The 72,089-nt window shown below is 39.2% G+C and overlaps 1 long non-coding RNA gene across 3 annotated transcripts; it reads right to left on the bottom strand.

Moving 5' to 3' along the window:
• On the bottom strand, positions 49,639–71,387 carry LOC110392285. 3 transcript variants are annotated; one of them, XR_002434288.1, is made up of 7 exons: positions 71,315–71,387; positions 70,772–70,849; positions 68,279–68,374; positions 64,500–64,561; positions 63,672–63,725; positions 52,416–52,521; positions 49,639–51,656 (listed from the first exon to the last, which is right to left on the bottom strand). It is a non-coding gene; the product is annotated as an uncharacterized LOC110392285 (long non-coding RNA). The 3 variants fall into 3 exon arrangements; XR_002434290.1 differs by lacking the exon at positions 63,672–63,725; XR_002434289.1 differs by lacking the exons at positions 63,672–63,725; positions 64,500–64,561.

The following is a 72,089-nucleotide window of genomic DNA, read 5'->3' as shown; positions in this document are numbered from 1 at the left end:
TTTCTAAAAGAGAGTGATACTGGGGAAGGAGAGGCAGATGGATTTAAAGGAAAGATTGCTTTTCTACACAAATACTCTTTTCCATTTCTAAAGCTTTTGCCCTTGGAGTCCATTTATCAACTTGCTTAAACAGCACATATACATAGTTCAAAACAAAAACTATTTAAAGATATGAAAGGCTATGCATCATCCCACAGAAATGTTTTCACATTATTTTCTTAAACCAAAGAATTCTACATTCACATTTTAAAGTATCAAAAAAAAAAAAAAAAAAAAAAGGATGTCCTGGTTTGTATTATCTAACCAATGAACCAGGGAACCAGCTGCAGATTCATTTTCTGTATGATTTCCCTGATGGATACATTCAGGATGCCACGGTCAGGAGCTGGTAAAACAACCCCTGGGAAGAGGTCAGAAATGATGCTATCAGAGAAGAAAATGCCAAGGGACAGGCATAGGAAATTAAAAAAAACAACACACAGAAAAACAAAACAGATAAGGAATGTGCAGCCAGGGCCACCACTAACTTAATCATTTTAGCTTCTCTTATTTAAATCCCCTTTAATCCTTCATCTACAATTAATAAGATTTGCTATTTAAAATAGTTCAGAGGGTTCTGTGCTTACTGCTGAAACATAAAAGTAAAATTCTTGCCTTTCATCATCTAAAATATATATAAAACTTGGTGAATCAAAAGTCTCTTTCAAACACCTCTGAGGGTGACAAGTTAAAATACTGCCCCAAATGAACAGTTTATTGTCAAAAACCCACCACAGAGCAGCAAAGGTATAAGGTAAGATAATACTCAGTGGTATACTGAGCAGGCATCAAAGAGAAAATGCATTCTATCTATTTTGGAAGACAATTTTTCACTTAAAATAAAATGTAAGCCATTAAAGGTGCAAAGATTATCTTTCTCATACAAAATAATGTCAGGCAGTCTGGGCACATGGATGGATGGAAAAAAATAAGTACAGGGAAACAACCCCGAATGAATATTAAATGTGAACTCACTCTCATAACAGCAATGACAGTAATCATAATATAAAAATGGAACTGCACCCACACAGTTCTGTGTGCTTTTAGACCTAGCTAAGATATTTGAACATGCAGCTCCCACAAAAAGGCTGTTTTCATTACTTGGATTGCTAAACAAAGTCCTGTTTTAATACACAGGGATAAGCCTGACGTGGTTTGTAAGGAAGGCAGGAGCCTCTGTGTAGTTCCTTTATTAGCATAACATAGACCTGCGCATTAGCACTTGGAGCCGGGGGAGTGCAGCCAGGCCTAGAAGAAAACGGGCACATTCTTTTTTTTCTCCCAGCGTCAGCAGCCACCCAGAGCCACCATGTTGTATCATCCCACATCGCTGTAGCTTTACAGCTTGCAGCTCAGACATAGCCAGCAAACCTTCATTTGTCATCTGTTAGTCTTTGCCATGTGCCATGGGACAAGCCCTTCTTGGTCATCCATGGCTACTGCTGACTTATGCCAGAAGTGCTGGCATTTCTGCCTGGGGAATGAGAAGGGAACCACGGGGTACACAGGGACATGTGGGCACTGCCTTTCCTGGGTGGCGCAGAGCCTCTTCTGCTGACACACCTGGCTGAGAGGCTTCAATACCTAAGGTAAGCAGAACAGCGAAGAGCCAAAAGTGCTACAAAATGTGGATTTCCCCCCTGACCACAGCCAGAGACTTATGAGAGGACTCTTCTGTACTGTAGGCACCATGGACCACTTCCAGAGCTACAGTGCTATATGGAGAAAAGGATCTTCTTCATTCATAGAATAAAATCGTAGAATCACAGAATCTTAGATCTGTTGGAGTTGGAAGGGACCCTTAAAGGCCATCTTGTCCTACTCCCTGGCAAAGAGCAGGGACACCCACAGCTCATCAGGATGCTCAGAGCCCCATCCAGGCTGACCTAGGATGCCTCCAGGAATGGAGCACCCACCACCTCTCTGGGCAACCTGTGCCAGTGCCTCACCACCCTTATTGTACAAAACTTCTTCCTTATATCCACTCTAAATCTCCCCTTTCTTATTTTGAAACCATTTCCCCTTGTCATGGCAGATTGTGCTAAAATATGTTTCCTTCCTCCTTATAACCCCCCTTTAGATTCTGAAAGGCCGCTCTCAGGTCTCCTCGGAGCCTTCTCTTCTCCAGGCTGAAAAGCCCCAGCTCTCTCAGCCTGTCCTTGTAGGAGAGGTGTTCCTCCCTTGGATAATTTCTGTGGCCCTTCTTTGGATGCGCTCCAGCACGTCCATGTCTCTCCTGCACTGAAGTCTCCACAACGCAGATATATTTGCTTTTCATTGGACTGTTTTTCATCCATTGTTTAGCCAAGACTCCCTCCTTCTGCCTTTGAATGTATTATGATTTAGTAAGAATTTTTGGACATAATACTTAAATTCTATCCCAAACAGCTTAACAGCAATGAGAAGTGTAAAAGACACCCCTTGCCGAATTTATGTCAGAACAGGAAATGAACCCAGGTACCTGAAATTTCATCATCCTTTTCACCATAAATGATATTTTATCTCTCAATACACCTGTCACCATCATAATGACCTACAGAATGAGCAGTGGTGCTGCTTTGAGAAGTTCGGGGCATGGCACTGATTTAACATGAAAGGAGATAACATGACTCTTTGTCATTGCTCTTGTTCTTATTGTGTATATATACAGAGAGGCATGCACCTAGCAAAATAAATGAATTTACTCTGCATCAATCCACACACTCAAGCACCTCCTATCTCACCAAAAGTGCTATTGAAATTGGGCTGGGAAGTTTCTGTTCACATTTTGCAGAGGTGTTTTTTTTTCCTATAGCTTTGAAAGTAAATGACACACTACCTGGAGGCAAACAAACCACCTCCTTGGTGCCTGTCTCTGTTCCCTAGCTCCCAGCCTCACTTTCCCAGTGCTCAAGCATCAGAATGAGAAAAAAGCAGGGGATGGTGGGGGAGCTTGCTTCTGATGATAATGCTCACACAGAGGGGGCATCCCTTAAGACCATGAGAAAAACCAAGGATCCTCTAGCAATGGTATTGCTGCTGTGGAAGATGAGCTGCGCCAGCAAGCTGTTATTTTTCACTGGGATACCTGAAAAGACATAGCTCTACAATCACATATATTGGCATAGTACTGCAGTGCAGAAGTGTATGCTGTGTATCTCTCAGAGATGATGTGTACCTTTGAATGCAAGGAAAAAGCCACAAACCGCTATGTGTCTATTATATTTTGGATAAAACATTCCAAAGGCTCAACAGTGAATCATTTCTGGTTATTCAGTTTAATGGCATTTAAATGGACCTGATTAGCAGTTATCCATCCGAGCTGTCCTTATTTCATCTCCTCTCTTGAGCTAGCAGAGCTGGATTGGGATCCACAAACTGGAAGTTTGAAAGAATGCTACTATTTCAGAGAAAGCATATAAGAATGATATTATTCACATCTCTAAGCTCACAAATATCATATAATTTTAACACTCAAAAATCTCTAAGATCCAAATTTCAGGTGGACAAAAACCTCTTGTTCATCAGCATGACTGTAGTCCTATCAGAGATCAAGGCACAATCATGCCCCAAAGAAAAAGCTGAAAACCATCCTGTGATCAAATCACATAGATACTGTGAACCAAACCACTCACTGTGACATTTAAATCACAGAGGTTGCTGCAAGGCAGTATAAACACACTGAAGGAAGTTTCACACCACTAAAAAAAAAAAAAAAAAGGAAAGAAAAAAAATTATTACTGTGTATTACGTAATTCAGATCATTGAGGAGAATGGAAACTTCCAGAAAAAAAGCTGTTAATCCTTATCCCCCCACACCATATACATACAGATATGTGCCCAAGGAAAAATAACAGCATCCATTAAAATATATATTTAATAATTCTAAATGGATGTAATGACATTTTGTGTTTTTTCAAACAACAACAACAAAAAATCATTTCCAAACACATTTCAAGAAGGAAAGCCTACTAGCAAATTCCCTGCCAAAACAACTTAAATTACCATGCCACTTTTCCATGCATGTTCAAAAGCAGAATGGAGATGAATATGAAACACTGAGTCTAAGATCTATTTTTCAAAGTGTTGAAGCTAACACATGAAAGTGAAATATTTCTTAGTCTCCTCAACTATAGATCCACCGCATTAATGCAAGACAACGGCTAAAAGCTATACCAAAGCATTTAAAGACTAAAGAACAAGCAACGGGGTTTTCTCAAGGAGGGCATAATAAATTAGCTGTAGAAGAAACAAAAGTGTTCTGTATCATGAAGCAACTGAAAAACTGTCTGTTAGATACTGAAGAATACCTAAGTGTGAAATTTCAAATCCTGAAATATCTAATTTATTTCTATTTTTAAAATCCATGTTCATCTTAAGAATATGAAACAAGGTGCATGCACAATAACCTGAAAACCTCAAGAAGATGCAGAGACAGATGGAAATGTAAACAAGTTTGAAGAATCTCTGCCAAAAGTCTGCTCTAATCCACTGTCCAATCATTAAAGAATCAACACCACACAAACCCCTTTGTCTTGAATGAATTACAACCTGGAATTACTTGGCAAATATACAATCCAGAATGCCATGGAAATAAAGAAATAAGAGTTAGCACAGAGGGACAGATTTGCAAGTCATCTCCTTCTGTGCAAGAACACAAGAAGATAAAAATATGTCATCAAGGCTCTGTTGGCTGAGGGCATAGAAAACACACTTCACTTTTTGTTTCATCTTTTTGGCAGCAGCAGAGGTGCTGAAACCTGCAGAATCCATTGGTCAAGATCCAAGCAGGCAGTAAGACCCTGGGGATGGTAGAACACCTTGGGCAAACTTCAAACTGGACTTACAAGGAGACCACCAGTATTCAGTTCCCCTACACTTAGTTTTGTGCTCTCCGCAGTCCCCTCTATTTGGTGGCATCAGCAACACCTACCAGGAACAGTCTGGCCAGACAGGAAAACAGATACATTGCCTTCAATTATGTAACTCATTAAGTAATGAAATTAAGTTTGATCAGCAAAGAAATTCTATTTTCTCTTTCTTTAATGATTAGATGGACTGGTTTCACATTGGTAAAACACTTTCACATTCAAAAAACCTGATATCTGCAATAGTAGCTCAGACACTCCCTTACCACACATTGTAAGAGCTATGGATGATTTTTTGCTGACAGTAGGAACAGAAAAGGACCAGACATCCCTCTCACCAATGCCAGCATAGATTGGAAGTAATTCTGTTAAAGTCGATGTGGACTTGTCAGACATCGCAAATCCATATTTCCCAGGGAGACACTCCAGTGAGAGCTGGAGTAGGAATTTGGTAGGACAGTAGCAAGCAATTGAATTAGGAAAATGTGTCACAGTAGGGCATATATATTTATATATATATGAGAGGGATAATAGATTCTTATAGATTCTCATTCATGGATGCATTGATATTTATCTGTTTTTATTTGTCTAGGCTCGTCCTAGTTGATTTCCCCTTTTGCCAAGGAGCTTTACCTCCAAATTTGTCAAATAGTAGGGTGCATTTTCTGTCATTAGTTTTGCTGAAATACACTTTTTTTGATGGAATGTTCGGCATAGCCCAGCTGAGATGACTCCATCCAGCTCTGTTTTCCCCACAGGCCTTCTGTATCAAATTGGCAGCTTTCTCTGAAGCTCTACTGACTCTGCTTACTGTGCAATGGCAATCATGCCTTTATTTACCAGGCATGATACATACACAACTCTGTCCTTCAGCCATCAGCAAGAACAATCTCAATATAAAGGAGTCTCCGGAGGAGAGAGGTGTGGAAGATGATGACAAGGAAGAAGCTGGCAAGGCTCTTAATGGGACCAGTTTCCAAAGCCTATTTATTTTCCATGCAGAAAACAAATTAAGTCATTTAAAATGTCCTCCTCCTCACACACATATCTCAAAGGCACTTTCAGAAGTGGTTGATAGAAGGAGGAGATGCTTATTGCAAGGCAAGGTGCAAGGCAAATCAGATCAGACACTCAGTCTTATTCCATCCCCCCATATTACTCCCTTGCCAGCCTCCTTCTCACATCTCTTTCCCTGCCTTTTGGGAAGTTTTGCCTCTTCGATTACTATTTCTAGAGAGACAAACTTCTACGAAGCTTGGGGGTTGTTTCACACGACATCTTTGCACATCATAATTGGGAAATGTGTTAAATCAGCTGTTAGCTTCAGCAATCAAAGCAAGCTGACTGGGGCCCATGAGGTGTGGAGTCCCCAGCTGGGACTAACAAACCACCTAAGTGCAAGCTGGGAAGGGCTGGGAGAGCAGGTGAGGAGGGTGGCTGGAAGTGGAGAGAAAGGCTCAGCAGGGATCACAGAACATGGTGCAGGGGCCCCACTGTGCTTGACATGGCACAAAACACAGCGTGGAGCTAAGTGCAGCTTCCATGTTGTAATTGCACCCATTTGTTTTGCTGCAGAGTTGACCTGAATGAACTTTTAAGGGTTTGGAGTCCATTTCATGACATGGTCCAGGCTATCAGATGAGCCCCTTGGGCTTAGAGGACCAACCTAAAATTTCATGTTAACACAGTAACTGGCGAATTGTTGAGCATTTTTATTCCCCCTTCCCTAGGCAGTGCAGAGCAGTCTGAAAAGACAATGACAATTTGAAAAACCTGTAAAATCAAACTTTTCAAAACCAAGAAAGACTTTATTTCATTTTCCTTCTTGCAGAGGAGAACTTACAACATTTCTTGTCATCAGACACTTGGGAGATCTCTACACACATGTAAGTGCAGCATTCGCTAAGCCATACAGACATTCATTTGGCATGCAGTGTTACAGCACTTGGCACGTGTGTCCTTGTATTAAGAAAAAATGATTTGCAGCATTTCTCTGTGTGTTCAGTTGGTCCAATCTTGTGCCTGTCACCCCTCTCTCAAAACCTCAGCCTCATAGTCTCACCGGCCTTGATAGAAATGTTAGGGTGAGAAGAGCCTCTTATTTGTTTTCCAAGGAACAATTCTGAATTCTGAATTCTGAATTTGTTGTTGACAGTGACATTGCTTTCATTTGTCTTTTTCTAAGTAACATTTATGAACAAAGGATCTATAGCACACTTATACCGTCACCCAAACTACTGCTGTCCTGCCTTGCCTGCCCACCTGCACACACTGTACTCAGCATCACCTCACTCCAGTTTGCTGAACTCCCCTAGGTTGCTCCTTAACATGTTGCACACAACTTCCATAGTTCTACAAGCCCTCCAAAATAATTTTGAAGCATCTCCATGACCACAGAATGTTACTCTGGTTCATGAGGTGCTGCTGATTTGACAGACACCGGTGTGCTCACATGGGAGGTGTGCCATCATCCACTTTCAAAGCCTCGCCAGGAAAAGCTCATCAGACAGCTTCTTCCCAGCTTCTGATTGGTACCTCCATGGGGCTGATGTGGAAGAGAACCAGCACTTCTCTTTACCTGGTGCAGCTGGCTGCAGTGTTGCACTTTGCTTATAGAGCCCTGAAATATGCTCAGAAAAGTCTGTGCTTTTGCTGTTCTGCCTAGAACTGCTGGTTGTGCCTGCAAGGCCAGAGAGCTTCTCCACCTGGCTAATCTGTTTAAGTTAGGACCAGGCGTGCTGTCCCCTGCCAGAGAGGTGGCTTGATGAATGCCATAGGCAGCTCATCTCTCAGTTATCTGCAGGTACCATCAATACACCTTCCACCGCCTCTCCTGGGGCAGCTGAGACACTTGGCAATTAATTTGCAGGATCTCAAGCAGAAAATTATCTCTCTGTAGAATGAGCAAATCCTGACTGGTCTCCATTTTAAGACAGGGCGTATAGATTCTGTAATTCTGTGTGATTCTGTGATATGGCTGCTGTTACTGTGAAATTCCGACTGGGCACCCTCCTCTCTCACTTATCCCTTCTTACACCTTCGACTATTTCCATAGGAAATCAAGGGCCATGCTGTGGCACTGAGAAGAGACTGGCCAAGAACAGCCAGAGCTGCACTCAGGACAGAGCAGCTCTGATGGAGCCATCTGACCACCACTGACCACATCTGGGTGAAATGCCCGCCCCAGCCACCTCTTTGAACAACCTCAGACTACGAGGTATACAGAAACCTTTCATTTTTCCTCTTAATTTTCACTTGAATACATAAGAATCAGAAGTCACACAGTGTAGAAGAGAGACAGAATTTCTATTTTCTACACGCAGAGAAACGTTAAAGCGAATATGCTTTATTGATTATTTCAACTGTGGTTCTGGAGAACAGGATCTATTCCAAGTGACATCTGTCGTTTAAAACTTTAGCAACAAGATAATTAAATAAAAGTCAGTTAACTTTTAATTTATCTCCATCAATTTATTTTCCAGAACCACTGAAATCCAGACTAGATAGTACCCTCCTTAGAATTTAAAGCATATCGTATTAAGGTTCTTCATAGATACTTGGAATTTCCTTGCAAAATTGAAATCTGTTGCTATGAATGCTCATGTTCAGTACAAGTAACTATGCCTCTTACCATGCAAATCAAGAAGAGAAATGACTTCCAAATGAAAAAAAGGATTTTTCTTGAAACAGCTTCATCATGCACAGCTGTACAGGAATATAAAAAATGGTACTAAGTGATGTGAAAAACTAAAGCACTGTATACAAACCAAAATGCAAAATGCTATATTATCTACTTAATATTTTTCTAAAATAAAAATTCTGGCTTTCTGTGAATACTACCATTTGGACGAGATGACCTTTAAGGGTCTCTACCAACTCGATTCTATGATTCTATAAGTTGCTTTCTATTATTGTAAATCTGCGAACTTATAAGATAATTGTTCTTTGACCATGGAGTGAAAACTTTGTACATTTATCAGGTATGTGAGGAATAAAGAATAGTCACACCAGTTCAAACCTAATGCCACCAAGCCATTTTCCCCAGTTCCAGGTGAGTTAGCTCGCAGCAGTTTCAGACTTAAATACTTAACGCAATTGCAAACATTCATCTTTCTTTAGAGTTCCCACAAATGTGGTTAATTCATAATCAGGGCATGAGCAGTAAATTTCTTTTCTCCCACTTAACATTAAAGTAACATTAATTACTTAACATTAATAAAAGTAATATTAATTATTTTACCACAGGAACTCTATTCTCCCAGTTTCCCACTCACTTAGTGTCTCACCTGTACTTTGAGCAAACAGACCCTAAAAATAACACAAAGCAAACCCCAGAGCCCCTGGAAGTGCTCTCCCGTCTGGGAACATCCTGGCAAAATCTGCCTGTGTATCTGTTTCAGATAATGATGTAGCCTCCAGCAGCAGACTACTTGAGCTGCTCTCTGTATTAAACGCATGTACCATACAGCCTCTCTATGCCATTATCCTGTGAGTCAGAGGAACAAAGCACAGTGTTTGTCTGCCCTAATTTGAGTAGCTAAAGTCAGTTGTCACCCCAGGCTCACCCAACTCCATACCCTCTGGAAGCATCACCTCCTTCACCTCTGCTCAAGGGCCGTGCGAAGGCGTCATCGCCAGCTCAGACATCTTAATATTGGATCGGAGGCAGGTGAGACATATCCTGGCCTCAGAGATTTACATAAACTGCAATACTGGGAAAATGATCTCATCTTTCAAGCCCAGCAAGCCACCAGACTGTTTTTCCTGTCCTCAGTTCAAAAGGGAGCAACAGCCACGCTTCAAGTAGAACTTATAAAATTTACACTCTTTATGTTCCAGAATTGCTGTCTTGCTAACTAGGCAATAATTTCTTCACATGGAGAAGTTACAGATGATTACACAGAACACCTGATTGGGAACATTTTGGATGGGTTCTTTTTTTTATGCTTTTCTGGTATGCTGCCAACATTTAGAATGTTTTGGATAAAAACAGTTTTATCGTCAGTTTTCTATTTGGTGAATGTTCACAATTCTATCATTTCCATAGAATCTTTTAAGGTTAATCTCTGAACGCTCAGTGCACCAAGAGTCCATCATGGTCCCGTTTTTATGCAAAAGCTTGAAGAGATCAGCTGAGAGTTTAAAGACCCAGTGCAGTTGCTGCAGGAGCATCAAGTGTCATACAGGTTTATGAAGAAGAGAAAAAGGCAGCTACAAGGTACAAACAGTCACAAACAGAATCAATATTTGGAGGGAGGAGGTGTGCTGTAAGACCTGCTTAACCACTGGGTAAAAAGAAACAATTAATCTTTGGTAATCTGTTTATAAATAAAGCCTCACTGCAAAGTCTCACCTTAAAAATCCATAAGGATTTAAAGAGATACTATGTCAAAAATATCCTCTAGCAGATTCTGTCAGAGACAGAATCCTGTTTCTGATATCCACAGCCCAAAAGATACATCTTTCCTAGTCTGGCCCAGCTAATGTCATCAGCCAGGAGCTTCCAAATGTAACTGAGAATAGACAGCAAAAAGGATGTATTTGGTTCATAAATCAGATATTTCTCATGCTACAAACAAGGAATGTATGCTCAACAACGAGATTCCTTAACCAGACAAAAATTATTATGAGTGCACTTGAGGTGACAGAAATCTGTAAGTAACAAGAATGCTTTGGGCAATGTCCTGCTTCTTCCATGAACCCCATACTTCATATAATCATGGAATCATAAAATAGTTAAGGTTGGAAAAGACCACTAAGATCTATTTACTTGCCAGCCTGGACAGACAACCCCTATCCACTTTCTTGCCTGGAAGTCAATGTGGAAGCTGTTGGCCATTCTGTGGCAACTTTTGAATAGTTCAAATGATGGCTCTGTGCAAACTGAAGGCTTCGTGAAACCAGTACAGCTATAAGTGAAAATTCCTTCCCACCCATATTTTCGTCTTTTAAACTGTAAAAGAAACAAAAACAACACCTCTATTAAATAAAAATTACTTATGTTTGGCAAAATTGCTCCTCTGGTAAGATTGTACCTTCAGAAGATTGGTGTTTAAATCTTACTGCACAGAGTTCACTTTTTTTATTTCCTCCAAACTGTAACAAGAGAGTGAAATTGCTCCTGCTTTATCATTTACAACATAAGGAGGATCTGAACCGGGAGTTTCATGTTGGGAAGATGCTTGATCGATTTTAGGATAGAATCCTGAATGTTTTATAGGATTTTTTATATTGAAGTCAATTGAAGTAAAAATTCAAATCTGACTGTACAACTGCCTGCTTAGAAGAAAAAGAATGCAGAGCCTTTTTTAGACATTTTTTCTAGTCTTTTTGAGTCTCCTGATATAATATTATAAACAGGGGAAAACATGAACCAAAGGCATTAAAAGCTTTGTTCTCATTTTCTTGTCTTAAAAAAAGACAAGATAAAATAAACCGAACTCAAAATTGATGTGATCCTTATGAACTGACATTGAAACTGATGATAAAAGGAAATAAAATGAAATGTATTTACACTGATTAACTACACTGTTAATCTCAGGTAGAACAGTATTCTGTGTCCTCCTGGACACTTTTTGTTTGGTAAATTCCTGGGCTAGAATGTTTGTTGAACTTTTTCATTATTAACAGTTAAGGTAAGAAAACATAGCATTTTATCTGATCCTGTGAGTGAGAACACACTGTGAACAAGACACAAAACTTAAAAATCTTCCTTGGGTGGCTTTCAAATTCAGAAATGAAGCACTGAGTCTTTTATTTCCTTAGTTTAAAAGCCCATTTAGAATATATCGCTTTTCTTTTCCAGTGAGAGCCTTCTAAAATAATTTTGATGTAAAGGGCCATAGTGCCTATCGTACTGGGCCATGCTGAGTATAGTTGGTATAGCCTCTCACTGAAATGTGATTTCTGATGTGTGAGATCACAGTGTGTTTCCAGCTAGCAGAAATCCCAGGTCAGGTTTGGCTCATGCAAGCCACCACAATGCATCACCCTGCCCTTTCCTGGCCTCCCATGACACAGCACGAGCCTCATCTCTGGCAAAAGCTTAATTCTCCTTGATGACAGATTATTTTTCCATGTACGGTTTTAAATCATCCTGACAAAACAAGCCTGTGACTGGAAATTAACTTTCAGATTTTCAGTGACGATGAGGATGAATCTTGTTCCAGTCACTCACCAGCTGCAAAGACAGATTCAGTGACAAGCACTAAGAAAATGAAAATCATTATAAAAGAATATCTGGTATAACACCCTCCACTGGAATACATCTAATTTAGAATTATAAGATTGGAAAACTTCAACGTAGGTCAGACTTCAGCTCCAAATTAAAATGAAAGCATTCAAGGGCTTAATGCATACCAGCAAGACACAGTCTTGCATCAGCTTTCGCACTCGCTATGGAACTGATATTAAAAGCAAGACTGTTAAGTAATTTGATTTGTTTTTAATAGAGAATTAGTGCTTCCTTTTCTCTTTGCTTTGTGTTAAAGGACCATGTAAATGCCTTTGGTGTTTGCAGCCTCTGTTGCCCACTAACTCATGCAGCTGAGCTGCTAAGGAAATAGGAAAAAGGCTTAACAAATCACTCCTGAATATAATGGCAAACCTCAAGGAAATTGCCTTTAGAAAGTTTTTTCACCAAAGAAAATTTATATGAAATATTTGGGTTTTTTTTTCACAAGGTTTTTTTCTTCCACAGTTTAACAGCAAGGTTGACTTCTAAATAGGAAATCTGGTGAGTTGCCACAAGATAGATAAAGAAATGGTGGCTTTCCCTACAGCAGAAAGCAGAGCTCTGTGGACTCCTTCAAAAGAACATTTTGAGATCCTGCTGGGGAAGAATCCCAGTAGGAGACATGCCGGATCCTTGCCTGTTTTCAACATAGGAAGTGGCTGTGATATATGGGGAGAAGTGATGATGTGCGTTGCTCTTGCATTGGGCTGCTGGATACAGATCTGAAATGAGCCAGTAAGAAATAAACTGATTAAAATAAGATTAAAGTAAGATAAAATAGAACAATATACTGAGTGGAAAAAAAAAAGACATAGTTAATGAGAAAGTAACTTCTGGTTGGTAGGAAAGAAATATGCAGCCTTTGACATTATAGAAAACCTTCCCTCAGCCTAGAGAGCAAGTAGCTTGCATTCTTGTTGTTTCTTTTAACATTCTCATTTTATGACAGTCAGACGAGTGACTCTCTACTTTGAACCCACCTCTCAAAGACATTTCATCAAAGTAAAAAGGTTGCCTACTGGAAGTCTAATATCAAAGATACGGTGCTGTCATATAGGGTAGGGGAAAAAAGTACTGGGAACACGTTGTTTCCAGCTGAACTGCAGAGAGCAAGGAGGAAGTTCAGTGACTATTTCTGTAGGAGTTTGTGTGTGTGTGTGTGTGTGTGTGTGTGTGTGTGTGTGAAGGCAATCAATCACACCAGGAAATGAAAAGCAACAACAACAACAGACAGAACATGAAAATTCCACTATTCCCCTAATCTTTAAAATACATTTTACCAAGATACCACTACACCTGTTTAGAAATATCTGTATCTTTTTCCGTTACCTTTTCTGGGAGCTGAAGTAGGCTGCAAATATTAGACATCATGTTTGGATAGCACAGCAGAGAATTGCTTGAATTAAGTAATGCAAACTCTTTTCCATTCTGTCCAGAGATGCAATAAAAAATGTAAGTAATAGATGGGCAAAATAATAAATATTCCATTTTATTTTTATTTTTAATCACTTTCCCCATGTTGTTAAAAAGAATGTAGATAAACAGCTCCTTTTCAGTATAAGCCTGCTAAAAATAACATATTCTTAGAACCACAATTGGCAAAAATGATTGGCTTAAAATTGAGCTACTAGCTCAACAATGTTTGGGTAGGGGATAGAAATTTTACTTGTGATTTTGTTTTGCTGAGTCAACATCACAAATTAACTTGGCTAGGAATATAAGAGAAGGGAAGGGAAGGGAAGGGAAGGGAAGGAAAAAGAAAAAAAAGAAAAAAGGGAAAAGGGAAAGCAAACGGAATGTAGAGATTAAAAAAAAACAACTTGAGATTTGGGCATCTCTACAGATGCGTCTCTACAGCCTCCAGTGCAGCATCACACTTCCTTCTGCAGCCCTCGGGAAGTCTTTTCTCTGCCCACTGCCACGGGCCATGGCTGTCTGCATGCCACTAGGACAGCAGCAGATGAAGCAGGGTGTCACCCAGAAGCCCTCCCACTGGGAGCCTCAGCCTCCTGCCTGGAGGACAGTAGACCCAGAGGCTGCTCAGGGCTGGATGAACATCGTCTCTCCTTGTTCAGCACAAAAGTTCATCTCCAGACCCTTCTTTTTTCCTCTCACTGGGTTAATGAAGTTTTATGTCCTCTTTTTCTTTTTTTTTTCCTCGAGAATTAGAATATTTCCAAGGTTTGCTGTACTCCTGCACTGAGCCAGAGCCCTGACGTGACTGAAACACATCGTCCTCCCAATGTCTCTGCCCCCAATCACCACACAGAGCAAGATCTGCATCACGTTCCCCATAAAAGACAGCACCTGTTCGTCATCTCTTACCTTCAGGGTTACTCTTTATCCCAGCTTTCTTTTTGAGTGGTGGTGTATTCAGCGCAGCGCTTGCAAGCCTTTGATGGTGTGAGGTAGGAAATCGTTGCACAAAGAGTGTAACTCCCGGCGATCTGAACTCTGCTTTTGACACAAAGCAACATTAGCTTTATCAAAAGAGATATTGTTTCTACCTGCAGTTTGGAACCTTTTTGTTTTCTTTTTGCAGAGCCATTCCTTATGTTTCTTTCATCAACTGCCTTTCAAGAGAGGAAAGAATACACTTTTCTTCCTTCAGAAGCAAACTGCCCAGACAAATCCCCCTTGCCCTAGAAATCCCTATTTGGGGTCAAATTTCTTTCTTGGATGCTTGATTAGGGACTCTCAGAAAAATCAATGGGAGCCGCTTTCAGGCCTTTCAAGTCTGGCCCTACTGAAGATAAGGAAATATAAAATTCCAACAGAAGAATTTGCCTTTTCAGAAGAAATCCTTTCAAACGTTTGAGGTAACTAGAAGCTTGTTTCTCATTCCCTTTCAGAAAAACAAGGCAGTACACTTAAGCGTAACAGCCTAACTGTTCTTTTAACCACATTAACGAATAAACAGACAAACACTGACTTGAGCCCTTTGTTAAAAAAATTCCACGAATATTGGCTGCATGGAGAAACAAAATATGCCATACACTGAAAACACTGCAACCTTTTACCAGGCTGAAATATATACACAGATGCGTGGTTATCAATTTGGGAAATTTATATACTTGGAATAAATACCAGCACAATCAAATACATTGCTGAAATGCAAGTGAGCCTTTTACATGCTATAAACATATTGGTGCCATTACTTGGGTGAAATATTTACGTACGTTCAATGATAAATAATTAAAAGCTTTGAAAAATTAGCATGCAGCTAAACTAAAATGACCAGGGTAATGAACAATTCTGCTTCAATACCATCTTTGGGCTATTCAGACTACTCCTTGCACATAAAATAGATATGCAAAAATATATCAAGGGAAGAATAGACTAAATGTGGTTTTCAATATAAATTTGGCAATATGTTCATTAAAAAAGTACCACTCTGACATGTGAATTGCTCACTAAAAAATAAGACCATTCTCCTTAACAAAACAGATATCCAATAAAGGGCCATTGTTTTATAGGGCTATAGTCATAAGGAAAAGATTATCTTTAAACCATAAATTTTCTGTATGTTTTGAAATCTGCAACAATTTAAGTCGAGTAAACTACTTGGAGTAGCTCCTTTCATTAGTCTCATGCCAACACACGTTGCTAAATTCACAAGAGAACACACAGTGCCTTCTAAATTAATGACCATGCTTTCTTTGACTGTGCTGAGGTCAAGATTTCAAGTTGCTCTACTCTATACATGTTAAACTCATTTTTACCATGACTAGTGCTGTAGAGTTGGTACACAGCTTTGGAGGGATGATCTCAATCCTCTTCAGCCTTCTGTGCTGTCAGCAAAGGTGCTGGCACTGATTCCCAGGGCACAGTCTTTGCACCTCATTCAATTTTATACATCAGAAAAGAAGTCCAGATTCATCTTAACATGATATTAGATTTTAAGATGCTTAGGGCTCTGTCTTCTAAACTGAAGTCACTTGATATAAAAGATAGTAAGGGGTATATTGCATGAGATCTTTAGGAAGATATAGCAAATGATTATTTCAAAGTGTAACTACTTTAAAAGGATAAAATAAATGTTTGTATGCTTTTTTTTTTTTTTTTTTTTTTTTTTTTTTTAGTAAAGCCTACAAATAGTTCATGTTTCAGCCCCATAGTCACAAATGTCAAGACAACCCAAAGAAAAGAAAAGGGAATTTCTACTTTGAAGATTTCCAGGAAAGAATATTAAAAATGTTAAACGAGAGAAATGAGCTTAAAAGAAAAACCTAACCAGGAAGGTTTCAGTCGTTAGAAGCAAGCCGAACTGTTGAAGTGACATTTGGAAAATGGATGGGAGAAGTCAGCTACTTCCTGATTTGACAGGAAAGAATGATCACTGCATGCTGGTCTCAAGGCTTCTGTGTGGACACATGCATATTAAAAAAAAAAAGAAAGAAAGAAAGGACAATAGTAGAGTGATATCTTGAACAAAAGAATGACAAATAAAAGCAGTGAAAATTGAACAACCTTGCAAGCTACAATAAAATAAATAACTATTGTAACATTGACAAAAATAGATAATCATAATTAGCATACAGAGCAGAGATACACACCTGAAAATATTTAACTAATGAGAAAAGCACATTTTTAAAATTAACCATGCACAAATTTACAGGACCAGTGCTGGGCAATGTATGGGTATGGTGTCAGATTCCCTTGGCACACCGCCTTCTCATCTCGGTGCTTTCAATTACTCACTTCCTGTGCTTACAGGGCATGATGCATCTTTTCAGGATGGAGAAAAATCTGGGGATGCTACCAGAATCTATTTTACCAATATTTTCAATAAAGATCAATCTGCCAGAGTTAGTAGGTAGTGGGGAAACTTGCTGCAGATTAGGACATCACATCTGAGAGAACAATGGATCTTTCCTTACCTCTGCCTCAGCAAAGGCAGAAATAATACAAGCTGTGTTGCTGCTGTTGATTTAGCTTCAGAAGACAAAGGATGGAAGTGAGCATTTCCCAGTACACAACTTCAGTTTTTCCAAAAACAAACGTCTTCAAAAGTGAGAGACAATCTTGCAGAACAAAAAAAGTCCTTACATGAAATACAGGTCACAGTGGAAAGGTGAGGCTGCATCAAAGTAGAATCTGTGCTTTTCCTTGAATGTAGAGGGTGCACTAATGAGGCATCTCTTGAGGACTCTCCAACTTCAAATTAACATTTTAATTATTGTGCTAGAGTAGAGCACCTGTCTATGAAGGTAGGACTAATCCAAACCTATGTGCATGCTTCATTTTCTGTGAGATAACATTGGAAGCAGGAACCAAATTGGGCTTTAATCAGAGGCAGAAAAAATGCAGATGAGGCCAGGAAGCTGGGCAGAGAAGGGTTCTGGATCTGCGGGTAGAAAACTTGGCAATGAGGGAAAGTACCTGCAGGGGATCAAATCATGCAGATGTGAGGAAGCAAAAAGAAGTGACTTATTTTCTGTAATACCTTCTGTGAATTGGGAGTAAAACCCTCCTTTGGGATAATTCCACCAATTTCTATTATTTATAAATGCCAATATCAAAGCAGATGTTAGTTACCTTGAGACCAACCACTACCTCAGTGATGGGCTGATGAAAGTCTTGCATTGACGGATATGCCAGCATCTTCAAAAACACCTCATAATGTGACCTACTTTGCACAAACTTAGCCAATGTACGTGTGAAACAGCTTTCTTGCATCCTCTATTTCTGCTGACTCTCTGGAGGAAACCAGATTCAGCCAGGAGAGCTGTCTTCATGGAAACTGCCTGGCCTGAGGCACTGCCTCCTGCCCCATCAGGGCACGTGTGTGGGTGGCTCCAGGAGGAGAACAGCCAAAAAATGCTATGGTAATTATTCTGAATCTGTAGGATCGTATTGCTTATTTCTGTACAGCTCCCTTGAAACTACACATTCCACATATCTTCACTTATGAACTTCAGCTACTTAGGCAGAATAAGTAAAGAGAAGAGAAGCAACAACGAAACAAAACAGATCAGAGAAAAAAGAGAAAAATAGATGAGACTAGTAATCCAGTCAGTTCATTATGGATAACAAACATTGCTGGGGTTACAAAAAAAAAGGCTGGATTTCTCTCTATTTCTTATAGATATTACATAACTGTTTTTATCTGTAGTTTGGTATGTACACCTGCAGAAAAGATGATTTCACTTCTTTTGCTGTCTACCAGAATAAAGTTTTCTATTTCTATTTCTTTTCCTGTGATTACAGCGATGTCAAAGTGTACTTTCTTTAAGCATACAGAATAAGCATAATGGCTTTATGAAATGAGAGAAATTCTGAAGTTATTTGAATTGTGCGATCTGCTATTATGTAGTATCTGGTTGACTGCAGTGCCTTAGTAGCTAGATTCCTCTACAGTCTGAAATTCTTGTGACTACTTACCCCTGTGATACAGTCCCAGGCCCTTTAACCAGTTATTTGAATTTGTATAGTCAGAATTATAAGGAATATCTTATTTCCCATTTCTTCCATTTATTCTTTCCTTCAGTGTGTCATTATTTTAAAGTGTGTAACTTCAGAAATATTTAAGAATTGCACAAACCCCACTATGTATCCCACTGTGTATTCTGAATGTTCTTATGCAAATACTCATAAGAGTGACAGTATCTGAACTTTTGAAGATCAATTAACAATGATGAGGCAAAATTTTGGATCTATTCAAATAATGGTAAAATTTCCAGTGGAATTTCCAGTGGCTCTGCCTATAGGACTTTAATGATCTCCTTGCTTTTATCTCATCCATTCTGACAGTTACAGAGGAACGAATAACTTGGTGAATTTCTAAATTGAAGAGAGAATGACAGTGGCTTAGCTGAGTTTGCACAGGTAAGACCAATGTCATGGTACTGGGCTGAAGTAAGCAACCAGATGTTGTAAAAACATTTTTTCTTGCAGCTGAAGTCTACAGGATAGGAGCTGTGTTAGATATGAACTCATTTTAAAAGACGAAAAAGCTGCAGAAACCCCAAAGTCTTTCGTAACTCACAGCTCTGTTGTTAGCGCTCTGACATAGAGGTAACTATTTTGTTACTGGGCAATTCCAGCAGTAATGAGTGGTGGCTGGGAATGATTGTGGGATTAACCAGAAACTTGAACTATGCTCTGAAAGTGATGCCTCCTATTTGTTTCCATGGAAACTACAACAGATACAAAGAGCACAGTAACATTTCTCTTCAGAAATAAATTTCTTTTATGCTGTAAGGAAGAAAAATTACTGCATACATCTCATAGTGGTTTATTTTCCAATGTGAAGATGTCTCAAATTAAAGCTAGGTCTCAGAGGATAAATATGGTTGAAAGACAAGTAAAACACTAAAGAGGCATAACTCCCTACATTATTTTCATCAACTATATCTAATTATTTCCATTATATGATGATATGTCCATATATTATGATAAAATATCTTATAAAGGATCACGAATGTGCTAAAAAGTACATTACTCTATATGTATGCAGTGTAACCCTAACCCTAGCTGCCCCATAATTCTCAATTAATGTGAGAATCCACTCATCTAGATGACTTTGCTTACAAAGAATGGGAAAAAATCCTCTTGTAAACATGAATCCTTTTCAAAAATGAAGATTCTAAGAGCATCTAAAATATTTTTCACTGCCAGAAATAACTCCTACACAGAATCTGAACCTGCCTTTTAAAAATGAAAAACAAGAAATATACTTCTGGTTGCTGATGACCTGCATGCAGAAATTAGAGCAAATGGTAAGTATTTGAGTCATCCATTCTAATTAAAATTTAAATTGAAAACTGGGTACTAATGAAGAGGAGCTTAGTGCTAGTCTTGAGGGATCTCCTGTCAGTGGGCAAAGGTAAAAAGTGCACAACAGCAAAAGAGATTTCACTCAGGCATTTGTTTGGTGTATGCTGTGCCGTAATATAAAAAGGAGAGCATATTGCCTTTTTATTGAAACAGAAACAGAGCAGGCACAGTTGCTCTTCATGATACTGCAATCTAGTTGAGAAAACCTTCCTAGTTCTAGCAGAGGAGCAAACAGCAATAAGGAAGAAACTATCCCCTAATTTTGTCCATCCTAGCAAAGTCATTAAGACTATTTTGGATTGTTTGACAGCTCCACTCCACCAGCACCTGCTCAGACACCACTGTTTGAAGGGCCAACATTTTCTGCGTAGCTCCAACAAGCACTGAAGGGAAGTGTAAAGCAGGCTCTTTTGGTTTGAAAACAATACTCCTGTTTCTAAACTCTAAAATGATATTTTAATATGTTACTAAGTGTAATAAAAACAAAAATCCATCATACCCTTAAGCTACTAAACTACCTGGCACATTGGAAAACTCCCAATGCATCAAATGATAACCTGCTAAATGGATGAAAATGCTAAAGCCATAGCATCTGTCAGAAATAGCTATGTATTTCTAATGGTGTAATACAAAACAATGGAAAATAAAGCAAGCATACTGTATTTTTAAAAGCTTGCTTCTATGTTGCCTCAGAAACAGAAGTTTGCAAGAACAGTTATTACTTAATTCAATGACAATACTTGCTACTAAGAGTTGTGAGTAGCTGTGATTTAAAAAGGAAAAAAGTAAAAAAGATGTAGGAACTGTAAAAAATCAACCAGATCACCTCAGTTTATACAACAAGATATGTTATGCAGTATTTCCCTATATGAACACTTAATTATGCTTTGTGTAAGCAAAATAAATCACCTTCTTAAACTCCATTCTGAATAATGGGAAAAAATCCCACCACAAACTACACAGAAAACTCTGTTTGCTGCAGATGCCTCTTTACAGTGATTGTTACAGGTACTTTTTTCTATTTTTTTTCTTTTTTATTCTGTTGCTCCCCCCTCCCCATCAAGATAATAAATGCAGTATTAAAGCAGTCTCTCTCCCTGGCTGTGAGCTTTCTGTAGATGAAAGTTAACTCCTGTCTTTCAAAACACTGTGAGTGGCAGGTTGCATACCAGAGCAGGAGAGACATCTTGCAGCTAATCTATCACTAACAAAATACGATGTCTCCCTGCAAACCTCACTCCGTCACCGTGCTCAGAAGGTTGCAACAGCAATATTTCTCTGGTTACATTTACAGCAGAGAATGCAGAAACCACAAAAAAAATCACAGGGACACAGATTTGACATAGACAACCAGTTGAGTTTGATTAAAATGTACTAAAATTGTAATTTTTTATCATTTAACAGTAAGTTTCAGTCAATGTTGTTTAATGTCAGTGCTGTTAATGAAGTTGTCAAGCTTGTCACTTTCGTTGAATACCAACTTTGCTAAGAAACTGGTACTACAATTACCTCCAGCTCTATACGATTAAATTCATCAAAGCACACCAAGGCTCCAGATTGTGCCAGACCTTTGAAGAATTTCCCCATAGCTTTGTAGTCCAGTCCATCAGAATAGTTCAACACAATGCACTGCTAAAAGAAAGGAGTTTTAAAGGAGCTTTCCTTATTTTATTTTATTTTACTCTATTTTATTGTTATTTAAAATGTATAGGATTTGGCAACATTTAATTGAGCCTCCCCCCTGCCATCCAATCCCCGGAATTTCCCCTTATTTATCCATTCCCAGTGAGCAATATAGAAGTAGCTCATGTAGCTCTTAAATGACTTGATCTTTCACTGTAGCATGTGAAATGCATTTCCACATAGTTTTAAAAATAAATCTCTAACAGCAGGAAAACAGAGCCAAAAGAGCAGCAGCAGCTTCAGGTCTACCCCATTCCAACACAAGTACACTGTCCAACATCTCAAAGAAAAATCAGTTATTTTAAAGAAATCAAGTAATTTCCAGGAAAAAAAAAAAAAAGAAAAAAGAAAAAAAGAAGAGACAAGGGAAGAGGAGGAGAGAAGAAGGAAAGGGGAAGGGAAAGAGACAGAGAAAGGGTAAGGGAAAGAAGATGAAAATCCCCTCTAAAACTAGGGAACGGGTGAAGGAGACATTCCCAGATTCTTACCCTGCTGACAATATGAAAACCATTCCAGGACAAGGCAAGTGTTCTCATCATAGGGTACTTAGATAAGAGGCATCCTCTTCCTCCATTTCTGCCTCTTCATCTCCTACCTTGCTGCCTGGTAGTCCAAGGAGGACCAAGCATCTTGACAGCAGCCTGATTCCAGCTGTGCAGCCCAAGGGCAGGTACCTCTTTTGGCACACCTGGGGCCAACCTCTTCACATTGGCAGCACCAGGGGACATACCAATCATATAGCAAGATGAGTATTTCCCCAGTATTTCAAGCCACTGGTTTTGCTTCGTGTTCTTCATAACAATCTGGAAATAAATATTTACCATTTCCTGAAAACCAAGCAAGAGAAAACACTACATACATATATGTGTTCTTTGTGGGAATTAAAATACCTATGAAAACAAAGGAATAAGATATAAAAAAAAAAAAAAAGAAACATGTTGATTTACAATGTGGTGTAGACACATTTATTTCACTGTTACAGCTGGTTTGAAGACTGCAGATGTTAGGAAGGTAATCACCATAGCAGTGAAGCATCCATTTGATAATACAATTTTGTTCTGAGCAAAGTACAGTGCTTACTTGGGCTACATATTCTGTCCAGAATAAAATTCTCAAAAATAAACATACAAAAGGAGTATTATGAGGAAAACAAAGTTCAGAGTCAGATTGCAAGCTTAAGATCTTGTTGTGATTTCCACTAACTCTTTGACAAGTAACTACACCTCTTTGGATTTGGTGAAAGGATAATGCAGAAGCAGAATTCCGTGCATATCCAGAGCAGCTTCAGAGAAGATACTTCCTCCTGCTTACTATTTGCTGCACTTCTCTCCCTGATTGTTCTTGTAAATAGAACACATCTACAACTCTCAAGTTTATACTATAAGACAAATGAAGTAGATGGGCTTTGGCAAGCCGATCACCTGTGGAACCATCAGGCTCCAGCTTATGCAGATGCAGAAAGAACAAAGTGAGGTCTACCCTGACGTTCTCAGGAACCTCAGCTCCAAATCGTATAGAAGGATAGGAAATGAAGAAACGTCCCAAATGGGCCACACCAGTAGCCCCTCTAATCCACCAGAGGTCAATCTTTGCACATGAGCCAGTTAAGACTACGTGAGCAGGCTTGAGGACTGAGAGGCAAACAAGCCACCATGGATACTTGTCAGTACTAGCAGGAGTTATTTGCTTGGGCCCTACGACTTTGGAGAAAGAGATCTTTTCTAAATAGGATCAGAGATGAGACAAAAATCAAATTCAGTAATTATCATAGACATCTGCATACCAATACATGAGGCTTGTGGGATAAACAAAAGAAGCTTGAAGTCATCATACATGATACATTTATTACTTGCTTGGCCTAAGAGACTCAATCCAATCATATGCTTTTTGTGCGTGTGTTTAGGGATATGAAACTTGGCTTTGGAACTACAAATAGATGAAAAAAGAAATGATTTGTTTTTCCAAGTATAAGGACACATTCATTTTCTCTGAGGTTTCAGAATGCAGAGGCCTTCTGAGCAATTGAAGTGCTCTTAAGTAATAATTAGAAGGAAATGCTGTGTTTATCTATGGTTATCTATGGTATCTCTGGTTCACCAAAACCAGATGATCTGATGGAAGATGTTTTTATGAGCAACAGAACCATTTAAATGAAAGGACTTTTCAGCACATGAACAATTCAGCTGCCTGGCAAATAATGGGAACTGGATTTACCAAGACACAAAACCCTATTTTCCTTTAGATGACCTGGAAAAAACTACTTGATAGAGATAGCAAGAAACTGGCAGAAAAAAAGTGTTTCTAGATTTGTTTCTAACAGTGTGAATCTTCGGAAAAAATGAATACAGAATACAAGTTGAGTGAGCATTATCATTGATGGAGAGCAACAAAACAAAAACCAGTGGACTTCAGCATATTGATAACCTCAAAAAATTGCATGGCCAGCTCTCCAGAAACTAAGCTGAAGGGGAAAAGAGTTCAAGAGGGATGGCAGTTCCTCAGCATGACTGTACTAGCGACACAAGCGCAAACCAAAATAAAGTAGAAGATAGAGTTTAGTAAACAATAACTTTTCATTTAGCAGACATATTCAGGTGGCAAAAATGATGCTAACTTGCTGACAGGCTTGGAGAAACAGTGCAAGTCTAGAGGATAGGCTTACAAAAGTGACACAGTGCATAACTAAAAATAATTCAAGAAATTGAGAGAGGAAAGAAATTGTTAGAACACAAATTGCAAAGGAAAAATTATCAACAGGTTTAATGATGAGAAGACCAAGGCTTACAGCTTTTTTTGTATGTCTTTACTAGTGGGGCCAAGTACAACTTGGTGGCCAGCAATGCCAAGGACAGTGCGGTAATGTCCTAAGTAACTGCAGGCAAATAAAAGGTTAAAAAAGTAATCAGCTGAATTACAGCATTCAAACAGCTAAGTAAAACAGCACGAGAATCATTACCTATTATCTTTGAGAATTCATGGATTTTGAGTGACATATTACAAAACTGGAATGGGACAATAGAAAGATGATATTTGTACAAGGACAGCCACAGAGCTACCAGCCCCAAAAGCACTGGAACAAACTATTAAACAAAGGGCTATACATAAAGCCAGAAAAGAAAACAAGATAAGCAATAGTCAATATTGGTTTGTCAGGGACAACACCACCAAAACAATGTAATTTCAATGAATTACAAAACAATGTAATTTCTTCCTGGAAATTCTGACAGGATAATGACTAGTGGATATGGAAGCTACAATGGATGTCACAGACATTCTCTTTGGTGAGGCTTTTGATGCTACCTCCTAAGAAGGCCTAGGAAAACTGTTCTGGAGGAAATTACTCCAAGCTAGTTTTAAGTATTGGAAAACCATATTTAAATGTAGCTACCAGTGGTATGTTATCAAACAGGGGACAATATCAAGGAGAGTTCTGCAATTCATTGTATCTGCGTCTGCCCTTCTCCAATATTTCCATTAGCCACTTGAATGACAGAACAGAAACCATAATCTTAAAAACCATATCATCTTCCTAAATGGAATAACCAATGCTCCATTCTTTCAAAAGTGCTGTTATGAGAAACCAGGAAGCATACAGATACACTCACAAAATGAACATCCATTACAGAAGAGTCTCCAGCTAAAATGCCACACTGAGGTTTGAAGAAACTGAAGAAAACTATTCATCAGTTGGTGTGCTTCTGGAAGGAAAAATTGGAATGAACTATAGTGAAAGAATGAACAAAGGGCATCAATTTATGAGACTGAAACAAGAAACAATAGCAAGCACTAAAAAAGTCTTCTGCAAAAAACAAAGAGAATAATCTGTTTGTCATGACAGTTGTGAACAGGCTGTGGAATGTCTGTGCTTCAGTCTTAGAGAGGCATAAATGTGCATGAGGAGACATTAGTTTGCTGGTCCAGCTCAGTGCAAGAAAGACAGAGTAGGATGATCCTGAACTCTTTTCTCAGCAGGTCTTTTCTCTGATGCTAAAATCATAGAAAGGTGCAAGGTATATATGGTAAAAAAGAAGTTTATATCTCACTTTCTCCGTTGTAGGGCAGGGAGGACAGTGTAGACACACGGGAACATATGCAGACCCTCTGAAAACATGGTGAGCTCAGGTGCCTAAAAATTCTGAGTGAAATCTGTGTTCCACCTCTTGCTTAATTAATTCCACCACATCTGCACAGTACTCCATTAAGCAATGGACTCATACCCCTGGCAACTAGTTCATGCTCCACAAGTTCTATTTTATAATCCTAATTAATACGAATTATGTAAAAAGAACACCCTATCTAACAGAACTGTAGATTTTCATTGCCTATGCAAATGTGCAGGAGTTCAGATCTTGTTTTAGCTCCTGGAATTTGGAAGTATCCAGATATATTGGATATACTGCTTGACATTTTGGTTAAAGTAAATAATTTCTTTTCTTTTTTAAATTCATCTTCTCTCAGTTTTACTTTGTCTTCTTATATGCTTTGCTTAGCAAAAAGGACTAAAGGAGTAAACCACCTCTTTTGGGCAGTGCTCCCTCTGTACAAAACTGTTCTGATATATTTTCAGCCACTTCTCATTTCAAAATCTCACTCTGCCAAACACAGTACCAGAAATTTGTCTTTTGAAGTCCATTAACATGATATTATATCTTTCCAGGACAGAGTTATTTGAACTGAGAAACAGTATGAGAGAGGGAGAAGGGAATCCTTTCAAATCATGGCACTGTTGAGTACACTGTTCAGTACTATTTTGAATCCAGTCCCTTAGATAGACATTATGACATGGCTGCCTCTTAATCCTTTGCTTTCACATTTGCATATTAAGCAGAGGTTTACAGTGACCTGTTCACAATGGTATCATTTTCCTTATTGATTACAGTTAATTTCAAAGTTACAATGTGTGTGAATACCCTGTTTGCTCTGAAGTCCATTACCCATTTCAAGAGCAGTGACTTCGTTTGCCACTGTGCTGCCTGCTCCTTTCATTTTGGTCTGCATGAAGTTCATACTTTCATCTCTTAGGACACAAGGTTGGTGGCCAAGGGCATGGTAGAGAGGCAAAATTTTCATGAGAGAAGTGACCAAACACCAGTGTCTTATCTCTGAAGACAGGCTAGGATATTGCTTTGACTTATCGAGAAGTAAATCTGTGTTTGCTCCACTCTGTGGGTGACACATGCCTTCTCTGGTAGAGCCACTTTAAAATACATAACCAATAGATTTACACCAGTGAGGGATTTTGCCTAGCATGTGCTACCAGGTGTTCTGAACTTTTCATATCCCCCAACTATCATTTCTTTGCATTGTATTTTCCCTTTCATTTATTCCTCTGTTTCTCTCTGCTACTGTGTGAGAACAGAGTTGCGTGTAATCCATTTTGTCATTTTTCTTCTGGGTCTCAATTATTCTTTATAACCTGCTTTCCTTCTCTGGCAGCACTCTTTCTTGCTCCCAGCCATTTATTTTCTTCCTTCTCCTATCTGCCCAAGAGTGATTTAAATAAATCCATGGCAAAGTCATTTGAATACAAATTTTGCCTGCAAGACTGAAAACAAGCAACTCTCCACTGCGCTGTATTTCAGTGCAAGAAATGCTGTAGAAAGCTGCATTCACATGCTCAAAAACAGTGCATATATTTGGAGAGAGGGAAGAATGCTGACTAGAGACTTTTTGTCCCTAGCAGGAGCAATAGCCCTGAGCATATCCATGGCAGAGGTTCAAATGACTCCTTGGAAATGCCCCAGACAACAAAAGTTTTTGATCCAGGACATCATATGCCACATGAAACAGTAAATCTCACATTTCATCCTCCTGGAGTTTCTCATGAAGTATCAACCCCTACAGTGTTCACATGACTGCCTTTCTGAACCAGCAGGGCCGCCCACAAACCTCTATCAGCGTATGCCTTGTCTCTTCCCTCTCCCTCCATCTCTCATCTCATGCTTTTCTCCCCATATTACAGCCACTTCTCTGGCTTCTTAGCTTCTTCCCTTTACTTAAAACCTCTAGTCTCTTTTCTCTCAGGAAGATTGAAGAGTTGTGCCATTTTGTGCTGCTCCACTATTGACATCCTCTGAGATGTCATTGAGCGTGGAGTGCTGAACAGTTGAAGTATGTCTACCAGGAACTGTGAGAGCGAGTTGCATTCCTATTCTTCAGTAACAGTTTTTAGCTCTTACTGTCTGCTGCAGATCTGTGATTCTCCTTGCAATTCTCCATGAAGTACAGTCTGAGAGCAATAGGAGAGCATCACAGAAAAGCCAGGTAGCTCCTTTCCTGAGAAGCCAACACTGGCCTGAATGAGTGAAGAAGGATCTATGGCAGGGATTTCAGTAGGCAGCTTTGGGCACTTTGCACGGGTAAGTCAACCAAATAACATTTCATTCAATGGATACAAATAAGCACAATCTTAAAGTTTAGCACACACTGGTGAGTCAGGATTAGCTAGAAATTAGAAACCAGCCATGGGATATTTTTCTACTACGTATATATCTATGTCTATGTTGGAACTTGTTTCTTTTCATTTTCAAGTATTTATGAACTTAAGAGATATTCATAAGAAAACCTCAGTCTCCCACATGTTTATTTTCTTAACGAAAATACATTGTAATTTGTTGCTTTAGAAGCACTGGACTTTTGTCTACAGGATTCATGAATTTTAGATCAGTTTCTTATTTTCTCATTTCTGTATTTCCAAACGCATTTATTTTATGATTTAAGAAGGAAATGAAAGACAATAAAAATGATAGTTAAGTGCCATCAGAATGCATTATTATAAAAGGAAGCAAAGCTCCAGTCACATTACTACATGTTCCCAGCAAATACTAATAACTGTTTGTATGTATAATGAAAAATGTATATGTACAACAAAACATATGTAGAGTAATGAAGAGATGAAAAACATCCTTCTGGGACTTATACTGTTATTGTTTCAATGAAATTCACATCCTCTTTTCGCCACTAAATTAACAGCATACACATTCGGAATCCTTCCAGTCCCACACTGTGCCTCAGAAACGCCTGTGTACACAGACCGTGTTTCTTTAATCAGTGTAAATTCACCCTGCAATTTTCTCTCCCCACCACTACCCCCTCGAGCAACAGCTTAATAAATAAATAAATAAAGCTTGTTTAACTCTCCCTCAGCTGAGTGCAGGCTGACATCCTCTCCAGGTCTTTAGGTAGATGAGCAACCGTGCTGACTCCAGTGACTCACATACTTGCAATTATGTGCACACAGGGAATCTACATCCTTAATTTGTTTTTTTGCCTCCCGTGGTGTTTAAATCATGAGGCTTTTTTTTTTTTTTTTTTGGCTCTCGTTCTGGTTGGGTCTTAGCAAGTTCCTCTTTTCCCTTCTCTATCTGGCTTTTCAGGTGCTCCAACAAAGTACAAGACTCCCACCAGAGTCCTTAAAGAAAAAAGATTTCCAGGGTGAGTAAACTATATTAATAAATGAAACTGAACCCTTTAAAAATTACACTGTCAGAAAAACCCATTAGGCTGTAAAAGAGTTGAAGTAAACATTAGATTTTAATATCTACTGCTGCTTAGATTTTTCTGAACTGAAAATCCCCAGTGAGCACTTAAAACTTCATTACTACACTGAAAGGTTGTGAAAGGCTATTTAAAGGTTTTCAATTTTGCTGAAGTCTAGAGGTTATTACAGCTTGAAAGAATACAAACCCTAATATTACATGAAATGAAAGGAATCAAATTTATGTTCTCATCTCCCCCGTAGTTTAATCCAGCTCTATTAGATTCAATGGAGAAAATTAGGGCAGGTTGAAAAGTTTTAGAGGGCTGATGAAAAATAATATTTGGTGATTGTAGAAAACATTTCTGTCCATTACTCACACTCTAAAGGATATTTCTATCTCTTGGTCCCACAGTCACAACTTATGCTGTTATCAGCCTCCTGTTCAGAAACCCAAGGCTACGACCTGTGTCAGACTCATGCCAAATATCCAGAACTGCACAAGAAAAATGAGGATATCTGACTCCATCTCAGAACTCAGGTTATCTATAACTTGATATGCAGGCTTTCATTAAAAATATTTTAAGCCCTTTTCCTCCATTACTTAATTTGGGAAGGAATATTGGGTGACTCAGATGGCCTGGGGTATCTTTCATCATAGCTGACAGCTGTAATGGAAGTTGACCAAACAGTGTAGCGCAAATTATGATGAAGAAGAATTTTAATTTTTATCTACCAAGTGGTCCCTCATACTCTGGGATTGCTCTGACTCAAGTGATAGATTAAGAAAAGCCTGTGCCTGGTGCTCAGCTGCACTGGGTGAGGAGGTATCCATCTCCAGTCTGACTGGGGTTGGAGACTGGCAGTACTTTTCATTTTGGTGCACTAGCCACCTCCCACTCTCACAACTGAAAGGTATAGAGGCCCAGATACAGAGATTTTGCTCAGAGATTTCCCACATATTGTATTATCTTACCACAAAATAGTCAAGAATACTTTGAGGTCTGCTTAGTACCACCCATACCTGAATGGCTCTACACCAGCATTTCTACCTGAAGCAATTTACTGCCATTTATGTTAAAACAGACCTAGTGCTAATTGCTTAAGTGCTTGCACATGACTACAGCCTTTTTGAACTAAAGCCTCGAGGGTAAAAAAATAATAATAATAATAAAATGACTGAACAGTTCTCTACTTGAGAAACACCTTTAAGAAATCTGTGCATTATAACAATACCCTTAGCAGAGACAGGCTCCCTGTAAGAGGTAAAATTTCTAGATCACCTCTTAATGGCTGAAGCATATCTTCCTCTCAGACAACAGTCAAGGTACAGTGAAGGAAGGGAAAACAAATAAAAGTCTTGGTGATCTTTCTGCCTTCCTTTGCCTGATGCTTTGGGATGCAGCAGCCTCTGAGGTAGTCCCTGCAAGACCACCCTTCAGCGTATGGGTTTCCAGAGCTGCTCCTGCCCTGAGCTCTCACTAGGTCCGAAACATAAACACTCTCCACAAACAGCACTATCCTGAAGAGAGCTTCACATGCCCTTATTACACCTTTTACACAGATTATTCCTCACTCTCTTGGAAAGGTTAAATTCCAGAAACTTTGGGAGTAAAGAGGTGCTAGAAGTGTTAAGATACTCTCACTGTAACAAAACTGTGCTTTTGGTTGCACCCTTCAAGCTTCTTTTCCATCACCTCTTAGACCTTTAACCTCTTCAGAAGTCATAGGATTCTTAAAGCAACACTTGCATGAGCTAGCCAGGAAGAACAAAGGATTTTAGGCACTCACAGACAAAGCAACAGAGGTGTTCTGCAGAGGTCTTCTGCTCCACACAAAGGCACTCCAGTGAATGAAGGTTTCTCCAGGCCTTCTCAATTTGAGTCCTGAATCTCAGGCATGGAGACACCGCTGTCTCTGCAGGCTCTGAGGCCCACCTTCAGCTGAAGCTTCAGCTGTGAAGTTTCTGCTCCACTGCTCAGCCAGGGCCAGCCTGATTATCCACCCACTGAGGAGGCTCAAGAAGGGGAAATCCATCCAGGCGTTTTCATTAAACCATATCATTCCTTATAGCAGCCAAATTCAGACTTGGCACTCGAAAAGCTGCAGAAAAACTAGCAGAAGTTCAAGGCTGTTGTTCTGCAGGACTAGTATGAGCTGTGCATAACAGTCTGCATAGTGTGTCAGCTGAAGTTAATGCATGCAGTGATCCCAGGAATCTTAATCTTGGAAATACCTTTGGGTGTGAAAGATCATTAATCTACATTTTTCTACAGGAGCATGTCCAGATACAAAGACACACAAAGATGCACTACTTTTCCAGTGATTATTTCCCGTCTTGAATGCATGCTACTGTGAACTGTTCTCAATGAATTGTAGTGGTTTTAAGACGCAAATTGCTCTAAATATCATATCTTAATTCATTCACTTGGGAAAACTGTACTTTATGCTTCATATGTAGATGGACACTTTTATTGACCTTGATCAGAAAGTGCTGTCTGTACACAATAATCACTTACTAAACATATCATTTCAAAATAATCATCAACATTTCAGAATTGATACCTCTTCTATGTCAGTCAAATGCATTTTTTAATTTTATTGATAAGTAGGATTTCTATCCTTTGTTGATAGGAGTTAATTTTCATATTTTCATAATAGAATAAGTCCCAGAAAACAGAACCGGCTCTTTACTTTATGTTTGTTTGGAGATGAGATATAAAAAGACATTAATTTCTAAAATATTGGCATGAGTGCAGTTTTCACGACTCCTGTAAAGGTCAGTGAGTTTGCTGTCAGTGGAGGAGAAGCAAATAAGTTCTCCTTTGCCCAGGAAGGCAGGTGTTATTTGAATCATTCTTGCTAGGCAATTTTCATCTTTGTTTGAATTTATTACTTGTGTCAGCATCAACAACAATAAATCAAGCACAAGTTGCCTGTCCACGTGGACACTTCTGTTGTCTCAAAACGTGAGAAGATAATGCGAAGGAGGAAATATATTCAGGTAAACTTGCTGCCTTGGCAAGGGAGCAGGGACAGTATTTGCCCCCGCTCCCAACTTTTCCAGTGCAGGGGACAAAATTTACGGTTTGCATGGAGACTGTGGGTTTCTGTACCCAGCAGCTTCTCCGTCCAGGTGCAGTAAATATAAATAAAGATTTTAAGAGCAACAGTAATGTTGGGATCTCACAGGAATACTAACGTTATATTTGCAAATATGAAGCGCATGTCCTAGTAACCACACATACATCACATTAATCTTCAGTCCTCAGAAGTACTCAGATGCTTTAGACCCTCAGGGAAGCCACAGATTTTCTCATCTGAATTTAAGTCTAGACCACTACTGCACCATTGGCAGCAGCTACCTAACCAGTAGTCAGCATTTCTTATCCTGACACTGTTTGAGGTCTCTGTTCTTCTCTTTAAAGTCCTAAATGAACCTCATACCAAGTTATTAGCTTGATGTCTTCCTAGCCCTTGGTCCTCTGAGGAAGCTGTATCTTGGAATGCAACAGCTGACAAAATCCAACAAGGAATCCGTTCAGACTTGGCAGTGTTCAGGCAGAAGCAGATGAATAAAAAACAACACAGAAGAAATGTGCCAAATAAAGACCAGTATAGAAGATTTTAGGGTATATTTTATGTTTGTAGCAGTTATATCATCCAGTAATGAGCTAATAGTTTACAAGTGAGGAACTTTGTGTTTTATACTCTTATCTCCTGATTTAACTGAATTGAAAGATACACCATCTCAGGCTGTTTTCCCTTTTCCCTTTTTTTTTTTTAAAGAATCTCCAGAATATGATCTCAAAATGTATATTTCAGAATTAACATGAGCTAAATGACTAATAAATGCAAAACGCATCTCAGCTTTAACCATGGACCTGCAACAGATAGCAACAGATATCTCCATATCTTCCCCAGAGAAAAGTGGTACATTTTTATAATACTTCAAATATTTCTTCAGTTATAAAATGAGATGCTAATACACACATGCACAGAGAAAGGCAAATGGAGTCAGCATTACTGGACTAACTTTATAATACAAAAATCCATCCACATTAACTTCATAAATATCCTTTATGGTTGTATCAGCAGTTTCTAAACCCATCCAAATGCTTTGGAAAGGGAATTGCTTATCCCATGAGTGCTCAGACAGTGTTTTCAGTAAATGTAGGTCTGAGAATACATCCAGGAGGAAACTTCAGCTCTGCTTTTAGTCTGGAGTGCATATTTCATTAACTCAGTGCACATACTCTATATGCAATGCTGCCTGACAGGGAACTCTCTAAAGGGTGACTCTGAAAGGTGTGGCACTTACAGGGTTAATCATATAATATTATATACTGGAGTTTCTAATGCTAATGTTTAAATGGAATCTAGTTGATTAATGAGGTCTTTCATTTGCAGTCACTACAAAAATATTTTTTTTTTATCTTACTGGCACAGTCTACAGTACTTTCAAAGACACCGGCTGCTCATTATGAATAATCACACAGTGTTCATGAAAGAAGAGTACACTGAAAATGACAAAATTCCCAAGTTATTAATGTGCAAATATTCAATGTAAAGTGAAAATTATTTATTAAAAAAACACACCAAAATGTTGTAATGTCATTTGTGTAATTTCATAGTGTAGGAAAAAAAGAGGAATAAATTCATACTTTTTATCTTTTTTCTGATATTTGCTATACCACGGATAAATTTTCAAGTGAAATTTAAATCGTCTTTTCAGACAGCTGCTGCTTTCAGACTTAAAAAGAAATATTTGAAGAAAACAGTTTGCTTCAAGAGAGTAAGAATATAAATGCTGTACAATTAGCTGTTAACAACATTATAAATCTGTTTCTTAAGAATTATTTAATCTCCGATTTTAAAACTAATCATTAGATTTACATTCAAGTATATTCTACTGAGTTTCTGTTTCCGTTCTGATGTCCAAAGGTGCCCCTTTTCTATGAAACCATATTGATACAGAACCCATGTAATAACCTTTTTTTTGAGATTTTGTGTTTTGAATATCCAAATAATAAAGAGAAAGAAAGGGACCATGATAATATCAAATTTAGCAAATTGAAGGACAGAGGCTTTCCACATGACGAGCATTTAACCTATTGAAGACTTGAAAAAAAAAGAAGCATCTTGGAAGCAAAGAATGGGCTTTGAGATAGGAGTCAGCCACCTTGGATAGAGCCAGCTGCAGGGAGCAGGCAAGGAACTTATTGGGGCAGGAAATCCCAGACCTGCACGTGGAAGGAATCCCTGCTCTTTCTGTTGAAGGAGCTGGTAACAATTTGGCATTTGAAGTTAGATGTTTAAATATAAGCACTTGAATTTATATTGCTTACACATTCACCTATACTATACCTAAGGTATCTCCAACCTTAAAACACAGTCTTCTAAATTCTCTCCTGTTTGTGATGTTTCTTACAGACAAAGTAGAGAGGCCACAAAAACCCACAAACGTAGAGAATGTGCTTAATTTTCCTGTCTTAGAACTAATTGTTGGCATATGTTTGCTTGTCAGGGGGTCAGATTTAGTATTTCACATCATTATTTGATGCATCTAGGTCTGTGGATTAGATTTTTCTAGGTTTTTGGTTTTTTACTTCCCAGATACAAAAAGTACTCACACCTTATCCTGGTGAAGAGACCTACCTATCCACCATGCTCCCAAGTGATACTAAAAAAAAATAAAAAGAGGTAGGAAGAGCCATGATTTGAAAGTCATTTAAGTTTCTATAGGGTTTCAAAAGTCATTGAAATGTGTTCTGAGTTTCATGTAACATCATTTCTTCAAAGCAATGAAAAGATTAAATTAGTGTTGCTTGAGAACATTTAAAGACTGATTTTTTTTGTAAATTAATTTCTGGTGATATTTTCCTTGCTTTTGTTTTGCAATAATTTAATCAATCTGTAATCTTTATCAGTCATCTCATTACCCTATGTGATGATCTTGCAGGTCATTTGCAACCTTGGTGATTCCATGATTCTATGATTATATAATGTTCCTTTCCAGCTGAATGGAGACCCGACTCACAATTCCAAACTATTAGGGAGACACTTTCTGGGTGCTGCTGGTCCAAAATTTCACATCTCGGTGTCTGAGAAGGAATAATTGAAAAAGGTCAGTGTCAACTTTAAATGTTCAATTTTTCTCATTACATGCACTAAATATATATTACTCTCACAGACTCATTTTAAGTCCTACATTCTGTTGATAGCAGTTTCAAGTCTCAATAGAGATTGTTTTGAAAATATGGAAATTCCTTAGCTAACAGTATATGCAATATCTGAAAAAGGAAAGAGAAAACATCCTTGTTATGCGGGCCAGCTGTACAAAAAATGGTTTCTGCCTGTACATTTTATTTTTCTCTATGGCAATTTACTGTAGGCTTTTGCCACAAATCCTCTGCAGAATCTATCAATCTTTCTGCCATAACATAAAACAATGCTTTACTCCCTCTGCGTGACCCTGGTGCTGTAATATTTTTCTAATTAAGATTACTATAAAATTCATTTTTCCTCTACTTCCTCCTCCACATCCCACTCCCAATTTTCCCTCAGAATATGAAGGCTACCATTTCTGCCTACTATCAACATAAATCAATTCATAGCAAATAGCCTAGTGTGATATCTATTAACTTGTCACCGGGGATAAAATTTATTTAAAACTTAAGGAGTATTTTGCCATATAAAATGCTACACAGTGCTGCTGTAAATAGTACACGCTTCCCTAATAAAGTACTTTTTCAGGCACCATTTTTAGAAATACAATCTAGCGATACTGGAAGACTGAATGAAATTCACATACCATGAACATCTTTAGTGATTAGCATCTCAAGAGTAACACTTGCTTTTCTGGACAGCTCGCTTTGTAGCATGTCAGCAAGATTTTCTACTGGTTTGCTGTCCTTTCCTCTTTTGTTATGTTCCCAAAGAAGCAAGTATTGGATAATGTTTTGGGTAATGACATAAGAAATAGACAAAACAGATTGATAGTACAGACAATTTTCTGAGGCAAATCCTGGCATGGAACTCAGCCAGTTTCATATTCCTTTTCTGCAAGTTTTACGGTAATTTGAGTTTAGGTGCAGAAATATGAATGCATTTGTTAATTAACTCTGGCTTGTCCAAAACAGCTTAAGAAATCCTCTCATATTTTCTATGGAGATTTGAAAAATTCTTTTTGGAGGAAGTCACCTCACTTGATAGGTCTATAAAATAAAGTGGGGTAAAATATGCAATACAGCATGTTTGCCAAGACACATCACTTGTATTTTTCTGTTTTCCTCTGTTTGTTAATATCTAAACAGAAAGAAGAAAGAAAAAAAGACAGAGAAATTGCAGGTAAAGAAAACAAATGACAGCAAGCTAGTATTTCAGCAGATTACATGCAAAGAGGAAAGACAGAACACATCTCCAAATACTTGTGTGAATCTTTTGAAAGATAACAAGCATAAAGAAAATACTTGATATTGAATGTTGAAATTCCCTTTTTTAAAGCATTTCCCATTCATTTGCAAAGAAGAAATCATTGCTGTATTTTTCCAGTTCCATGTACCACCCTGTGTTAACTTCTCCTTAGAGATATGTTGGATAGGTCATTTAGCAATTTTGCATAAATTGGAATGTTTCAGATTTCCCTTATCTAAGTATGATTCATTTAGCCACTAAAATTGCTATTGAAACCCATTTTGCATCATTAGCTGGTATTACTAAATCGTTTAGCATACTCAGAAAACACAACCATGGGAAAACATATGTTCATATGAAGCACTTTTGATAAGCTGTTATAAAGAGAGTTCCAGTACATAAACCCATAACTTCTGCCTGTAATATGAAATGTGCAACAAGTAGGCCAAACCTTGATTATATCTCCAATATTAAAGCAGCAATTTGGGTTTGTTTTGCCATGTGTTGATTATGGTGTCTGCAAATGACCCCTTTAAACTTCACTGCAGTATTCTATACAAAGTAGAAAGGAGACATGAAAGGAGATGGTTTACCTTCCAGCCTGCTTCCTTGCCCGCCTGGAGCGAAAGCTGTGCCAGTGTGGGACTGTGGGAAGAAGAGAGGCATGAGACACAGGCCAAGAGCCAGCAGAGGGGACAGCTACTGCTTGTGCTGCTGTGGCCATCAGAATGCTGTTCAGCCCACAGTGCCTGCAGCACCCTGCCTGTCCCCTAGTTGACTTTCATCAGCATCTCTCTAGGTGAAGGTCTGCCTCCTTTCTTGTGCTTCTAGGCAAGAATGTCCTCAGCACCTGATGTCTTAGGCTGCATTTACCATTGACGCCTCTCTTGCTCTGCACCTGCTGAGAAACTCCAGCACCTGCTAGAGCAGGGCAGCAGAGATGGCCGCTCTTTCATTCAGTCACCAGAATCAATTAGGTCGGAGTAGCTGGCAAGCCTTTCTTCATTGGCTTTATCTAACACAAAGCAAACCTCTCACGAAGCCCAGTTAAATATAGCAGAAACACTGTTTGCCTTCTTCCCTGACAGATATCACAAGGACATTTGGAAATTAATCTAAATGATCATTAAGCATCTTTCTGACACAGGGAAAAGATCATTCTTGCTGGCACATAACAGAGCAGTCTGTCAATGAGTTGTCCTTGCAATGGTAACAAAGGAGAAGTGCTGAAATCTTTGAGGATGCAGTATTTCCTAAAGCCATTCCCCTTTTGTTTTGGGGGTCCTCTGTAGCAAAGGGGAACTGATGAAAAGTAGAGAGCTGTTTTACCTAGTCTGTGAGTCATCAGAACAACCTCATTCCCTCACTGCTGGTGATGATAACTCCCAGACCCAGACAAAGCAGCTTCCAGTATGCACGCCAAATTCGGTGGAGACTATCAGCTCTTAGTAAGGCCACATAAAAAGATGGGAGATTTTAAAAAGTATTGAAATGCCGCCACTGTATAAACCTCCATAAAGCAAACTGAAATATTTTCTCCTTTCTAACAGAGCAGCAGACTCTCGGTGCAGCTGCTTGGGAGCTATTTTTGTTTCATATTGCTCCAAATCACTGTGTCTCAGTGCAGAGAGGGGTGTTGGGTAGCAGGATGAAAGGGAGCGGTGATGCTTTGTCTGAGGAGCCATTTTAAAAGCTCCATGAATTTAGTGTAGCTCCACAGAGGAAGCGAGTGGTGTGAGCTGACAGAGTGCTCTGCCACTAATTAAAGCCTGTTTACTTAGGGATCGTATCTTGATGCAACGAAAGAGAATTATTTTTAGAGTGATTTCACCTTTATTACCATTGATTGAAATTAATGTTAGTTGAATGGCTCACTTGGAAACATAAAAAGCAAAAGCACCTTCGAGTGCCAATTACAAGCATAAGGTCTGGAATGGCTCTCACCAGCATGCAGCGGCTACTGGTCCTCTTGAAATGATTCTGCAATGCCCCTTCTCTCCCGTTTCTGCTGGTGAATTTGTTGGCTTGTGATTCTTCGAAACGGCTCGTTTCCCTGCAGACAGAAGCAAGCACAATTAACCCACTGTCCAAGCTGACCAAAAGCCATGCATGTACAGGTCAGCATGGCTGCAACCCCAAACCTGCCCCTTTGGGCAAAATCGTTATACAATATTTATTCAGAGCTGTTTGCCCAGTTTCAGTGTATGTTTTGACGCACTGGCTATGCATCTTTCCTTGCTGACAACAGTAAGTTCAGGGGCAGCTTTGATCTTTGCACATCTTCCATCCAGCAAAAAAGGATTTTACAAGCAGTAACCTTGAAGGAGGTTGGCTTTCAGCCATGAATAGGAAAAAGTAAATGTTACATGTCAGCTGAGAATTCAATATAGAATCTGAGGGGCGGATTTTGTTTTAATAGAAAGTAAACGGGAGAACCAAAATTTCTCTGTCATTTTTCAATTTCCTATATGCAAAATTTAAATGAAACAGATTGGCTTATGTTGGATTGATCCATGCAGAACTAATTTAGTTTGCTAAATAGAATTAAAATATCTTGTCTCAGGACAGTTCAACATCAATCTTTCCTTGAGCTGCCATAGTGCTTCAGTGGAGCTATAGTTTGTTCTCTTCCAAGGGACAGGTGCCTGACAGCCTGCATAGCTCACCGTCCAGTTCACACAGTTACTAGAGAGCAGGCAAAATAAAGCCACTGAAGCCAATAAAGCCATTGTTGAATCTCACTTTGCTGCTGAATCCCATTTTGCTATATTACCTTTGGTTAAACTGAAAATGTTTTGACAATGTGGATGAAAATTTAGGAATCTTTTTACCTAGAAAGGCTAGGAACTTGTCTGTACCAGGGACTGCAGGGCGGGGGAACAGAAAACACCTGGACTTCAGCGTGTGGGATGAACCTCCTGGTTCTTTGTAATAGAGTCATAGAATCACAGAAACATTTAAGTTGGAAAGGACCCTTAAAGGTCATCTGGTCCAACTCCCCTGCAATGAGCAGGGACACCTACAGCTGATCAGGGTGCTCAGAGCCCCTCCAGCCTGACCTTGGGTGTCTCCAGGGATGGGGCATCCACCACCTCTGGGCAACCTGTGCCAGTGCCTCACAATCCTGATTGTACAAAACTTCTTCCTTATATCCAGTCTAAATCTCCCCTATTTTAGTTTGAAACCATTTCCCTTTGTCCTATCAGTGAAGGGGTCTTGTTGCCTACAGCGCTGTCCCACAGCCCTCAGCCATGCTCCCCGGACAGGAAGCATGACCGTGTCCCCTGCCACAGATGTGTGCGTAGGACTGGAACCGCGATGCCTAAACAACAGCTCAGGATCCTCAGGGTGGACAGGGAAGACAAACGTTGCTGTCCATTGCTTGAGCTTCACATTGCAACAGTTCTGTTCAGAAATCATCCCCCATGATTGCTGAAGGTGTGATTTTATTGCTCTAAAAGCTCTGAATTGTGCCATTCAAGAATAAAGGCATCAGTTCTCTCTTCCTAACATCTTCGCACGGCTGGATACCTTGTCATCGAACACTTTCCTCTCAGGATTTTTTTTTTTTTCCCAGCACGGTTTTAAAATTGATCCCTGTTCTTTCAATAAGCTCGGGATGGTGAAGAGTTCAGCTGCAGATGTAACAGATGGTTTTCACCACTGCAAATGCAAGGGTGGAACAGTACACACTTAGAAGTAGACTTTCAACTTTTTATTTTCACAGAAGTGCTATTTCTTTCCAGGAAACTAATGAGGAGAAACTTGTATAGGGAAAAAAAATAAGACATACACAGGTGTCAAAGAAACGGCAGAACAACTGTGAGATCGTGTTTAGGGGCAGTACATGAATGCTGACCTGCTGCTGGAGCCATCCAGTTTGCCCAGGCTGCTCCCTTTGGATGTCCCTCTCCTAGAGACACTGGAGGGCAGCTCTTGTGGGACAGATGGGTGCAGCTGGGTGCTGGGAGCTGTAACCTCACAGCTGCTCTTTCAACTGATCTAACTGCCTTAACAATGCTTAGCATCTTTAGGGGCAAAGCCAAGATGTTCTATAAATCTTTTCTAGTTACCAGTAGTTTCATTATTCCAGTGGTAACCTAGAATCTACATACATACACGCGTACACACTTATACATGGGCATACTGTTTACAAGATAAGAGGCTTAGAGATTAACAGTTGCCTTCTTTTCACTTCAGTTCTACTATAAGCAAAGACAAATATATAATGCAGCAAATCCCCAAAAAACAAAGTCAGTGGAGGACGCTGATTTACACCCACTGAGAGCTGGGAGCGCAGGACTCTAATTCTCCCTGCTGAGGGGGAAGATGCCTTATTTGTCTCCTGGGATCATTCCTGTAGGCTGCCTGCATCACTAGAAAGGAACTAGTAATACAGGATGTATTAAAGATATTTTATTTAACTACTGACACACTTCTAGTGCAATCAATACCATGTGGCAAGCCATATGTTACAGTAGATGGAGTTAGGTATTCAGTGTGAATCAAGAAATGGCATTTTCTTTTCCTAACACTCCCACTTATTAGCATCTCACTACAGGTGCCTTTTCTAATTTCCACAATGCAGTAACTTGTTAAATTTTGAGAGACTCTATATCAGAGCCCAGGGAAAAATTTCATAGTTAATATCTAGCAGAAGTTTGTGTCCCAGTTTCAAAAGAAATTTATTCTGTATGCTCATAAGTCTCACAGAAAGTCAGAGTCACCAACTTTTAAGTGCGAGTCGCATTGAGAAGTAGATTTAGATTTGTCTGAATACCTTCTCTACCGCCCAATGGAAAACAAATATTAGCACTGAACAAATTACCATGTTAACATTATAGTCACCTTATTACTTTTAAAACTTTGTGTTGTCACAACGTATTGTTCTGTGTAAGTTCAGCTTCATCTGCATTTATTGATTCAAAGTCTTATTTAAAAAGAACTCATTAATAAATATATTTTCCTGTCATTCTCACTTAGTCATTGCAATCGCAAGGCAGAATTAATTTTACCAACAGCAAAATTCAAAAATATAGCTAAGAATAATGACAAGTCTCATTATGATAACCCACTTTTGAGGTTATAAACTTCAAACCATGATTAGCAATTGCTGTCTGCAAAGGTATTCTATATCTTAAGCACTAATATTTCTGGGCTTCTACTGGTGATAAATGTACTGTGCTATAAATAGTGCTGTTCTGAAGGAGCATATTGGCAGACAGAACAGTGGGTATGATCATGGTTTCTCCTGTGTAAATACTGCACTTTATCCTGCCATGATCGACATCTCTGTGCTGATATTCTCACTTCTAAACTCATTTCACCTTTCTCACTGCATTATCCCTTACTTCAAGCTTGCTTTAATTTGCTTTCTAATTACTTTTGATAATAAGTAAGCTGGGGAAATGGGAGCTCTTGCTCTCTCTGTACCCGTGTTTGCGGAAACCCCTCCTACCCAGGCCTGAGAAAGCAGGGATGCCCTTAGGCAGTGGGACAGGATCTGCCTTGTTGTGATCTGATATGCAGGCAGACATCCTACCAGGACTAACTGTTGTTTGAAACATTCTCACTCAATCAAGAGACCTGTACACATGCAGGCCCAGAAAAATTTTTCCATTTGTGCTGGGAAAGTAGAGAGGATGAGCACCTGAGAGAGGTGGGAATTTTCTCTGAGAAGCTTAAAACCTGTGGATGTTCAATCCACAAGTGCTATGCCCCCATTCTAGTCCCCAGCCCCTCCCAAGCTCTTTCACATTCTCAGATGTGGCCCTTGAAATCACACAGGTTAAGGAAAAAATGGTATGTTTGATAAGGAACTTGAAGTATGTTCCTCAAATTGTCAAATCAAGTCAGAATGAGCGGATATACTCTGGAGAGGAGCAAGGGTGCCCTGTGTGTGCTGACTGCTCTGTTTCAGGGGAGAGAGAATAAACCTGGCTGCTCAGTGACTGTCTGGGTCAGGATGAAATATTAGAAATTTATTTCAGTTTTTGCTGAGACTATAACTAAGAGAACAAAAAATATTGGAGAAAGGGACTTGGGGGAATGGGAAAGGAAATTGAGGGAAGGTGTCTGAAGCCTGCATTCACATCTTTGTCTGGATCATACTGTGCATGAGAAGAATTTTCTTTTTCTTCTAATTATTCAATATTTACTGAACCAAAGACTGAATATAAATACTTTTGGCTATAATTTAGGAGACTCCATTCCTGACATTTGACTGTGCCAACAGGCTTTGAATCTTCCTAAGCACAAAGATATAATCCTTGGTGAAGGAAATCCCAGGCTTGCTGAAATCTCTGAGAAAATGAACTGCCTGCCTTGCCTTTCCTCATCAGCCATTGCTGGAGACAGACAACCATAGTCTGACCCTTTCTGTGGACTGCAAGGTCCATCCTGGCACATGCACACAAAAAAATATGTAATTGTTGCATCTTGCCCAATCACGCAGAAAAATATCCTATTTCATCACGTCTCCATTTTACAATGAAAAAGTGCAATACAAAAGGTTCGTGACCAGAGCTAATGTCCATGTTCTTGTCAGCTGGGGAGCACATCCTAAAGAGGGGCTGGACTGCATTTTTCTCAGTCCTGATGAACTATTGCTTAAAAACAGAACCCTTTTTCCACTGTCAGAACAACCTAGGCAAAGAGAAAGTAAGGAAAGTATGAGACCGGTGGATTTTCTGCCCAAATTACATGTTCTGTAAGGTCACCAAAGGCAGCTATGCCAGCAGCAAATGACCTCAACAGTACTAGAGGTGGCATCTGAGCGGTGGTGGCCATGCCAGGGTGCCCATCACATGTCCCTTGACTGTTGAAAGCTCCTCACTCTCCAGCAATTTCAGGAGAGTTCTCCAGTGGGTTTTATTGTCCCTATATTACTCTGGTGATAGAAGCTGATTGCAGGGAGCAGGAATGTGTTCGACTGCTGACCAAGATATGTGTAAAATGTATCATTAGTATCTTGTGATAAACAAACAACAATAAACCAACAGCAAGACAGATGCCCAGAAACATTTTCTTCCCAGCAGATCCATGGTAGAAAGTAGGCATGACCAGACTGAATATTAGCTTCGTCCATCCAGTGCTGTGTTCTACATCAAATGGTCAGCAGTTTTGATGGAAAGGAAACATGCATCAGGTCTACCAACATTCGCATAGATTCTTTTTATACTCTGATGAAATAAGACAGCTGGAAACCCAATCTATTAAGTAATGTTATCAGGTAGAACATTTCTATTTCATTTCTGTAACTTCAGAAGCAATGGAAGGTGAACGAATTAGAGTGTGAAACATTTTTCTTCTCTTGCATGCAAGAAATGAAAAAGTCAGCTGCTGTGAAGGATCATAACAGGCTCAGGGAGAGAGAACGGCCCTCAACTATGGTGCTCCATAACCAGAAATATATAACTGGCATACACATACAGCTAACTTGTTTTATCATTAAACATCATCTTTTAAATGCCAAACTTATTTACTGATCTTACAGTTCTATGTTATACCTTACAAGCAATGTGAAAAAGTAATACGCTTCATATGGATTAATCCTTGTAATTCTACACATCATATGGGCAGAGATAACTCTCACTCACTTTGTCTTCTCATTATCTAAGCAGACATGCCTTTCCTTAAGTCATCAACAGAGGTCATCACACAAGTGCCCTTGTGGAATATTCATTAATCAAACAACTAATTCGAAATGGATCTTCAAAACGTTATTCATTCCCCATCATTCTTCATACATCATTTTAAATGCTTTATGTGTATAATGAATAGGTTGATGTTTAATTAATTGTGAAAATGTGAATTAAAGCTAAATTACGAGACAAATTATCCCACAGCACACAAAAAGCTTAATTCTCTTCTGTTAAGTTTAGAAATCTCAGGGAGTTTCCATAAACACCTTTATCTGTCAGCTTTGCACTGTGAGATTACAGCAGATCAGTAGGCTACATCGTTTAATGAAGGCTATAGCCTCACTGCCACTAATCTGCTTTGTCCAATTGCAGAATAAACAGAAGTTAATACAAATACACCACACCCGTTTGTAATTAAGGATAAATAGGGTATTTGCTATTTGAAAGGCACTCAAAGGGCCAAAGACAGGGGAAAACACACTAGAGATGTTCTGTTTCAGCTTGAGAATCTATCTAATCTCATAAAGCTGTTAGATTTCTCAGAGATCACTAAAGATAATTCACCATCTACAGAGTACGAAGCAAGTGACATTGTGACATACTTTTCAGACACAGGTAATGTTAATGGCTTTTATGACAGAGAGGCATCCAAATCAGAGCACAGTAATTACATCTGTCCTATTTACAAACCAATGGCTCTACTTTTCAACTGGATAAACCATTATTTATGTTCCTTCCTATGGGTTTTCACACATCGTTGCTCTTGCAGAATGGATGCTGCTTCAAAATGCCAGGAGGGCATTTCAGAAATGGATGGCTGATCCCAGTACAGTTCAGCCCAAAGTACCTTGGTATAGTTTGTGCTGAAATAGATGAAGTAACAATACAGTAAACTGATTTAAGTCAATAATGCCTTAAATGTACTTGTGAAAAACAGTCAAATATTTTTAAGTAACAAGAATTAGAAAATTAGAACTACATGAAAATTCTAATTCATTATAACTTGAATACAAAGAGGCTACATAGACCCAAAGAGGTGAATATCATGATGCGTGATTAAAAGGTTGGAAAAGCATTGCAGAAGGCATCATATTGAATTCAAACTGAAAGCAGGACAGGGAATGCATTTTACAGGACAGGTAGACAGCAATTGATCCCAGTATGGCAAGACTGGAAGCACAAGTATTTGTTAGAGTTGATCTGAGCCTTACTTAGGTAGAATTCACATGTTCTCCAACAGTAAGATCTGAAACCACATCCTTTAAGTTTATCCTTATTCTGTACTGCACCAAAGAATCCAAGTTTCATTAAATATGTGCTTAAATATGTTGTACTGTGGAGCTCCATTATTGAAAGGGTGAGGCCTGAAGGATAAACAGTAGGATTTGAACAAAGCAGCTCAAAATGAGGGATTTTTCTTTTTTTTTCCAAAAGCCTTCAAGAGCCAGTCTGAGGCACCTCCTTATCTATGTGGCTCAATAATGAGATATGCTGAGCTTCAACAGCTCTCACTGACTCAGAATCAGATGCACATCATGTAATAGACCAATTATCTCAGATTTGCTTTTTGTAAGCAACTCAGGAAAAATGCCAACTTTTACAAAGTAAATCGAGGCTCTGGAGCATATCCAGAGAAGGGCAACGAAGCCGTGAGGGATCTGGAGCACAAGCCTTATGGGGAGCAGCTGAGGGAACTGGGGTTGTACAGTATGGAGAAGAGGAGGTTCAAGGAGACCATTAAGCTCTCTACAGTGACCTGAAAGGAGGTTGCAGCAACATGGGGGTTGGCCACTTCTCCGGGGTACAGCAATTGGATGAGAGGTAATGGCCTTAAGTTGTGCCAGGGGAGGTTCAGGTTGGATATTAGGAAAAGTGGTGATGCACAGGAACAGGCTGCCCAGGGAGGTGGGAGTCACCATCCCTGGAGGTGTTCAAGAAACATTTACATGTGGAACTAAGGGATGTGGTTTAGTGGGGAAACAGTGGTGGTAGATGAACTGTTGGATTAGATGATCTTGGAGGTCTTTTCCAACCTTGGCGGTTCTACGATTCTATTTCAGCAGCAAATCCTTGAGCGCATAGACCTTGGCCACCAAAGAAATACAAATATTAAAGATGTTGACTATAAGTCAAGATGAAATTTCAGATGAAATTAATGTCAAAATATAATGCTGAAAAAGCCAAATAGTCAAGCAGCATTTCATTAATTTTCCTGTTTGGGGAAAGTTCAGTACCTGTTTTCAGATGACCCAAAAGTGTTCATTTTGCTCAGTTGTCTTCAGTAACAAGTACCTTCTTTTTCCTTCCTTTCTTTTTCCTTCCTTTCTTTTTTCTTCTTTCTTTTTCCTTTCTTTCTTTTATTATTTTTATTTTTTATTTCCCTCCAGCTGGGATAATAGCTTTATGGTCTATAAGTCACACATGCTATAAAGAAGTAATGTCCAAATTCCACTTCAGCACATCTCAGCCCTTAGCAACTGATGAAGCAACATTAATAAACCTGGTCTCATCCAAGTTGAAGCAGATATCATTCAGAAGATGTAAAATAGAGCAAAAAAAGGATTGAAGTGCATGTCTAGTTTGCAGTGATTGATTTATGAAATTCCTAGGGGACATAACTACACAAAGGTCTCAAAGCTGTGGTCTGTGGTAAATAGTATGTCATAATATATTTAACAAATGATAATTCACAGAAAACTATACAGGGAAAAGTTCAGAAAATGTTTCCTGGCTGGGAAGTTAGCAAACAATTGGTTTTAACGGTTTTATTATAGCTTAGGGATAAAGTCACTGCTGACTCTACAAATAAATAATTCTCATCTCTGTAGTAGCAGAGTTTTTGCTCACGCTGAGATATTGTTCAAAAGTTAAAAATTTGAGGTCAAGATGTAGAATTTTCCATGAAAATGTTCTTGAGGGTCTTGAGGCACTAATGAAGGAAGTTTCGTATATGGCAATAAGCTTTCAGAAGTTATATAGAACTGATAACTATAACAATAAAATACAGACAGCAGGAAATTGATTTAGCATCAGAGGAAACCCCAGGTGGCATATCAACTCAGAATTAATCACAGAAAAATAAAAGGGAAACACTATATAGAACTCCTGTATGGTGTCAAGTGCCTGTTTGTAGTTGTAAACAACTGATACAAGAGTGATCCTTCGATTTTTCTTGGAAAGCCATTCCCTAACCTGGTACTGCTGCTGGAATTGCTATCTACAAGGAGTCAGCCAGATTTTTCCAGCCCTCTGTTCAAAAACGTAACTGCCCCTTTTTGCTACCATAAACAACTTCTTCCTCCTCTAGATGCTTGGATATGCTAAGTACTATGTGCAAAATGTCATTATAAAGCTATTTTACATCTTTTATCATCTATTCAGTCAGTGCATCTCTCTCATCTCTGTAAGTTAGAATCACAGAATCATAGACAGGCTTGTGTTGGAAGGGACCTCGAGTATCATCTCATTCCAACTCCTCTGCCACGGTCTCCAATGTTATTCCATACCTGCTGCTGTCAGCTTGTTCTCTGTGAGTTTTGCTGCACTGTCTTTCAGTTTCCAGTGCTTCTTTATATAGGATATGTACTTATAGGATGCACGTTCTCACTGCTGGCTGCTTTTATTAAGAGATCTCCAAAATAAATTCACATAGACGCACTAGGTCTTCATTTTTTACAAACTTCTGAATAATGAACATTGGAAAAATTTAATAGGAATTTAGCTGTGTGTCCGCTGGAATATCCTAGCAAAAGCTTTCAGGTGGATTTTGTCATTCAGCACCTGCAACAAGGGGTTGTACCTCTGTTTTCAGTTCAAAAGCTGAGAAGAACAGTGTGTGTGGACCAACCTCAGTGAGTCTGCCCTTGTTTATTGCAAAAGCTCTGTGCCAAAGTCCAGGAATTTGCTCAGGTTCTCCTTCTTAGATTATTATGTTTCAGCTTTCCTCATCTTATTTCTGCTTTCTTCCCTCTATTTTTTCCAGTACTTGTTTCTGTTTAAGTAAAAAAACCACTAAAGCTATACACAGTCTCATTAAGTCTGGATACAAAGTTCATCATAAGCAATGATGAGGATTGTGCATAAATGTCATTCTTTACATGCAAGGGAGATATTCAGAAAACCCATACGTATCTCCGCCTGGCTCCCAGGTGATCATCTTCTAACTTTTCATGCGCACATTAATTAATTCAGGGTTTGTGTCTTTTATCCTAAAGATTTTTTCTTTTTTAAGGAATGGCTTCGAGATGGTCACAATGAAAAGGGCAAAAGCCACATAGATAGAGTCTTATGAAAGGTCAAGCCATTAAGAATTTGCTTAGATCTTTCATTGTGTCTGCACTTTGTTACTGATATCCAAAAAGGAGTCCTAGAGCTGAGTAGGAAAGTCAGCTCTCCCGGTCCCGGTGGACGCAGTGTCAGCCCCCATTCATCTCTGCTCTGTAACTTGGCTTCACTGAAGTTTCTCACTGAAATGATCTCCACTGTTTACAATCACAAATTTTTCACTTTGTGTAAACAATTCAAAATATCAGAAGCCATTAGCACACCCGTTAAAACATTGCATTCTTGGAATCCTTTACTACTGTGACAGACTGAAGGAAAATGCAGATTTAACAACATATTATCAAAAACCTCCAAGTGACAACAGGGAGGTGAAGGGTACACTTGCCACCAATCTTCCAGCCATTTCTACTGTCTGCTCTGAGACTTTTCCTCAATCTTTTTATTGATTTAATAGTAAAATGTTTCAGAACATCTATGTTCTTGCTATGCACAGATTATTGTTGAGCAAAGATAACCATCATCAAAGAAAAATACCGTTTTATTCTCATTTGTCCCTTGAAAAATACCTGCTCAGTCAAGAGAAAAATCAGGAGCAAGAGACAATAAAATCAAACTCTTTCAGAAGAAAACACTTTTACCAGCAAGGAAAATAGCCTGTTCAGTTAGCTTTTACTGTTCAGTTCTGTTCTAAGTGGGCTTGCCCACAGACTTCTATTTTCTCGTGTATCTCCAGGAAGAGAATTCCTGCTGATGACTTGTGCAGCTTCCAATTCCCACCTTTTATTCTTTATCAGGCAGTAAACATTTTTAACTTCTTAAAGCTTGAGTTCCTTTACTAGCGCTATTACTTGCCTTCAAAATATATTTTCCATCACCCATCCAATGTAATTTCCCAACACTGGTACAATACAAATGCAAAGCCTGTGGTTTAGCAGTGTATTTCACTTTCCTTCCACTTAAAATAACAAAAAATATTCATTCTCTTTAAAGACTACCTCTATGGAAAATGTGTAATTAGACAACAAAGTAATAATTTTCAAGGACCTTCACTCCTGAAATAGTGGAAAGTATTTTTTCTTCCCCCCCCCCCCCCCCTCTGTTTTTAATATAAATAAGTTTCCTAAGAAAGGAATACTTGAAACAGAACTCTGTATTTTACTTAATTAAAAGCAGTACATTCACTGTCACTGGATTTAATTTGATCTATATCATTTATTTTTAAACAATGATGGAGATATTTAGTAGTTTTTGGTAAAATTAAGGCAGTGATTTTTCAAACACTTACAAAGATAACTTGCCCAAGTTAGCATGAACACTGTTTTGGTATTCTCATACAGCCTATCCCCTGCTGGTTTTCCTTCCAAAATACCCTTCAAATGATTTTAGTTTTGATTTCAGCTGCAATGGAAATAGTGTGAGTCATGAATCATTTCCAGGTTCATAATGCAGCCTCTGAGGCCTCTCATTTTCCTTAGTGAGATGAAACATGAAGGTCTCTGGATCTTGAAGACCCTGCCAGAGACTGATCTTTCCATCATAAAGAGTTAATGCATTTCACCAGAAATGTGAGACAACCTGATAGTTATCTGGGGACGAAAAGGATAAAACCTTGACACATGTATGGTCTTAAATACTCTAGGGTCAAAACTGGGCATGCACACAAGAATTGTTTTTTACAACATGTGTGGCTTTGTTTTTAGCTGCTGTAGAGTAAGAGACTGTATCAGCAGATGACAATGATGATAGTCAAATGGTATCTGTGCTTGGAAGTACCCTTATCAGGCAGAGTTACAGCAATTAAAAAACTGCAGTTATTAGTCTCTTCCCAGATGTGCCTCCACTTCCATTCCATGCTAAGTGTCCCCTAACCCTCCCACATCAAAAGAGAGCATGTATTTCAAGTTATTTAGCACTATTCAAGAGGCCTTCATCACCACATCCCATTTCATAGCTCTCTACCTGTTTTGAAAAGGGACAATACTTGTGTATTCCTTTCTATGCTTTTCCCTCAGCTGTCCAAGTCCAGTCTCAAGTACCTGAAAACATATCATAAAGCTCTTAGAATACCAGGCAGCATAAACTGTGCATGATTTCAGGCAATAACTGCCTTTCTTTTACTCAATGTTTGTAGTCTAACCACAGTTTCATGTATCAAAATCACTTCTGCTACAGGATCACAGAACACTGGTTATATCTTTGAGTACTCTTGCTCTGTACCTGCGTGCTACATGGGTAAACAAGAGATGAATTGCCTTATCTTTGTGGGGTGACTTTCATCAGCCTAAGTGCACATCCCCCTTGGAGTGGACTTCAGCAGAAATCCACCCTTTGCAAATGCACAAACACAACATCCGAACAGGTAATTATGGGAACACGGACATCTAGAATTAAAATTGACATGGATATGATTTAGAAATCATTTTAACAATGACAGAGTGCAAAAACAAACTACAAAACACCATAAAAGAAGTCTCAAAGTCTTCCAAAGTAACTGACATGGAAATGCAGAAGGACAGGCTACTCTTAGATAGGCAGGGAATCAGTGAGTCTTAGTTATTTTGGAGGCTCTGTTAGAATTTTTACCAATCACTGAGTCTGAATCTCATTTTCACATTCCACATCTGTCACATCAGCGTTATATCCTGATGATCTGAACTACAGCCATTACCTCAAATATTTGCTAACAATTCACAGAATCAGAGAATCTTAGGGTCTGGAAGGAATGTCTGGATATCTTCAAGTCCAACCCCCTGCTAAAGCAGGTTCCCTACAGTAGGTTGCACAGGAGAGCATCCAGGTGGGTTTTGAGTATCTCCAGAGAAGGAGAATCCACAACTGCTCTTGGCAGCCTGTTCCAGTGCTCTGTAAACCTCAAGTAAAAAAGTTCTTTCTCACATTTGTATGAAACTTCCTCTGTTGCAGTTTGTGCCCATTGCCCCTTGTCCTGTCACTGGCCACTGCTGAAAAGAGCCTGGTCCTGTTCACTTGACTTCTATCCTTTAAATAGCTATAAGCATTTACAAGACCCCCTCTTAGTCTTCTCTTGTCCAGGAGATTCAAACAGAATAATTATGGAATTTCTCTGTACATCATGTTGTTATTACAGTTTCAGTTTCCTGATCAGTGATTAAATCAATACACTGCTGAAATGTAATGGCATATGAGAAGATATTTAAGAAATAGGAGCAAAATTCCATTTGAATAGTGATGGACAAGCCTGGAAGGAGGAAGAATCTCACTTCTGAAGTTCATTTCTGGAAAAAAAAAATAAAAAGGTGTAATGTTTCTCTGTCGTGTCTCACCTCAGTAGATAACTAACTGTTGTATATATAAAGCTAAATGGTACTAAGTTATATTGTCAATTCTCATGCTCAGAACTAATGCATGTTTCTCCCTGTAAGTTAAAAGATTAAACAGGCAAAAAAAAAAAAAAAACAACCCACAAAGTGCAGCAGGCTACCCAAGCATGATAGCTAGCATTAATGGGAAAATAACAGAAGTCTTAGTATCCCTTGGCTGCTAGAGATTTTACTGTTTAAAATACAGGTTTCCTACAGCTTTTATTATCCTCAGTGAGAATTGCGGGTTCTTAAAACGTCACCTTTTTGGGGCTGGTTTCAGAAGCTTTCTGTAGTGCTGAAAATTTCACATCATATGCAAAAGCTATGAACAAAATGTTGTAGGCAATGGAATCAGATGCTATTTACTGAATACGATGTCTCCTTCTATCAGAGTCCACCAACTTCCTCCCTCCTCAGACACCAGCTTTGACAGAAAGTCCATGAAATGAAGTACTTTGCAGCCTCAAGACTCTTTGAATTTAGAGAGTACATTCTTAATGGGTTCTGAAAAACACTTTTAGTGGGAATGCATCAGGATCTTGAAAGCAGAAGACACAGCAGACAGCCAGAGCTGAGAAGGTATGTGGCAATGACAGGTATTATTGGGAACCCTGGGGAGAAGTCGGGAGCTCACGTTTTTCCTGAAGTTATGAGATGATAATGCAGATTTACCCCTTTGTGCAGTGATTCAGCATCTGTCTGAAGCTCCTGGAGAACACATCTGAGAACTTCGTTGCTCCTTGCATAAATTTTGGCCCACTCGTGAGGATGAGTAATGCTGCAAAAAAAAAATCTAAAATCATCCTTCTTGTCCCAAGCTGGGGCTTAAAAGAATTTTCACATGGAAAGTCTTATTTGTTGAATTGTAAGGTGTTTAAAGAAAGATTTTGGTGTTGCTCTTTGATATGTAGCGAGCATGCAATTACAAGGTACATACCTAAACACTGACTCAAGTGTTTGTTTCTGATATTTGCGTAGGATGTGAGCCAGCTGATTTATGTCTGCTGCTGAGCATGAGGTACTGAATGAATGTGAAGTCTGACATCAACAACAGCAAAAAAAAACAAAAGAGAACAAAAAAGCTCTTATGATCTAAATAGTTGCTGAAGAGACTGAAAAAATCTAGAGGATAGAGCTTGGGTCTTAGGAAGGAGTAAATCCAGGAGCTGTTTCTTTCAACCACTGTTTTCTTTTACTGAAGTGAAGAGATATTACATGTAGACATTCAATCAGAACTCATTATCTCAGTTACATAATAAGTAGACTAGTCAGCTTGGTACACTTAAGGAATGTTTCAGCAGTATCTTGGGTTTTCCTGTTGGAAGAGATATGGAATACTAAAATTAGAAATGAAAATGCAGGAAAAAGTATGTTTCTTTATGATAAACCACCAGCCTACACCACACAGCGGGTAGAGCAGGTCCCTCTTCTACCTCTCATTTCTGCAGCTTGGGAACAGAAGCGCTGAGCACGTCTCCTGCCGCCTGAGAGCCTATCATCCAATGCTCTGATCAGCACCAAAGTTTGACATGGGCTCAAAACAAAACAAATCACTGACAAATCCTTTTCTGCTAGACCAAAATGGTGGTTAGCGTGTTGGATAGTAAGGAGAAGTATAAAAATATGCACGAAGAAAGAAGAAATGAAGAAAAACGGCAAAATCATCTTCTTCTGGAAGGTCAGGGTTTTTTTGTTTGTTTGTTTTTGGTTTTTTTTTTTTTTGATATTCACTAGCATTCTCAGATGCTCAGATCTCATTCTCAAAAAAATTGTATCAAGAAATGTCTTCTTTGTACCCAGACTTCTTACCATTCCTCATGAAAGGAAAAACCTGTGATGCTATGAACAAATGGTAAGACATGCGATTTAGGAATATTAACACTTCTTCTCTGAACTCAAAGGAGCCAAGCTGTATCTTCAGGTGCCCGAGTGCCAAGCTGGCTGTATTCAGAATGTAGGCTAAAACTACAGATCAAGGTGAGGCTGTCAAAAAAGCAGACAAATTGAAATGCCAGAATTCAACCTCTCCAAAAGGAGCATTTTTATCCAGGGTGCAGCCAGCATCCCTCACTGGCAGCAACAGAGCATCAGAGCAAGTTCAAGGCATGTTTCAAGGCACGTTTTGAGGAGAGGGTGAATACCAAAGCTTCTGTGGTTTGTGCACTGCTAACTTCTGCCCTGCTCTCTGTGCTCCAGCAAAACCCTCAAAAAATGCACCGCATGCAGTGAGCTGTGGAGAATGGAAAGTATGAGGGCTGAACAGGAGGGTGAGGAGCATTTGGTGAACACTTCCACTCAGGGAGGGAATGAAAAGTGGAAATAGGGATTTTTAATTTTTTTTTTTAAAGAAATTCTTAACAGTAAAACTGTCCAACAGGTCGTGAGCCCAGAAGCTTGGAAGTGTCACAGTCCCCCTTTCCTCCTAGCACAAGCTCTATCAATGGGTATTTATTACCCTTAATAGCTTTGGGACATATTCCCCCTCTATAAAAAGAGACACCATTCCTACCATTGGCATCAGAGGAACGGAACAACCACAGCTTTAATTGTTCTCTCTCTGCTGCCATTTAAAGACTCTGAGAGACAGATTTCCAATCTGCTTTTGCCGACCCTGAGGCCCTCCCTATTTCAGGATCACTTTCATGCCTGTACCTGAGGTCAGACAGATGCAGAAGTCTCCCTCTCTGTGACCCAACTGCTCATGCAATTTAATTTGTGGATATGTGCTGGTAGAATAAGAGGTCAGTTCCTGAAAACCTGGCCTTAACATTTCCTGTTGACAGCTTATCAGATATTGCCTATCTGCTACCTATATCACAGCATCTGTATTCTCTCCTCATAGATCTCATAACAGTAACAAACCACCTCTCATTCTCCAACCTGTCATCTTTTTGCCCTGCAAATTTCCGATAGTGTCCTAAAGAAAAAAAAAAAAGAACAGCAAAGGCTGAGTGAAAGAGTTGAGATAATATTGCTACCTAAGTTGTGCTCCTGCATAATCCCCTAACCCATACATTGATATAAAGCTATAATACAAATCAAGCCTGGGAACAAAACATCACAGGTTTTCCCTTGTTTATTTGTTTGGGTTTCTCTTTGTTGCTCTGTGTCTGTTAAGCAGTGCTAGGGACCAGTGCATTCCTCTCAGTTAATGCATGCCTATGAGGCATTCCAGCTGCTCCTTCAACCTGAGCTGTTTTGTAATGCATGTGAACCTTGTTTGAGCTAGCATGATATAGTATCTGGAAGAGCAATTTAATGCAATCTCTCATCTATTTCACTGATTGCAACCATTTAGTGCAATCTTAAAGAAAGATGATTAGAACTCACTGGTTCTTAATGTTTAATTTATTTACATTCATGTCTGCTAGAGAGTCATTTCATTCATCTCCTAAATGATAGCATAAAATCATTGAAAAATGATGTGCAATAAACATTATTATTATACTGCTGTCCTCACTAGCAGATAACAACTGCTGTCATTCGTAACAGTGATTGACCTATATGGCACAGCACTTTAAATTCTAGCCATAATAAAACGCATTACAGGCATAACACTTCTGTATTGATGCCTGGCACAATAACAGGTTTTAGTTAAAATAAAATTCAGCAAGCCTGGCATTTCTGTGCAGGTAGGTTGAAGCACAGCTTCTCTTTGAAAGAAAAAACCCAACACATAAATGTCATATTAGCTGAAAAGAAAGGGTGAATTTTTGGAACCATGACTGCATCCTAATTGGCACTTCTGGTGTTGTTGCCTGGTGCAGAGGCATTCATATTAAGCTGAACAAATGCCACATTTGCATTTCCGATAAGCGCTAGCATTTTTCACATTTCTCATGCATCTCTTGTTTAAATAAGCATACCTGAAAAGTTACCTAAATTAGCCTGCCAGGATAGCTTACTATCTCATTCTCATTGGCAGAATTGAGAAATTTTTATAATAATAACCTTGATTCAGCATAAAGAACCCCGCCTGCAGCATTTGGAGGATTAAAATATGAGCAACATCAAAAAGTTGAAGTGGCTGTGATGGATATCTCTTAACAAAGCAGCAGACAACAGTCTATGGCAACAAGTAAAGTATTTAACTAAGTTCCCACCAAATGAATGCATTCATGAGTATAAAACATTTTAAGCATTGTACAGATCTATTTTTTCAATAGCAATTTTTTTTCTTTTATTTAGTAATGAGCAATACTAGTAGTTTTGTTACTTCTTTCAAAGGTACACTACTGTTATGAAAGAAGGTAGACATTTTCTTAATGTAACCAAGGTAATGAATAATTGAAAGTTCCTCTGCATTCTAGCTGTGCCATGTGGCTTCTAAGTTTCTGGTTAAAAAGATTTGGAAGTAAAACAAAGTTACTCCTGCATAATGTATAGATACATATATAGCTATACATTTATTTATTTATGGCATAATCTATTAACTCTGCCCCCCTCTAAAACAGAACACTGATTAGACCTAAGTGGTCCTCTATCAAGGAACAAGAGATTAAAATGCAGCTACAATTCCAGACAAGTACTTTCCACTTATGGTAATAAAAATTTACGGCAAGTTACGTTCCTTGAAGTTTCAGACAGAGGGTTGGACGGGCTCTGTTCTCTCTACATTGCACCACATTGCCACCTGACCTGATTGCAGTTTGCACCTTGTCACACATGCACAAAGCCCAGATGGTCAGGGAGGTTGCCCAGGTGTCAGTGTCCTTTGCCTGCCAGACTGATATTATCAGCAGCGATTCAGGAGAAGGTGGGAACTAAGCATAAGTCCAACTTTAGAATGCACTTTGGCAGCTGAAAATTAAAGGAGCAATGCATCCTATTTGATGTGTGCTGAGAATACTGGATACAATGCTAGTCAAGAGCAAAGAAGAGCCAGAACATGCTTTAAGTCCCTTTTCAGAGAAAAAGCTAATTATAGTATGGACACTTGGAAATTCATGAAGGATTAAACCAAGTCTTGTAAGAGGCTGCCATAACTATTTTTCACATTTTCTATGTTTAATTGCTTTATCTTAATCTCTGCAGCTGTTTCCTTCTGTACACACTTGCGCACAATTTTATGGAAGAAAAAAATGAGGGAAGAGCTTTGCAGAGGAAGCTGGCAAGTTTGTAGGGCATGGGAGTGCTGCTGTAGGAGCAGGATTTCAGGCATCTTCTAGAACTGGACTCAATGTGCAGAGGAATGGCTTTCTGGGAGTATAGACACTGTGAATATCTAACCTGCCCATCCCTTGTGGGAAGCAGAAACTCCTGGAATGGACTTACATGGCTGACTTCTCCATTTCCCCAATAGCTGTATCCCCATACTCCCCCTCTAAATTCCTTTCCCACGGCATGACTCTTGGACAATCAGTCTCTCTAAACAGAAACAGCTAATCATACAGCTATAAGAAAAGAACTCAAAGACCTAAGCAAACAACTTACATCAAACAGCAGATTTTTAGTCCAGTCTCAACAATGTACAAATTGTCCTGGCCTTTCCTTATAAATCTGTGTTCTTCTAATTTCACAGCTTCATCTTAAAATGCTAGATCTTCCACACTGTCAATTACCCTTCTTGGGATTGCTGTAGTTGGAGGTTTGGGAGGAAAGGCTGTTCTGGACATGGTATAGCTGCTTTCCTTTTCAAACCACTGAAACAAAGCTCTTCAGGTATCAATATTTTCGGCTGTGGACTATTTCAAATTTTATGTATAAGTTACACTGCATCAGATGAAAAAAAATAAAAATAATTATCAAACAAGAACATTGATCCTTCCAGTGTATCTAACTGGTATATGTCTGCCTGATGTGGTAGAACAGGAGGCCTTGCAATGGCATTGGGTTTTAATTCTCTGAAGATTATTTGAAACCCAGTAAGACTTCTTGAAATGGCCAGGCATACCATGATCTGCATTACTAAGCATAGAAGAGCCACCCCAGTGCTACTCAAGGGGCATTTGCTTTCTAGCAGAAATAAAACTTCACTCATTTCTGGTGAGTTGGGCATAGCTTCCATACTATTACAAGAAACTGATAGTCTTCTGCTCACTTTCTCCTGCTCTGCTTGGAGAAAAGAAAAATTGAAAAGCACCTAGCCCAGCCCTGCTCTCCCTCCAGTATGCGGTATGTGCTGTCACCAAGAACAACTTTCAATAGCAGGATAGTAGGACTATCCTAAAGAAATTAAGCCATACTAAATGCCGAAAAATGAGGTGTGGAAGATGCTTTGTGTTTAAAAAAATCCCACATTTTTTGCCTCCATCCACCATTATCACCACTGCATACCTCCAGCTAAATTAAAACAGCTGGAGAGCCCCAGCTGTGACAGTTTCTGCTTTGTCATGCTTGAGCAGGGGAATAGAGAGGGTTCAAAAGCTCTGGGCACTGTACAGATCAGTGAGATTTTCTATTACTGTTGTGTGATAAGTGCTAGCCTGAGTGTGCACCGCAGGTTCAAAATAGACTCAGATTAGCTACCAGAGATGGGAAAGAAGTGGAGGCAGACACAAGTTCACATTCCACCAACTAAGCTGCTCTGAACTGGCAAGCTCTAAAACTGGGGACAATCTCTTACTCCAGCCCCATATTCACCCTCCCTGAGTACTTACACCATGAGCACTTGAACAGGTTAACTTTTGGTGAGCTCCCCCAATTTTTTAAAGCTGTAAATGACAACACAACTCTTGCAGATTTACCTGAAGAGCAGTAAAATCACCAGCGGATGAGTTAGGGCAAATCGTGTCATGCTTCCATCATTTGCACAGGGTAATTTGCTGCAGGTTTACAATTTCAGTGTCACCTCCTTGCTCAGGGGTGCCTCGTCTTACAAAGTCTGAGCCGGTCACACAGTAAGATTTAATGCTGATAACTCTACCTCCCAAATCCCTGTTGTGTGTACGCTGTAGACAGCACAGGATGGAAGAAGGAAAAGACAGAAACTACTTTCTTAAGCTCCTTTTCAAGCTTCTGTTATTTCATGGTTCTCCAAATCCCAATTAGGATTCTGATTTAAAGCTTCAGCAGTCCCCAAGGACAATAGCAACCACAGCAGAAAAATAAATACTTGAGTTTTCCTTTGCCTTAGGCTGATCAAAGAAACACTGACACCAATACATTTTCCCATTTCTCCATGACTACCATTTGCCACCAAAAAATAACTTATAACTAAAAAGGTAGAGTTAATCAGGCAGAATGGTGAATTGGGACCTACTGTTTTTTTTTGTTTTTTTTTTTTTTTCCTCCCCTGGGAAACAAATGGAAGTATGATGTTGCACCAACCAGAACCAGACTGCAAGAGTCAATCTGTGCCTGGATCACCTCCTTTATGAAGAAAGGCTAAGCAACCTGGGTCTGTTCAGCCTTGAGAAAAGAAGACTCAGAGGGCATCTGATCAATGTCTATATATACTTGAGGTGCAGGAGGCAAAGGGATGAGGCCAGACTCTTTTCAGCAGTCTGTGGCGATAGGACAAGGGGAAATGGCCACAAACTGAAGTACAGGAAGTTCCACACAAATGTGCATAAGAACTTCTTCACAGTAAGTGTGACGGAGCACTGGAACAGGCTGCCCAAAGAGGTTGTGGAGTCTCCTTCTCTGGAGACGTTCAAGACCCACCTGGACACCTACCTGTGCAACCTGGTCTAGGGAGCCTGCTTTGCAGGGGGGCTGGACTCGATCTCTAGAAGTCCCTTCCAGCCCCTACAATTCTGTGAGTCTACAGGAGATGATGCTTTTATCTGGTGAACTCATTCACCCTGCACAGAAGCAGAGCACTGGCTCTTCTTGTTAATTTGGTCCATTTGCTCTCCATGTTCCTTTAGAAATTATTAAGCAAACAAACTATGGGCCTAGAAATCTACACATTTCACAGAATCACAGAACCACAGACTTGTAGAGGTTGGAAGGGACCTCTGGAGATCATCTAAGTCCACATCCCTTCTAAAGCAGGTTCCCTATGATAGGCTGCAAAGGTAAGGTGGGTTTTGAACATCTCCAGAGTAGGAGACTCTGAAACCTCTCTGGGCAGCCTGCTCCAGTGCTATGTAAAACCCCAAAGTAAAAAAGCTTTCTCATGTTCAGATGGAACTTACTGTGTTCCAGTTTGTGTCCATTGCTCCTCATCCTGTCACTGGGCACCACTGAAAAGAGCATGCCCCCAGCCTCATAATAAAAATCTAAAAGGGTGGATGTAAGTGTTGACAAGACCCCTCTCAGTCTTCTCTTCTCTAGGCTAAACAATCCCAGGTCTCGCAGCCTTTCCTCATAAGGGAGATGCTCCAGGCCCCTCATCATCTTAGAGGCTCTCTATTGGACTCTCTGTAAGAGATCCCTGTCTTTTTTGAACTGGGAAGTTCAGAACTGAACACAGTACTCCAGATGTTGCCTCACTAGAGCAGAGCAGAGGGAGACAATCTCCTCCCTCGACCTGCTTGCCATGCCCTTTTTCATGCACTCCAGGATACCACTGGCCTTCTCGGCTACCAGGGCACACTGCTGGATCATGGCCAACCTGTTGTCCACCAAGACACAGAGCTCCTTACCAACAGGTCAGCCCCCAACCAGTACTGTCGCATGCAATCATTCAACCCCAGGTGTAGGAGTCAACATTTGCCCTGTTTCTGTGTTTGTTTTTTATACAAAGTGTTGTGACATTTTTCTGCTCTCCAATAACTCCAAGTGTCTTGCTCTTAATAGTTCAGCCTTGTCATGCTGTTAATCTTGGATGAGGACAAGTGCACACCATATATCTGAATGTTATTGGTTGGAAAATAAGAATGATATTAACATTCAAGTTGATTAACCTTTGCAGGGATATCATATTATACTGGCATAAGATGAGCGGAATATCAAGGATACTATTTGAGGTGTCTGACTGAAGTGCTATGACTCAGCACTCCTGCAGACACCCGTTTTCCTTCTCTGAAGCTTGGAGGAAGCTGGCTTCCTACTGGCACCTGGTGCCTCGTCCACTAGCTTAGCTGAGAGAGGATGCTGCCAGCTGCTTTTTCCCCTGGAAGATCCCGTCTGGCCTTCTGAGCGCTCCAAGAGTATTTCTGACCAAAGTCAGACAGGTTAATTTAAAGGTGAATGGGTCAGCCTCACTCCTTTAGGAAGTGAGGGATCAACTGACTTGCTCAAAGCCATTCACTGGACAGCCACAAGATCCGGATGGAGGCAGCAAGGCCATTTCATTACAGAACTGGAGGTTCAAAATAGTTAAAATTGCTACTGAAGATAAAGAGGCTTATTGGAAAGCCTCTAAGATTTCTAAAATTCACCACAGAATGTAATAAAGTGTTATCATGACTGCCATCCAGTTTGGGTACAGTAATTAGGTTGGTTATGAGTATTCATTAGAAAGAAAAAATGAACACTCTTAAATAAAAAGCTCTTAAATAACTTCTTATAGAGCCAATCACATCTCTCTTTTTTTTAAACTTAGTGGCCAGGAGAAGTAAAATGAGTAATGAGAAATCTTGGGTGCCTGAAGAAGGCAATAAAAGCTGGTACTCACATTAGCTGAGAACTGTTTTTCCTCATTTTCTATTCTGAGCCCACGCGCAAGATATTGGTATGGGGCAGTATGAACCAAAAGAGCAAATAGCAAGAATGAACACATCTTTGAAACAAAAATAACAATTAGTAAATGGATCTGCCCTCCAGAAAAGGTGGAAACAGTGCTAATTTTGTCCCTGTTGTATGTCCCAGAAAGTAGACATACAAAATTTTTTCGCATCTAGGTTTGTGCTGCATACAATATCCTCCATAAACTGACAAATGATACTACTCATTACCTAGAAAGTAGCATTCAAGGAAATATACTCCTTACTAATAGCTATACCTTAAAAAAAAAAGGTAATATTCAGGCTAGACTTAAAGGGGATTCAGCTTCTCCCGTCTTCACAACAATTGCCTTCCAGGCTATAAATTGTGAGAATGGGAACAACTGGAACGTGAAAGTGCTTTTACAATTACCACTTACTATTTGTAAAGCTGGTCTGTTTTTGAAGGTATCAACATTACACGGCAAATTCTGATTAAAAAGATGAAATGTAGAAGTATTATTTATAGGTAATACTAAATAACTTCCAGTTCCTTTTTATTGCTCATAACAGCAAGATTAGAAAACAGAAGTTCTATTAAAGCTGCCGTTATTAGCTGGACTGAAATAGCAGCAGAATGTTAACTAAACCCTACATAAGGCATGAGAAGTACATAGAGTTCAGATCCAGATTATGTTCAAATGAGCAAGCACTTCGCCCTGACTTCCAGAGGATGGGTTGAATCTGGTGTATGGCAGAGACTCATCTAGTACAATTCATCTTCCCTTTCTACAGCTCCTCTGCCAACCTACACCCCATTCCTGGTTTCCGCCCTCTGAAGGGCTCCAACACCTCCGCAAAAGTTAAAGGTTGAAGAGGACACCTCCTCACTATAAACTAAAACTCCATCCCCAGACCCAGCATTATCAGGAGATGCCACTTCCTGTCTGTTTCTGCTTTTGAAGCACCAGATAACCAAATCACACAAGCTGCCAAACATACTGCCTCATTCTTCTTTGCTTAATCCTGATATATCTCCATACTAATTCCTCCCTAATCACCATCATGGTAACTGTCCCCTGCTGTAGAAACATACCAATGTATTCACAAATCTTTTGTAATTGAGGCACGGTCTGACTGATCATATTCTGTGAGATCATGTTCTCCGAAGGCCAGTGATGATTCCTTCAGACCCCCCCCCCCCCCCCTTTCTCCAATTGCAACTGATTTACCCTTGAGGTACTCTCTCTTTACTTGTGACTGCATCTTTGTCCTTAATTCTGATGTCATTTCCCACCCCTGCCCACTTTGCAACCACCACATAATCTCCCCTCATGAGTATAAGAAGGAAGGATAGCCATTGATATCTGGTGCAGTGCTCTTCCATCTAAAAGCAACTTAAATGAGCTGAGGGCTAGCATGCCTATAAGCAAATCACACAGTGTTGTACCTAGACATCCTGTGACTTGGTCCGTTGTCCCCAAAGACAGGAAGACTAAGAAAGACATGCATCTCTACATCACTGAATCACAGTTTCTCAGAAGGGGCTTCAGTCTTAAGTAATTTTTGACAGTGAAATTAAAATGGCATCTATTCCAAAATGGGTTGTGGAAACTACCATACTCTTCACATTCATCAGTATCTCATGAACTGAAGCATCTCTATTGCAGTGACTTCACTTCCTTTAGTGACGACGCTGCTTTCATACCTTTAGTCAGGACATCACATTTATTCTCACCACCATTGCCAAGAATATGAATCTTCATCCAAACTTCTACTTGAAACTTTAGCATTCCTCTTCTGAGGGTAATATTGAAAGTTACTGTGACCAGCACAGGAGAGCAGTTGGATCTCCTACAGCCGCGCGCCACATCCAATGTCACACCAAGGGTCTTCCACTGTATTTAGTCTAACTTCCAGGCACAGTCCTCATGCACTCAACTGCCTTTTTGTAAGAGATTATTGCATTTTTTTCAATTATTACTCAGTAATTATTCTACTTCTTAATCCATGCACAGTGATAAACCAGGACTGCACACAGCAGTGGCTGACTGGCAAGTACAACCTCACTATCAAAATAAAAAGACTGAGGTTGGAAGACTGAATTGAGCAGGTTTGCAGTTCATGCCAAGAAGCTCTCTTGGACACAAAAACCCTCTGAGCTAATTCCTGCCTTATATGCACTATGCACAAATACAGCATGTTGTTACTACTCACCTGCATATTCTTTACTATCGAGAAAGGTGTTGTAAGAAAGGACTATATAAGTCTTCCCTTCCATATCTGTAAGCCAACAGACTTGAGCTGCAGCCTTTTGACACAGTCAAAGAAACAGAACTGCAGCACATTGCCCCATGTGTAGAAGAAAACCAAATGCTTTCCAGAACAGCATTACCTGAGAGATTCCCAAAGCACTGAGAATTTTTCTTCCTCCTTTGTTGCTGATGGGCTGGAAGGAGACATTCCTAATTTACAGACCACATCTCATTTTCTTAGACTTGTATTAGCACAACATATTAAAATCTGTCATCAATGAGCAGGACTTCTGGGCTTACATATCATCAGGGCTGTAATAATATTTTGGTATTTTCTGCCAAGTTTTTTCTGGAATGAAAGCTATGTAGAAAGTTTATTTCAGTCCATCGTGACTTCTTGAATACTTTTTATTTAGAGATATTAATAGTTTCATATATATGTCTAAGTAGCAACTGATACAGCTCACTTATTTCTAACAAATGAGACTGTTTCTAGATGCATACAATGAATTGTCTGGAGATGACTACCACAGAACTGTATGTTTTATCATGCAAGCTGAAAACTAAATTGTTTTGTTCCCTTGTTGACTGCAATTCACACAAGAAACTCTGTAAATTCCAAATTACAGCTGCCAAATTTTTGCACATTCCCTAATCAGATCAATTACGACAAAATAGAAACGTGAAGTCTTTATAATCTGAGGCTACCTGGAAAGTATGTGAGTGGAGCTGGTGGAAAGATTGAGGAGATATATGTAAACAAAACCATATTCCTTTGAACTCCACTGCTAACATCCCTATTCATGGAGAGGTATGCTACTAAGAATGATATTGCGTAGATCTGAAATATATAAAATCTATTTCAGTGGCTCCTGCATAACCATGCTGATGTTCACTGTTTGAAACCATGGAATCACTAGAGTCTCAAATATCCAAACACAGTCAAAGTAGGAAGTCAGTAAATTTACCAGACTCTAGAGCCAAAAAGCCTTCTTCCGGTCAAAAAAGGAAAAGCCTCCATTTTCTGTATCTGTGGAAGAGAACACATTCCGTTGCCCTTTGCAGTAACTTCCCAAATGCTATATAAAATGAGAACGACGTGAAAACATTGAAGTTAAGTACCTGCGGTTATCACATTTCCTCACATTTGATTATGGAGGGTAAATCCTTATTTTTGTTGTCTGGAAAACTGAAAGAACTCTTAAAAGAAGCTACGAATTTATCATCTCCAAGCATTCAAAAAAAAAATCACACATGAATGCATGACCTTCAGAAGTCATAAATTCACTTTAAATATCTGAGATGAAGACTTATTGTCAGTGAAGTAGATTGCATATTTGATTTCAACAAAGTATGGATTCCAGTCTGTCACATTTCCTAAAAGGCTTCAGGTTGGTTTTATTTGCAGGTATTTCTAAGTCTGGAAGGTACATTCAAGTTATGTTTTCAATATTTTTCCTTGCAGAAGAGTGAAAAACAGAATCTAGCAAACAAACACAACTTAGATGTTGTTAGACTCATAACTTAGTTATGAGTCTGAGACAGACTCATAACTTTAAAACATACTATGTTTGAGACATAAAATGAGGTAATAATGTTCTCAAAATCTACTAGTTAATTATTAACAGGAAGAGAGGGACTAGAGCCATCAACCCCGCTGAAACTCAATGGTTTGTTTTGTTTTCTGATCACAGATTCTAAATTAATGAGATTAAGTAAGTTTAGCTTTCATTTAAAGTAGTGTTTTTTTTTTGTTTTTTTTTTTGCCATGTTCAAAGAGCCCCTTTCCTAACCTGGTATAGACAAGGGACTGGAGTTTCTACAATTCCATAACAAATGCTACTACTCATTTTACCAAAAAAGGATTTTGCATGGGGATAATCCCCTTCAACTCCTGACAGTTATTTTTTCCAGCAACCTTTCTGAACAAAAGCTGTTCAGTGGTAAAAATAATAAAACACAACCTGTTACACTGATCAGATACAGCGACAAGGAGCACAGTTTATGTTGTCAAATTTATGGAGCAGAGATGTGCGTTGTGAATGTTTTTCTTGGAAATGTGAACTCTAATCACATACACACAAGTTTAGACCATGTCTAAAATGAGGTAACTACAACCTACAGAAATGGAGGTTTCTTAAGTCATTAGGAATAAACAGATGGCCTGCTTTCCAAGAGCTTTGGAAGGAAAAGCTAACCCTTGAGAACAAATGGAAGAAGGAAAATGGTCCACCCAAAACGTTACTTGACCTAACAATTTACAGTGGCTTACAAGGTCACATGAGAAAATGCAGATCCCCTCCCGCCCCAAAACGTGCTCACTTTAGCTGTGAGATGCACAAGAAAGCCTGTAATCATGCTGAATTGCTTCCTTTCTCTCTTTCTCAATTTCTACTTTCCTATCTCAAACATGATTAAATTGTGCCTGCTTAGTGAAAGGCAAAGGAAAGGGGAGATGGACCTGGCTAGGATTGAAACGGAAAGCAAGGAAATGAAAAAGACAAGAAAGAGAAGTCGGGTTATTATTTTTTAAACCTCCTATGCCCTATGACACTTAACACCACACAACTGAAACAGAAAGGTTTTCAGAAAAGCTCAAAACAAATACTGTAAAACAAAGGAAAAAGCCAATTCCAGAGAAAAGATTTTTCTAAACTCTGTGCCCAGATTATACTGTAATCATGTAAACTGAGGCAGGGGTTGATTTTTAAGTTTCCTGTTAGACTCTGATTTAATCAGCCATGTAACTAGCTTAAACATTTGGAAGCTTCTCTCCACTTTGAAGAGTTGCAGAGTTAGACATCAGTTCTTCATACTGCCTGTATTAGCCTTTATGTCAGGACCACAGAAAAGAGTTCTCCTGAATGCATTTTCAGACACAGGCATGGAAACCCAACACAGAAAGTAGGCTACTTTTTTATTGTCACTGTTTCAATCCCCTGAACAAAAAATCACACAAACAGAGGGGAGGAAAAACTCAGTTTTTAAACCCAACATTCATTCAGAGTGCAGTGTTACTGTCAATTGTGTGCCCTGTAAAGGAATTTGCTAAGGATTTTCTTGAAAAAAGCAACTAATAAAGAAAACTCCTTGCCACTTGATCAGGTTCACAGCCACGCTTTTTAGCTGACTACTCCATATGATCTTTTGTCTGTCTCCACTCCTCCCCGTCTGTTCAGATGGAACTGTGCCCACTCACAAATTGGACAGTCCCTGCTGCAGAGATGCCAGATGCAGGATGAATACTTGAACAGAAGAAAAAAAGTAGCTTTTGGATGATTCTGACTGCCAGCAAGACACGGCTGCATTGCGGAAAACACAATAAAAGAGACAACAGCACACATGCAAACAGCAAAACCCAACAACAACAAAAAAACCAACAACCCCAAAACAACCAGCTGTGGCTAACTCTCTGACAATTGTGTCTGAATGCCTCCTCAGCTGCACAGAGGGGTAGACTGGCAGGCCTGTATACATGGCAACAGCAGATCAGCAAGAGTTAAGATTTGTTAGATGCATTAATCAAAGAAAACAAAGCTTTTAAGAGGATCAGGTCAGAGGGTGCATGATTTTCATTGTGCATCTCAACGCCAGTGGAAGCCTTGGCCAGCAATTGTTTCTCACCCTCAACTTTTGTCACAGCTTTCGCTGATAAGGTACTGATGGGCTGCAAACAGGACTAGGTCTGAGAAGTAACTTTTCTTGCATGCTTTAACTGCACTAGAGCCCTAGGAAATGTCACTTCTGCTTATCTACTTCATCAAATATTGAGATTGACATTTTATTCAAATCTATCCCATTTGCCAATAATTACATAGAAGTGTATTCTGCTGCACAGAGAAATGAATGGAAATAATAGGAATGTGAGAGGAAAAAAAATCAGTCACTAAAAGCACATCCAGCAAAACTTCACACACAGGGATGCTCTCCTCCTACAACCTTGGAAGTGTTTGTACGTACAAAAAGCCCTCATCTTTTCTGTCCAGATTGCTTCTGGTCTCTGTGGAAATGGGTTCAGAGAAACACAAAAACCAGACAGTCAGATATATAACCAAGGTCAAATCTTGTCAGAAGTTCAGGGAAAGATGTCTGACAGAGGAGAGCAGCTGTTGTTGATGGCTGAAAAGGTGGTGATAATCCACTGAACTGCTGCTATGCAAGGATGGGAGGTGAACCTGGAGGCACCAATTGATTGTTTGACAGCCACAGCATAACTTCAGTTTAAGAAGCTGAGATACAGCTGAAGTACTAGGACAGGTGATAAACATCTTAGGTCCACCAGAAAGTGGAGTATCTGCTAATATCTTCCTCCTCAAATTCAGTTTCAATTCTATGTCCTTTTGCCTTAAGCTGCTATGAAAATGACTGGATAGGGAATACATTGTTAAATAGGGAACAGTTATTAAGCACTAAATTTCCACAAGTATAAGTCATTTAGTATTAATAACTTTATTTCATAATTAACTTTGCATAACAATAGTAGCTGGATACCCTCATCCCATGATAAGCAACAGGCTCTTCTGCCCCAGAGAGAGTATAATCAAAGCTGACAAAAGAGAAAAAAGGATAACGTACAGAGAGATTAAGTGAATGTCCAAGGTCATACATACCATGTGCCGTAGAGGCTGTAGCCTAACTCAAAGATTTGGAGCTGCACTGGCAACTGCTGCTATTTTTTCACATTCCTAAAGCATAGATCAGTGAGAAGACTCGGCAAAGGAAGGCATATTATGGGTTTAAGTCTCACCTGAGGATTAGCTGTCTCTGAGGTCAAGAAATCAACCATCAGAGCTGGATTTAATCGTTCTGCAATTTAGAAGACTGTCCTCCATCACTGTGAGTGCTGAAAGAGTTAACAGACAGACTCTGGGATAAATGCTGCTGAGACAATGAGAAAGTAGATGAATGTCTCATCAATATTAACATGGATTAATGTTAATGTTTATTAACCTGAAAAGATTTTGGGACCACTAAGGAATAAAAACAGCTGGGTGTTCTGCAAAATCTTTCTTCCTGCCAAAGCTCTGTCTCAACTGACTGTCTGCCACCGTGTCACCTACACCACTCTTTCTGTTTCTGTCCCTGACTGTCTAAGCATTTTAAATATCCGGTGAGATAAAGACACTTCTTTATTTATGAGATGACAAAGAAAAGACAGGACAGGGTGGCAGTGCTTATCTGCTTTTTTATTGCTGAAGTATTAGCAGGTTATCAGTACCTCTAAACAGTATAGCAATTTGATTTCAAAATTGGTTTCATTGTTGCCCTTTTCACCTCCCTTCTGAGAAGACTTAGAGTTGCATTCTCCACTGATTTTCCTCCTCTGGCCCTACAGAGATTGAAGAGATACTTAGGTTCAAGTGTAATGTTCACTAAAAACACTAATGTTCAAGAAAATCTCTGCATAGTTTCTCCATCAAGGCTTTGTTTTGATCAGTCTGCCAGCCCATTTATCATCAGCTCCATGAGTTGCATACACAAATACAATAGAGATTTTTTGGTATAGTTGTGGAGCTATCCAAGGGCCAATTATTAAGATACATTCAAAAAAATCATCTGCTACCAAAACTCAATAAATGAAAATAAAACTCATAGACAACAGATTCAGCTATATCCCATCTATCATGCTATAAGGGATTGCACTATGTTTTTCTTTTTCCCATTGGCTGAATCTTTGATGCATATGTTGCAGTTCGAGCACTGCATCTTAAATGTGACTAAAGCTAGTGATTTTCAGTGCTGACTTCCATTTTTTGATCTAGCAGAGCAGAACATATTTAGTTGGAAAATGTATCTTTAGAACATAATGATGCTAAGGTGCATACTCTGCTTCTCCTGCACCTGGGAGAATGGCTGAGCATATCCCTGTTGCATCCAAGTGCCTGTGCCTGAACAAGACTGCTTTATATCTGATACTTCCATCAGACAGTGATTTTGGCTAATAAATCTGGGTTACATATGACAATAAATTGACATCTTATTATGTTCACACCTCTGCTTTTGGGCAAGATATTTAATAGTTCTCTCTGCCTGTGGAGGGGATAATGCCTTGTAGAAAATGAGTTGCTTTTCTGGATCCCATAGGAAAACAGTAATAATACTTGAGAACTCTATGTCCTTCTGTTAAAACTAATTCCCTATTTCTTCTCTTTTTTTTTTTTTTTTTGGTTGTTTTTACCCAGCAGTTTACAGGTAAAGTAATTCACTATTGCTTCAGAAAGATTTATGAATGCAGAAATTTTATTTCATCCTTCCTCACTTAACCATACAAATAATGTTTTCATCTGTCATTGTACTTCTACCATTAAAACAAAATTTTTATTTACACTGGACAGAATAAGAAAGAATTTTCTTCTGTCAGCACTTTCACCTCCCTTCAGAATAACCTGCAAGTTACAGCCAATTCTACACCAATACTATTTATATATCATCATTATGGATTATTGTGAAAGAAAAAATTATTATTCTTCAACTCAGAGCATTAAGAACAAAATGTGCATTGTCAGTAACTTCACTTAACTGCTATATACTTTTCCCACTATATAGATTTATATGTACATCTAAATTACTAGAAAAATAAGTAAAGAGGAAATGATAGACCAGTGAAGAATCAGATTCTTTGTAAATGAGAAATTCAGCAACTGAAGTAACTTGTTTGACACGAAGTGCAAACTGAGGCTTTTCAACTCCAATCATCTAATTTGAGGTGTATTCTCATTTTAATGAGACATTTACTAAACTTCTGCATATATACAGAAAGCCAAGTCATTTGAGAGAGTAGTCGTGTTTCCATCTCAATACAATTAGAGTAAATTGTCTTTAAAACAATATTGATTTTAGATTAAAGCTTTCCACTGCAATACCAGTAGGGAACATTTCTCTTATTTAACCTTGACGATGAATAATGTCAAATTCAACAAAAAATTTAAGATTAAAGAGCACAGACAAAACAATTTTGACTCTTAAGAGAAAAAAATTAGTGAAACTGCATTAATTGTTCTATCGAACAAAATATACATCCTACTATAAGTGGGAAAAACTAGAAACTCTTCTTATATTTTATTCATAATCTTCAGAAATATTAAAAACCACTTCTGCTGCACAGATATGTAGTTTTTAAGGTAACTTAAGATCATGGTTTGACTTACCCACTCTATGTCAAAGGGAAACATGGTAATGTTCTCTTTTAACTGTTAAGTCTTACGTTTGTTCTCAAAGGTAACTAGAAACTGACATTTACCTATTCAGGTTCTCATTTCAATGAGATGCTATCTTCTTTTTTCCTAAGATGTGCTGCTGCAAGAAGTAGTGAGTCCTTCTGAAAGGGACAGGATAAACGAAAACATCTTCCGGAAGACAAAACTCTTCAGTCAGACAGTGCATATGAAGATCGAAAGGTTCAGATTCATGAATAGAAACTCAAGTACCTCCTCTCATGTAGTTTTAAGAAATGAGAGTAATTGTTTCAATGCATCAGAAGAAAGGCCATTGAGCTATAGAATTACAGAACCCTTCTGCAGGCTGTGTTGGAAGGAACCTCAAAAATCATCCAGCTCTAACCTCGGTGCCTTGGCAGAATTGTTGAGCACTAGACCAAGCACCAGGTAAGGGTCCCATACAACCTGGTTTTGAACACCTCCAGAGACAGGACAGCCATAGTGTAATACAATGGAAAGTGCAGCAATGACAGAGTAGTAGGAAAGTACTATGTGGCAGCAGCAGATGAGCATCTGCTCAAATGCAGCAGCCATAGACACAGAAACAAAGGACAGAATCTGCTTACCCTCAGAAGACCTCAGGTATGCACAGCTATTGTCTCCACTGCCAACCCTTAAATGACATCTGGGAGGGGGTGGATCCTAGCTTCAGCCCTTCTGATCACTCAGGTGCATTGCATGCACCTGAGCTCCCCTGGGTTGGCCCTGCCTTCCTACCAGGTGCTTGATCACTAGTTCAAGCCATGACTTAGCATTTCCACTTCACATGGCCTCTCTGGGAAGCCTGTTCCAGTACCTCACCACCCTCTCAGTGAAAAATCTCCTCCTCACATCTATTCCCACTTCCCTTTTCAAAAGCACAGAAAACAACTACAAATCACAAACTGGAGGCTGCCACTAGGCTGAGATCATCTATTCATACCAGATGACTCCCTAAGGATTACAGGTGGTCAACACAGGTACTTGCATGTGAGTGTAAGCTTGTCCATTTTCAGATTTGATAGTCATCAATTTAGGCTCACTGCACATAAAAAAGATGATGGTGTTATGATCAAGTGATGTATCATCTCCCAGTAGAAAAGGAGTGTGAGAAAGCTCCACAAAAGCAAAGAAGCTAACAAACAAGCAAAGAACAACAACAACAACAAAATACAGAGTAAACTAGATACTTGGGGAAAAACAAACAATCAAAAAAATCTATCAGGAAAGAAAATAATATTTGGCTTGAATCTAGCCTAAATATTTAAGCATTTTGAGTAAGACCAAGACAAATAGTAGCAGTTTTCAGAAGTACATTTGCAGGATGCCTGATCTTGAACCTCCTAGTTCATTCAAAATATG

The sequence above is a fragment of the Numida meleagris genome, chromosome 1 (assembly GCF_002078875.1).
Source record: "Numida meleagris isolate 19003 breed g44 Domestic line chromosome 1, NumMel1.0, whole genome shotgun sequence".
Classification (NCBI taxonomy): Eukaryota; Metazoa; Chordata; class Aves; order Galliformes; family Numididae; genus Numida; species Numida meleagris.
This window is presented reverse-complemented; position numbering and strand designations above follow the sequence as displayed.